This window comes from Chaetodon trifascialis, chromosome 8, assembly GCF_039877785.1.
Source record: "Chaetodon trifascialis isolate fChaTrf1 chromosome 8, fChaTrf1.hap1, whole genome shotgun sequence".
NCBI lineage: Eukaryota > Metazoa > Chordata > Actinopteri > Chaetodontiformes > Chaetodontidae > Chaetodon > Chaetodon trifascialis.
This window is the reverse complement of record NC_092063.1, coordinates 17,211,994-17,273,131: the sequence shown is the minus strand read 5'-3', so window position 1 is coordinate 17,273,131 and position 61,138 is coordinate 17,211,994. Positions and strand designations below refer to the sequence as shown.

Genomic DNA, 61,138 nt, shown 5'->3' with positions numbered 1-61,138 from the left:
ACTTTAAGGGCCAAACTCTCTCTCACTGCTGTGTTGATATTTTCACATCTAACTCTAATTTAGGGTTTACTTCGACCAAACAAGATTTCATGATTGGAACAGCAGAAAGACAAACCAACGGTTTTGGTGATTTTTATGTTGTTTCTGTTGAATGAAGTGTGTTTTACAATGGTCTGCGAGGTAAAAATTCTGTTTCTGTCAATGGAGTCTGGTGGCTTTGAGGACAGCGATATAATGGCTGGTTAAACAAAACAGATCTTACTCTTCAACAAAAAGCTCTGTGCTTGTAGGGATCCTTTCCTTAATGTTGTCAGACACTAAGAATAACAATCTGAGCCGATCAGTGGCAAAACCGGACACTTAGTGGATGTACATTGATGTACGCAGTCGTTTTCACAGCTTCTGGCAAATTTCAAAAGTTGTTGGCTCCATCAGTCACTTAGACACAAAAACACAAGAAAATAGGGTCCATATTGAAAAAATACTGAAATTTCTCTTTAACGGCTAAAAAGATGGACTTCTGGATGGATTTCTTGCTACAACAGATGGTGGTGTGGGTGAACGCCTGACTGTATCCACTATCGGCTCTTATCCTTCTTACTCTGTTAAACAGACTCATGCAGAGAGACGCCTGGGGAGCAAACAATGGCCCTCTTCTTTGCCACAGGATGTAATATGTTTAGAATATATAATATGTTTATTCGAAAAGTGGTCATAATCTTGATCATAATTTATCAGCACTTACAGTACCACTGCTGTGCAACAGAGAGGCTACTACTAATTATCTCTAGCACAGTTTCATTAATTAAATCAAAGTAACTTAAGCAATTCACTGTAATGGTTGATTACAGTAAAATGCCACACAATAATAAACTAATATGTTGTACAGTTGCAGCTCCAAATGATATTTATACACAAAATGGGCACATACAAATTTTTGGTGGAGCTCAGAATGGTCATTTATGCCAGAGGCTGTCAGAGGTGTTGATCCTCGATGGCCATTCAGAGGCTGCAGTTTGTAGTGTTATTAAACAAATGTCCGGTTAAGTGTTTTTTAGTTGGCGTTGGTGAGGGTCTACTTGTGACCAGTGGTTCTCTTTCCTAAAGCAGTTTTCTTCTCACCACCGATTTCAGCAGTGAAAACTACTGAAACAAAAAAGGCAGCTTCACACGAGTGAGTCATTCCAAAGTTGAACCCCAACATGCCAGCTTTTACTGTAGACGTCTGAGAATAGCAGTTTTTACTATGAGTTTTTCGAGTCAACATAAGGCAACTTAAAGAAGCGTAAAGAGGCCACAAAGTCTGTTCCTCTCCCTCTCTGCAGCAGTGCATCACCCATGCAGTAATTTGGGGGTTTAGTGGTTTACTCAAGGGATCTTTAGCTGCGTTTGTGGTCTGTAACAACACCCACCTTGCAGTTGATTGTGTGCAAATTTAATAGCCTCCACTCCTCAACCAGTGCCAGGAATCAACCCAAGAGAGTGTCTTACAGTAGTTTGTTGATAGTCAGTATCTCTACCTCTAGGAGTTTGGAGTTTGACAAGATTAAATTGCGCTGACATCATCATCTCCCGATGCCTTTACGGCCCTGGTAAAAGGTCCCTAAATCCTAAACTCGCAGTGCAGACAGAATTAGACGTTCTGCCTATAGCCTTGCACTGCCGAGTGGAAAACATTGAGAAGGGAGCAGGTGGCAGCAGACATTACTGCCCACGTCCGTCCTCGTGCCAATCTTAACAGACATTTTCAGTGTCGCTCATTTAGTTCTAAATTCTGCCGATGGCAACACATAAAGTGATAGCAGAATCAAAACGGCTTTAATGCTTTCGTTTCAGTCAGGACGTGGGGGAGGGGAGGCTTTAAGTGTGGTAAAGGATGGCAAGAGGAGATTGCTAAATGGAACAACTTGCCGTGTGTGAGGAAGTCTGTCTTTCTCTCATATTCAGGGATACTTTATTTGACAAGATGAAGGAGACATCCAGATTCAAATCATGCTTTTCGACAACTGACACTGTTTGTATCCATGGAGACTGACCAGCCTCATGTACCTCATGTTTATACTCATCTAGACATCAACAATGTTTAGTTTGTGCGGCTGTCCCATTTATCTAAGCAGCTATAAATATTTTAACTGTAAAACTGTTGTGGAGGGATGATACAAAAGTACTTTCAGCTGAATATTCATTAACTATAAATATTTTATCTCTCATTTCACCAGCTTTCCATTGATTCAGCCTGTCTGTGTGTGTCTGTGTGCGTGCATGTATGCGCACAAGTGAGTACCGTATGTTGTTCTCAGGATTCAATTTTGCTGCCTGATATTAGGTTGTCTGACATCTGCAATCAATAAAGCTACTGAACCTACAAGGTCAGCCTACCTCACATGAGACTGGCAATTTTTCTCTTACAAGAAGCTGCATGAATCTACACAGTCGCACACAGTCTTTGGTTTGCTGCAGGATCACGTTTTCTTCTCTTGAATATTTTTGGAGTGGTAATATGGACATGAAAGAAAGATACCATTGTTAATATTTACTTAATCAGAGGAAGTGAACCCAGCGAATGAACAAATTAATATGTATGATTCCATATCAATGTACATGCAGATTAATTAGAATATGCAGATATCTTTCAAATACCTTGCATATAAGGCCAGTGCTTATTCAAATGAAACATTGGGACACATAAACCCATCTATGCCTGAACAAATATAATCTGTTATTAGCAGAAAAAAAGTGTTTGGAAAATTCTACAGCTTCACCAAACTTGCTTAACCCAATAAGTGCCGTCTGTCCCTGTGGTGTGTTACCTTAAATTAAATGTTTACCTCCTTCACGAGAAAATGAGGCAGTTGGGATTAGTGTTTACTTTCATTTTGAGAGCATTAGAGGCGTACATGTAAGTGAACCATGCTGTAGAATGGAACAAACAATGGGGATATCACCCAAGTGGCTTCTTTCCCATACTCTTCCTCTCCAGAGACAGTTCCCTCCATTCTGATGTGTTCAATGAAAAGATCCATCCTGGGTGAATGGGATTTAGATAAATATAGATCCAAGGTGCAGACCACTGTATGGATTTTCAATAGTCTCTTGCTAATGAATGTTTTCACTCACTACCTGTCAATGACACAACAATCCCATGCCTTTAGCATACATTAAAAGCTACAGACATATTAGCATGTGTATGAAAACAGAAATGATCTTGGCTGATTTTCTAAAGATGTGCTTTAGTTGCAATTAGACACCAACATCAACATGCAGTACACAGAACAGTCTCATCAGCACACTCGAGAAAATGAAAAAACACAATCAACCTCAAACAGCTGGTAACGAGCAACGACTCGGCAGTTCTCAAGTGTTAACTTGCATGCTTTTTTGGTGACAAATGATGCAGAAATAGTGTGAAAAGGCGATGTTTTCTCATTATGGCCACCATGACAGTGTTAGATCTGCTTGGCTCTCCAATTTTCATGGATGATCATTAGCTGGTTAAGGGTGAGCACATCTGTTTTCAAATGCCTTTGCCTAGTTTAGCATTCAGGATGTCAAAGACATGAATTATTCAAAGATCTTGATTAGCATAAAGGACCCCTTAATGGTCAAAATGCTGACTTATGAGTGTACATGAAACAGAAAATCTATATTACAAGTGTATGAAGACAAAACCTTGTTGGTGCACTGTGAAGAAACTTGTGAAACTAAATGTGGTTGTGTCTTTTTGTTATTATGATGTACGGCCTTCATTTAGTACTGCACTTGTTTCATCACACTTAATTGCTGCTGTAAACTAAAGAAAACTCATCTAAACTACACCAAAGTGATGTGATCTCCCACGCTCATTGAGACGATCATTATATATACACATCTCAAGTTTTATGTGACACTTTGGTAACAAATAATTCATTCTGTTCCTTCACAGCTTTCATTGTACAAGGATTTGGTCAGTGTGATAAAGAAATAACATAGCAGGCATTGATGTTGCACCAATCTGGACAAACCTATGATGACATTTGGGATATTTAGTTATTCCTATCAGCTGACGATGCACCATTTTGAAAGCTGTGATTCTGAAACGATTCAGAAGAAAAGGGCATCATCTACCAGTTTAGACAAACACATGGGCTTGTTTGAGCCACACACAATCCTGTAACCTTGTATCAACCTGTTCTATTTGCTGGCAGCTAAAAATATACTCATTTTTTCAGCGCTGTATAAGGCGAAGCAAGTGAACGTAAAAACACACGTTCATACCCATGCTTGATCTCTCCCTGTGTCTCGCACTCCCTATATATCCAAAGCAGAGCACAGACTGGCACAACAAACCATAAATGCAACCCTTAGTCACATATTCCCAATGTGCACGTGTATTAAAGTCATTTAACATTTCAATTTCAATTCTTCCCTCGGGCACCAATAGTCTAGCGAGCCTCCTGTAATACTGTTAAGTGATGATGATGTAACTTCTCATACTCCACTGCAACACTGATATTACACACACGCACGCACGCACGCACGCACGCACGCACGCACGCACGCACGCACACAGACACACACACACTCCTGGGTCTTCAGTCAATAAATGGAGGCAGCTGGCTTTGATTGCACTTATCAGTCAACATTTATTCCCAGTCCATCTCCATTTAGCGCCCATCGCAATGCTGTTATCTTGTTGGCCAGCAAATATGAGATCATTTTCATTGCCGGTACAGATGAAATTTTGCATGAGGCGACTGACGTTCCTGCTGTAGTCTACACAATACGACCAGTAGTTAAAAATGCGTGCAGCGTTACGAGACACATTCTCTGAAGCATTGCTGTTCAGGGAGAGCATTGCAGAGCACGGCGTCACCTCCTTTCTTTCCACAACTCTTTCTTCCAGTCTGGCACTCTTTTATGAACACGACACTTAAAGGTAAGGTCGCACACCTGTATTCTGCACATCAGGCAGATATTGAAAATTGTTCTGAAGGGAATAGATGCAGAAAAAGATCCCTGACATCTTCAGGTCAATGTGCCCACCTGCTGGGCCTCAACATAAAGAAGCTCATAATTGGATAATTTCATACAGTGAGCAGTAGTTCATCCTTGTACTATGAATAATCCTTGAAGCGCTGCTAATATTCACAGTCTGAATGATAGCCTTGCAATGGCAAAAGGAGTATCAGTCAAAAGTACACAACAGTGCAGATGCCTCTGAAATGTTGCTTTTATGGCTGAAGAAACTTTGGTGTGAATCTCATTGTCTATGATTCAAATTTCATCTGAACCAAATCTTTTATCAAGTACAGTGAGTTGGAATTTCAGCCAGATATCTGTCATCTAGAGGACCCCACATCAGTCCAATCTAGCACACACACTTTTGACATTTCTGTTACACTAATATTGATGTTTGACCTGAGGATAATCAATCGGGCATTTAGAAATAGGCAACAGCCGACATCAAAATAACTTTCAAACACTTAGAAATGCTTTTTGAAAGTACTTCCCGCAAAATGTTGCTTATCCTTAAATTTGAAAAAAGAAAGTCTGTCTTTTTTTTCTGTGTTTTGTCCACTTTCTGCTTTCTCTTCGCTTGCATTCGGCCTCGTTCACCTTCCGTAAACAGTTATCTGAAGGTCAATTTGGGGAAGACAGGCAAACTTTTGCTAAAGATATCAAATAAAGAGCGAAAATGTTTTCTGTAACAAATTGTGAATTAACGGTCACTGAAGTTGACCTTTCACCTAAACTTTGGTAATATGGTATGTACTGTGTGTGCATTAGACCACTAAACCACCAGGGACCCCCAGTCCTTTAGAAATTTTGACAGCCACTTGCAACATCCAAGACCGTGGTGAAGACTTTCTATGAACTGAGGACTATTTTCCTTTACTGTAAGGTCAGTGGATTTGGTGATATGATACATTTTATTTTAGGTCAAATCTCTACCTGTATCGCTGAAATAACTACACAGACAGCAGTATGGAGACTACAGGGAAATGTACTTAGAAGCTTCCTCTAGTGTTTAACACCAATAAATAAAATATGTCCACGGCCGACCCAGCAGTAGAGACGCCAGAAGAATATTTCGTACCCCAACCAACTGAAAAACCCTCACAGATCTTTCACGTTCAACCAAGAACAAAACACTGGCAGTTCTGGTGCAGGTTTGATGCTCAAATGCACCAGAGAAAAGATGCCACTGTCCACCTACTGCATGACATTGACTGTGATATAGATACTGCACATATATCATCCTCTGTAACACAAAATTGGACATAAATATAACCTTTTTTATTGTAATAATATGGCTTATTCAGTCAGACATTCCCCAAGCTTCTCTAAAACAAAATGACACCAACAGGTGTTGATTGAATAAGCCCAAGAAACACTAAGATGAAAGCCTGGTTACATTATTTTAAACTTTCTGAGCATGGCGGAGTAAGGCTGGGGAAATATATCTCTTTGGATTGTGTTGCTGCATCCTTGCTGTGCAAGTCTGATCTGAGATTTCACTAGGGGGCATTGTTATACCGCAGGAGGAAAGGCCGACCACCAATAAAACATACATCCATTACTATGGCAACTACATTTTCTACAGCGCACTTCCTCCTCTGTGGAATACATTTTGTAGGTTTTCTCTGTCAAAAACATGTAACAGAGGTCAGTGTGCGCCAGCACTGGAACTGTACGTATTGATTAAAGGAAATTGCAATGATGAGGAAGCCTCAACACTTGAATAAAAAGTTTTATACTGCGACACAAACCTGGAGAGGAATTTTCAGATATCACATATCAGCAGTGAGTCAGAGGAACACAACCTAAGGTCAAGTTTACAGGTCAGCGAAGCAAAATGGCCTCATAATGGGTGAAAATGTGTGAACTCCAAGCTGTGCTCCGGTGTCTGTCTCTTTCTATGGAGGGTAATGCCAAGGTTCAGGATACAGTGTTCACTAGTTCGAGTGGTAATTGGACTGTAAGATTCTTCTCAATAGCCTTACATTAAGTTTGGACCTTGTGGGAACTGAGCGTGGCATGGACAACTTGACAGCGAAGCATTTTTTATGGTCTATACATGTTAGGGAAAGTTTTAGTTATCTTGCAATTCATGAAAACCCCAAAAGTCACAGCAAAATTTTCTACAAGTAAAACATAAAAAATAGTCATATCCAAGTGGACTGACTAATATCTCACATTTGAGCCACATTAATGTCACAGACTACATAGTATGTTGTTTACGTAGCAGTTGTGCTGTACACAAGGCACCAGCAAATTTAAAGGCCTTCCAACAAGGACATATTTAAAGGCCTGTGTTGGAGTCCATGATAAATGTATTGTGTCTGAATCCAGATCAGGACATAACATGTATAATTGTCACTCAGTGAGTTTGCTTTGAGGCTTGTACTCACTGTAAATATTATTCAACATCACTCAGGTTGTCACACTCTGCGAATAATATTGGAAATCTGAGAATGCGTTCCTCAAATTCTTATTCTAGTGCCAAAACCTTCTGAGATAGGCCTGCAGTAAATGCTGATTTTCATTAGGGATTAATCGGACAGTTATTTTCTTGATCAATCAATCAATCAATCAATCAATCAATCAATCAATCAATCAATCAATCAATCAATCAATCAATCAATCAATCAATCAATCAATGTACAGTGATTTTTGGGGCATTTTTTTCTGTAAAAATGTGTTAAATGATTGATCGATTGTAATAATTGTTTCAGGACTACTCTTATCTCCAAATGTCCCAAGACAGTGTGCCTGCCGGGCTCCTCTGTGGATGGATCCTGGCTAAGGTACAGATAATTAAAGCTGCTGATGTGCTCAAAGGGTCTGGATTTGTATGATCAAATGGAACACACTGTAAATGTGTTCATGTGCAAGAACGCGCTCTCTTCACATCCCTACGCCTCACATTCCCTCAGAGACAAACACTTCAGGTAACAGAGCGTCTCAGCTCTGGGACAGTGGAAACACACCATGCATTTTTCATTTTCATGCTTGGCTCTGTTAATTGTTTGCTCAGAGAGCTGATAAGTCTCTGGAGAGTGAAGTGAACTCAGATGGGAGTGTCGCCCTGTGCAAACAGTTTCATTTCGTTTTCACCTTCTCTTTCTAAGTGGGAATGAGGGATTTATTGTAAAGTAGTACATGTCCATTGTAAGTATGAGCTATTCTTCAGCTGTATCACCTCTAAATTTGAGCAGGGAAATGCGGCAGAGACAAGGCAGGTCCGCTCTGCAGCCATTTATCCTCTTTAGAAGTGTATGAATTAACAGAGATTGCCCTTTGAATCACCTATAATAAACAGAACTTCACGCGGAGGCTCACCTGTGTTTTTGCACTGAGCGCGAGTCTCCCTGAATCAGTGGGAATCTGCTGGCGTCGCTCTCGCGCCTCCGACTTCCCCCTAATTGACACCCGACGCGCTCGCGCACGCACACGCGCAATGAAATATTTTCCCCACGTTTTGTATACGCGCTTATTTTACTCCAAGCTTATGGCTGCCTGCCGCTTATAGCAGCCTCTATGACAGCAGCCATTCCGTCCTCAGAGTCACTGCGTGTCCTTTGACCTCTGCAGCTTCGAAAATAGGGAGACGACCTTGTGGGGGCTTGACTCCCAGTTGCAGTTGTTGACGGCGCAGTTTTTGGCCGACAGCCAAATAGTTTCTCACGTTGGGCGTCTGAGGTGAAGGAGTAGTTGTAGGAGTTGGGGTGTTCGTCACTGCCTCAGCACGCACTCACACCGCGGAGTAAAAGTTGACATCACTGTAAAGTTTTGGACTCTTCTCCTGGTAGAAGTCACCACTTCAGTTGCTCGTCTCATGGGTGAGTTTACAGCAGAATGTACCGGTAGGCGCAGTTCTCAGGTGAAGACCTGAACCTGCGAGCTGTCCGATCTGTAACGATCTAATGAGTCTGCAGACGTGCGTGTTATTGGAGCCAACGTGTAAAATTATACAGTGAAGGATATCAGACAGTCAGAAAGAAAAAGGCTGGAGCAAGTGTTATTTTTTTTTTTTTTTTTTTGTCTCGGCTAGTCGCTGCCTCAGATTCAGTATTTTCTCTGTTTCTTCCTCCCTCTGGAGATCAGGCAATTTTATGTGTGTAGTTTTTCTTTTCATTCTCACTTTAGTACATGAACAGGTGCAAAACATCTCCCCATGAATATTTAATGTCATATCACAGCTCTGTTTTCTAATAATCCGTCATCTCTTTCATGTGTTTTACATTGACTTTTTCGTTCTGTAACCTGCATGATGTTGCTGTTCTTGGTACCAGTTATCTGAAATCATTCAATTGACTTACACTTTTAACATGTCAGTCAGTGGCTCAAAGATGACTGGAATTTGTGACCCATGATTTATAAAGAGGTCTGAACGTGAGGCATCTCTCAGCAACATTTCAGGTTTTGTACCACTTTTCACCAGCATGTATTCCCATTTCTCATGCTGAGCAGCTTTTATCAATGCATCTCCTCCAGCAGATTTAATTAGAGTGTTAATTAGAGTTTTCATTGAGTAGATTTTCAGATGGCGATTTTGCTGCACGGTCACGTTAAACTCACTTTCTCACTTGCTTTCTACCTCTTTCAGAAGTTGGAATACTTGCATGAATGGAAATAGTTTATAGTGCGCTCACTTCTCCCGGTGTCTGCTCCTCCGTCTGCTCTCTCAGACAGTGAAGAGGAGTGGTGGCGGGTGAGTTGCCCAGAGCGTTGGCCACGCTGGGTCCTGTGAAGCTGCCCTATTCAGTAGCGAAATGGGTCGAGTCTCCCTCTTTGTGTGACCCAACTTCCTGAATCCTGGGATCCTCGCTCCCTGTGGTGATGGTTGGGCCCAACTTTCAATAAATTCATTTTGAGTACAACAAGTTGCCACATGAGAAACAGGTCAGCTTTTAATTTAAACTTTGAATCACGTCCAGTTATGTGTTCGTTCAGGCGTGGCGTTTCCCTCCCTCGCAGATCATTTCTTTGATGATTCACTTGAGTTCAAGCTAGAGTTCGACCGATAGGCCAGTGAGATGATGATATTTTGGAGCAGGAAAAATCCCACAGCTGATTAATTGGCCAATGCTGAACGTTTATATCAAAGTAATAAATACATGAATAGCGATTTAAATCTGGAACTGAACATCAAACTAAATGTAAAAAATCTAGATGGGAGAAAACAGTAAAAAATGCTCATTGCAGTTTTCCCCAGACGGAAAGTAATGGTGGATGTTTGGCATTTTTGCTTAAAAAAATATCAAAAAAAGAGAGATTCCATGATGAAAATAACTAATTTTCTGTCCATTGCTACAGCTTTGCTTGGATTCAGCAGTCCACTTAAAACACACAAACATTTCTGTCTTCGTCTTCTTCACTGAAAAGATTTCATTTTTTTTTTCCCCCTCAGCAAGAGTGCATCATGCAGGCTGTTTAGGCTAAAAGGTTCTCTGCAAAAATGGATTGAACCTTCCACATCTGTGGCTCAGCAGCATTTTCTGGTTTATTAGAGGCAGAGAAAGGATGATGAATTCTAAATGTCAGACGGTGAGTGGTTCATCTGAGTGCACTTCTATGAGGCGAGCGCTTCGATGTGAACTGACAGTGGATTCAGGCTTGAAATGTCATCATGCTTTGACACCGTGAAATGGAAATCAAAACTTTACAAGGCAAATAGCTCCTCAGTGGCAACAATGAGAGAACATAAATGGAAAAGTGTCCCTGTAAATCGTTGCCTGTTTTTTCCGGGGGTTGTACACACCATCACTCTGGGACAGGTATATCCAGCATGTGTTGCCACACGCCAGCTTTGCTGTCTCCATCTATCTGCTCTGCCTTCTGGACAAAAGAAGACATAGTAGTCTCTCAAACACCTCTGTAGTTGTATAATAGGAGCCTGTTGGAGAAGTTGTAGTCTTAGCACTGCAGTTCTTGGTTAAACCCTGGCTTAACAGGAGTGTTGAACTAACAAAAATACAACATTTTGTGGAATCAAATATTATAGTCTTACTGTCTTGTTATGAGATGCTTCATGTAGCACATTAATGCAACGTCCTGTCACTGTATATTGCATCGAATGGGTTTGAAATGCTACCAAATGTGCCGTGACAGAAAAGAGTATGTTTAGCTGCTGTCAGCATCTGAGCAGCTCATTGTTATCCATTAGGAGCAGCTAGTGCAGAGTAAGAGCCTTACCAGGCAGGGGGCGAGTTTCTCAGCCACTTAATCAGTGACGCGCTGGGAAGAGTAAAACCCCATGCAAGTCACTTATAGTCAACAACATTACGCTATCAACATGCTGCCGCCGCATGAGCAACTATAACATAACCCAATAATCTAATTTAGTGGTGGAATAAACTGTCCAGACTGCAAATAAGTTGGTTGTCTGTCCCTTCCAGAGGGATTTCAGATGGTTAAATGAGTGCATCTGTTGTTATCAAATTCTGAGAGCCACTGGGAATCGATCTGTGTGTTGGAGCTTTATCGATGAGGCAGACGCAGTTAGAGATTCCCTTAATTAGAAAGAATAGGAAGGGAGGGAGCACACGTACCAAATTCTAAGATTTTCTGCCATAAAGACTAACACCAACTCATAACATCAGACTGCCAGTTAGCTGCTCAGTATGAAGCAATTAAAGGTTTCTCAACTCTGTAAAATATAAAGGTTGTTAAACAGGCATAAGATACTCCATTATTCCATGTGAAAAGCTCTGCAACTGCAGTAGGAGCAACAACTAAATGTAAATGAACATATTCTGGATGAGACACTGAGATTTCATCGTCAGATCCATCTTATATTACTATAATCAATTCACGAAACTGTCTGCAGGAAATAAAACACAAAGAGCACTTTGAAGTAGATGGCAAAGGCTGCAGAATATCTCTCAGTCCTGAAGCAAAGAGTGAATCCCAAAAAAAAAAAAAAGAAATGTGATCATGTCTGCTTTTCCAGAGAAGCACAATAATCACATGCTTTACATATCAATGGAGTCGGAGAAAGCATTCATGTGGATTAACTGTTTAAGTACTGTTTAAGAAGATAATCTGAGAATGCTGCATACATGAATAAATTTAGCTGTCTGTGTACTTGAGGAGATAACAGCTGTCAGAAACATAGTGCCATAATTGATCTTTGCATGTTTAAATCATGTTTTGCACAAGCTGAAATTGGCCCAACAGCATTGTTCTGTATGAGAGCCAGTCTTCAGTACCACAGTGTGATCCATCATCTCAACCAGCCCCCGATACAAAGCTAATGGATAAAAAGAAAAAGAAGTTAAAGGGGAAATTTTATGTGTGATAAAGACAGGTGTCGTTCCCGTGGCCTTTCCTGCTGTGAGCTTTAGTTTGTGTAGCAACTCCCTGTTCCTGTGCCAGAAAGGACACGCAGGAATCCCTTCCCCACTTCTCGCTCAATAATTTAATGATGCTTGGTTGGCTTTGATCAGAAGATGGCCATGAAAGAGAAACTAAACGGCTTGAGCACTGATGTGTGTATTTGGTGAGGGAAGTTATCGCTCTCCTCCGAGGACAGCCAGTTGGGAATGCTTGCGAAATATTTACATGAGTCACCGACACAGAAGCTCTCTGCCGTCAACACCGTGGTTTAAAATAGAGGGGTCACTGTCAGAAAATGATTGTGTCGTCAGCCTGTCTGTTATGTCTTGACAGATTTGTTAGCGTCATACTTTGACCCATCCTGGGATTAAGCTTGTATGCTGTGGAAATGCCTTTTAAAGTTCCCAGTAAATCTTTCCAGCGTGGATACCAGCAGTGCTGTTACCATGGTGTCTGGCTTTCTGCCTCTCAGCTCTGGCAGTTCCTAACAACCAGGAGCAAAGGTCATGACCGCCCCAGTCGACAACTGTTTGGTGGAATAACCACCTCACACAGGGGGCACAAATGACTTTGCGCCCCTGTCTGACTTGGAGCAACTGAAATGTCTCCAGTCAGCGCAGGAGGAGCGGGATGATCTGGCTTGGAGGACGGTCACGTATGCTGGCCTCAGCCTCCCTCCACCCCCCGTGCTGCACATTCAGGAGCTTTTGCGCAAGTTCAATTGATAATAGGCTGCATTCCTCCGTGCAAGTGAGGAACATGGTTTCTGGCACTTGAAATGCTCTTCATGGCATTCATGTGGACTCCTACTTTTGAACAGTGCCCTCACTGTTTAGACCCCTCTTTCGACACAAATGCTCATTTTCAGAGAGAAATACCGAAATAAGTTGTGACATATACAGCACATTGCCTTGTTGACAGTGACAGCATGTCCCAGTTGCCAGACTGTGAAGTAAACATCCTCTCCATGTGTGGTCACCTTCTGCAGATTTCTCAGCGGATCAATGCAAACTCTGTTTTGTTTCGGTCCTGGAACCTGCAGAGAGGCTTAACCCTGAGATAGGCTTGTTCAAAATCAGGGCATGTCACACGAGAAACACCGGATCTGACTGTATAGTAGGCAAATGTGTGTGCAGTCATAATGATAAGAGGTCTTCTGCGTTTGACAGGAGTGAAGAATTTGGCTATGACTCATGGCTTCCATGTTCATACATGTTGGCTGGGATGATCTCCATGAGCCACAACAGCTCCACAACACTAACAGTCAGCTCAAAATTTGTCTCCTGTAGTAAAGTCTGTTCATTAAGTCTAATTGGTGTCATCCTTAAAATGTACTGAAAGCTTCCGAAGTACTCATCCAAGGTTTGTTATGTTATTGTAATTTATAACAAGATCAGAGTGTTATACACACACTATTTGATTACTAAAAATTTTTTTGACTGTTGCTGATTCATTTTCAGTCAGTCAACTAGTCGATTAATTAACTAAGGTTTGCAGCTGTACTTGAATCATGAAAGTAAAGAGCAGGAAGAGTAGTGGTGCATTTGATTTAATAACCACATGAGTTGAAAATATTACCTTAGAGGCTTCTTCCATAATTACTAGAAGCACCAGCCTGTTGTTGTGGTCAGCATGTTGCGCTCGTGTTGTAGAAACCTGTTTGAATTCGTGCAGTGTCAGAGTAATACATGTTGTTTTATCTTATTATCATATTTTGCCCAGGCCTCTGAAATTCTTGGCTCTATTTTTGTAGCTTATCGTGGGAGGATTAACTTTGACCCTTGCACTCCAAGCGCAATGATTTTGCTCATTTACTGTTTGTATTCCTAACAACGGGCTCTGAACTGAGTGTCTGTCTTTTCCTGTGGCTGGAATTTGATTCATATGCTAATGAGCTGAATTCCCATGGATTTGTCTCTCCTGTGGCATAGATATCACCCCCAAAATCCCCCCCCACACACATTTTTCTTTCACTCGCGCTCCCTAACTCCTGTGCTTTCTTGAGGTCACAACCTTGCTCGCAGTAATCTTAGACATGACTCTTCATGTGGCAGTATGGAGTTCTACCTTTGTTGATATGCAACTGCACTGCCATCAGGCCATGTAGAGGTTCAGGCAAATCAGCATGCAGCTCCCTGCTCATCTGAAACGCTTCTTCCATTGAGTAGATAAAGATGAGGCAGCTTGAAATTTCCCTCCGATAAACATTTTCTTTGTGGTTGGATTGAATGACTGAAAAGATTCTTCACATCAAAGTGTAAAATAGATTGTTTTTGTTACATCAAAAAGTGAAGGATGGGTAGCAGAAAATACTTATTGCTGATTGCCTCATAGGAGCCTATTTAAATTGTATATGTGGACATTTTGAACACAATTGTGGTAAAACAGCTGAACCACTGTCATTAATCTGTGTTTAACGTATGTTAAACTGCAGGTAACCATATAGCAACAATACTTGTGCTTCCCTGAAAGTGAGAGTTCTTACTGGTGAAACAAACCACTTAACCATGAATTATAAGTAAAATGAACTACAAGCTAACTTCTTCTGTGGTAAGTGACCATGGTATAATAGTGATAATGCACTCTTAGAAGTCCATATACAGTATAAGAAATAATGGACTCTGTGTCAAAGCAGTCTTCTCCTCCACTGTCACTGTTCACAGGTTTTGTGAGGATCTCATCATATATTACTGCCTACATACACTCAGTGGCCACTTTATTTGGTACATGTGTACAATCTAATCTAGTGTTTTTCCATCAAGCCTTCTTATTTGATGCCTGTAATGCCTGATGTCATAGTGGTGTTCATTCAATCCTATGTTTTACAATTGGATTCAGAAATTGAATTCAGAAAATGCCTTGCCTTGTTTCTTCTGAATGTGTACACATCAACACATTGTGAAACGAGTTGGTTAATGACAGTGGCAGTGGTATTAACATCGTTTTTAAAACATGCTTTTGCTGGTGGCATTGATCATAGAGGAGAAGGTTAAGCCCTTCTAGTCACTTTAAGTACTGTTGTGCCCTTTGGGGGAGGGCTGACCAGGTTAGGGGGTTAGGTGGAACCATTAAAAAAAAAAAAAAAGAAGAAAAGTGCACACATCTCACTGTTTATGAGCCAGTTTTGTAAAAATGTAAAAAAACATACTGCAATACACAATTTTGTAGAACAGCATTTCTTCAGACTGCATGTTGCAAAGCTAATTGCTTGAATTTCTGTAGCCTACATAGAACCAACACAGCATCCTTGCTTTCTTAAGCGCACACTTATACATATATAAAAACTGACCTGTTGTTATGATGACTCCTGTGCTGTCCCAGTCATGTGATGAATCGGGAAACTAAGTCCCATCCTGCAAGACTCCCACAAAAATCCAGTGACCGACATGTTTTTTAAAAAAACGGTGGTCTTCACTGTGCACCTGAGCGAGCAAAGCCTATGGTTACAGAACTAGTTTTGAGTGACTGAGTAAAACTCTTCTTCCACGCTGTTACGCTGAAAAACACTGAACCAGATGTAATGAACAGTAATAACACACTGGTTTATATTTATTTATATGTATCAGTCATGCTGTTATTCACCTGCGTAGTAGATTTGTGAGGGAGCAACTGTGCACAGTGCATGGAGGATACTGCACAGCCAAAAGCTTTTCCACAGGCTCTCGAGCTGCAGCCACAGCTGTTGTGTTTTCTGCTGCTGGTTGACTTGAAGCAGGGGGAGTTCAGTCAACATTCAGCATGTGGTCATTAGAAATGTTGCTCCTCTCTCTACTTCTCCATGGTAGCGTACGTTTTGTGTTACTTTGATGTTATATTTTTCATTTAGGTGATTCTGCATTTTTGTAACATCCTTTGATGTCCTCCTCACTCCTTGCACTGCCTTTGTGAGAAAATTAGGTATTTGATAATTGTTAGTCAGCAGAGTTCCCGGGAGCGATGTTGCAATCTCTGACTTACAGTAAACAGGCTTCAGTTGATACTTGGCGCTGGATGTGAGACCAGCCACCCTGACTTAAATCACAGCCTGCCAACTTGTTCAGTATCTGTGTTGAAAAATTTATTAACCTGACTGATGCTGTCACTTGTTATATGGCCCACCTGTTCACACGCTGAAAGATGTCAAGCAGTGTATCATCTACATACAGATTGATCCGGCCCACCCAGTCCTTCAGAACATTTATCTTTTTCTTTTTTTTTTTTGGTCTGGCACTTTCATCCACACACCAGCTCTCAAACTTCCGACCCAACACAGTGGAACCCCTAAAACACTCTTTAATGGACCCTTTCAATGCAGGCGCACAGACCAGAACAAACACTTTCATTCATGGGGTTCCAAAAATGCAAATGAGGCAAGGTCCTAACACTTTCACAGAGGTACTCCTGTCATGGGTCTGTGTTAGACAGCAGTGAGGCTGTCATTCACGCAGGGTGATGCAAGGTACAACTCCTATGTTTTCTGTCTTGAGTAATGTAGAAGCTCATGAACCTCTTCGAGCACTATTGGCTCTGAGCCACAGCATTGTTGTAAAAGATTAAAGGCAAATCGGGTAAAAACAAGCAAAAATAGCAAATAGTGTCGCGGCACATTTTGTCCACCGTGTCATTCTTACAGCAGGGTGACCCTGATTGTGTTTTTTTAGTTCACTTTTCTCACTGATTCGAAACAATATGACTCAAATTAAGCTTCAGTTGTCTGTTTTCTTCATTGCACAGTATAGTTTTAAAGGCTTAAATTTTATTCATTTTAATTTAAAATAAAAAGTTGTACTTATCTGATTGACTTTGTGTTGTGAGCCCTTGTCAGAGCTTGCTTCACATGTAATGATGTTTGCTTTGAGGGTGCACTTTGAAGTGACTCATGAGCCTTAGTTTCTTGACATGTTGCAGCAGATGCTTCAAAACTCACTGACTGCCAGCTCATCATGAGTAGGCGGATAAGTAACTTGTTTCTGAAGTGTGATGATTTTCTAAAGCAGTAGATGCCAGATGTATTTCCAATGCTGATTTTTTTGGATTTATCTGTCAACGCTGTTCAACATCATTATCCCTCTTCATTCCATCTAAAATTGCTCAGAAATTGTGTAGAGTTATGCATTTAACTGTATTATTATTCCCCCATATGTCAGCGATTAAAGGGTATTATATTTTGGAATCTGCACAGATTATGCATGATACCTCTTAATGTCAAACACACTTATGGGATTGGAGTCCTGGCTCAGATTCTCTTCATCCTGGCAAACAGATGTTATGGTAGAAATGTTGCTTCTGACCCTTTTGTGTCTTGCTTGAGGTGAGACTAGGCTGCAGGTGCAGGCTGTTTGAAGAAAGACCCAAAGTGACAGGAAAATGGCTCTTTTCTTTTCTCCTTTTCGTCCACCTAAAGCTTGAGTAATGTCATCCACAAACCATGTTTTTGGTGTTTAAAAGGAAGGGTGGAGGAGGACACGTAGGAGAGTGAGAGTGTTCACAATGGTGTGTTCATGCTGCAAGACCAGGCAGGTCCCACCCTGAGGTGAGGCTTCATAACTTTCTGTGTCTGAGCCCTTTGGAGATGAAGGTTAATCCCCAAGATCTAAACATTCTCTGTAAAGTGGTGTTTACCACAACTTGTCACTAAACACAGTTTCCTTTTTTTTCCTTCTTCCTTTCTTTTCTTCAGGTTTGTCTCCATGGGTGGCTGTTAATGTTGGTTCTTTCTTTTCCTTCCACCAATGAATAGTGAGATGAGAGGAGTTAAGTGTGTCAACAGGTGTATTCACTGCCTCACTTCAGAAAATGTACTGCCATCACTTGGACAAAAGAATTTGAATTGGGTAGCTATGTGCTTTTGATGGTTTTTATATATTGTTAAAGCTAAATCAATAACTGGAGATCGATTTGATTAAAACATGCATAAGAATTTCTTTACTTACTCTCACACAAGCTGCGCTGCCAAAGAAAAGTAGATCCATCTTCATCCACTTCAACCACTGAACAAAACATTAAACGCCCAAGGAATGAAAGTTCCCCAACGTTTCACTTCCAGTGTTTCATGTCATTGGAGCTAATCCTGTACATAAGTAGACACACAAGCATACACACATACACACAGTCATGTTTCCATCACTTTTGGGGACATTACATAGACTTACATTCATTTCCTTTAGTTTTACCTGAACTGTAACCATAACCACTACTTGACTAACCCTTACCTTAATACAAGTCTTCACCCTTAAAATTAATGATTTAGATTATGGGGACCTGCATTTTGTCCCCAATAGGAAGGTGAGTCCCCACAATGTGACTGCGTAAACAGATTTATGTCCCCACAATGTAAGGAATAAATGGCCACATGCACCCACACACACACGGTGCCAGCACTGTATTTTTAGGTCATTTGACCTGAAGAAGTAGACATACAGAAATCATTGTTAAATTAAAGACATGATATATATACAGATACGTAAACAAAATACTCTCCGTGTCACCAGAAGTCAAAACACAGGAGTGGAACCCACCATGACGACGATTTTTAACCAATTAAAGCTAAAAAGGGAAATATTGAGGTCATGTTAAAGGTAGTTTTTCATGGTAGCTTTCATTAATAACTAATGTTTGTAAACACAGCACTACAATATAATACCACAAAATGTTTTACGTCAAGATTTTGCAAACTTAGCTTTGGTCAAAACATTGAGAGAGTGATACAAATGGCGATTATGAAGCACAGTTTCTTCCATTTGTTGGATTTCTGAAGAAAGACTTAAGCAACCTAACTAAATACCACTTTAGGCCTTCACGATTATCCCATAAACTAATTACCAGCTTAGTTCAGACCATAGAGCACAGCACTGCTCCCTTGTCTGCCTGACTGCAACAGTGTTGAACAATGTGTCAGGGTGAAGGAAGGTGTGAAAAGGTCTTCTCGTGGCCTTTGAAAGGGAGGAAGTTGAGTGTGACTGCTTGTCTTCACACTGTCTCTCCCTGCACTGCTAGCTGTGGCAAACTGATTAAGCTCCTGAATGCCACTCTTTGTCACTCTTCACGTCTGCTGGGGACATGTTTCCATAGTGAGTCATGTTGTTTTCCAGCCCGTGTCACTCAACAGACTTCATTTTTTTTTATTACCATATCGTAAAGTTTTCTGTGAGGGAGAAAATTTCTGCAGAAAGCTGAAGGGGAGTAGAGAATCTGTTTGCTGTGGAAGTGCCCAACCTTATGGGCTGTGCCTTGGTATCAGGAATTTAAGGGTGTAATAATGTGCCAACTGCTTGCGTGCCAGGCTAGCGTCTGTTTATAGAGACACCTCTTCACAGGACTTTAGATGAGGCACCGTGTGCCTTGAACCAGAAACTTGACTGCACTTAAGTGAGTGATGCACCTCCACATACATCCACAAAGAGCATGTGCTCTGCAGAAGTAACATTTAGATTAAAGGATGGAGGAATGAAACCACTGTTGTGGGGTATATGGCCTTCTGATGAACTGTATGTGGTGTTTGAACTCTTTAAATGGAGGCCACTGTCAGGATTGATTGCAGGCAAAGAGTACAGACTAGTGTGTGTATCAAATAAATTATCTGCTCGTGGAGTATGAAATAAAAAGTTATGCAATATTCAAATGCTAATATTTTTAACCTCCACATGTATACGCTCTGCAGTGTTTTTGTTGGAACACTCAAAGGTTTAAGGCCATGCCACGCTTTTGCTTTAAACCTGTTATGCATGTGTACAATGTACAAGTGTAGCACTCCTGCCTTTCTACATAATACTGGAAGCACAGGTTTGATGTGGATGTGTTTGATGTGTGTCAGAGAGCTGTTTGTGTGAATTCCAGACTTTCATGATTACTAGCTTGTTGGAAGTGCTCCAGGGACTGAGAGAGAGACAGGGCACACGTTACTGCACCAAGGAAACATGATGAAAAGATGCCTTGACCTTAGAGGTGAGGGGATTTGTCTTTTTATGACTTTAACTATCTTAAAGTCTTGATGTGTTCAGAGGGAAACACGGCTATAGGTTGTTATTCTTTAAACTAAATTCACTGCAAACAGGATACATTTTCTCTCCTCATTGGTGTACAGAAATTTGAATATAATAAGACTTACTTTTTTCTTTTTACTATCTAGTTTGTCTACACTTTACCATTACTGATAAGAACTGATTACTGTCCTGAACGAGTAGGCTACTGTATCTGACTCTGAACAGTGTTTTTGATAAAGATACTCAGAACACTGCAAGACTATTGTGTCAGTTCAGCCATTTGCATTGTCTTCATCTCTGTGTGTAAATTTACAAACTACAAGAAAGTGTCATCTAGGGATACGCAGGCCAGTCAAAGAGCATTGTTAACAAAATCTAGATAATAAAGTGTAGAGAAAAAGAAAGTATTTACTATACAAACAGTAATCCATCAGCATTTACAGATGTCCCTCCCAGGTGTTACTCATACTGTATGCCAACAGCAACATTTCACATAATACAAACACATTCCTCAATGCTGATTTTCTTCTGTTTGTGTTTTTTAGATTTTATTCTTCTGTTGCTAACTCTGTCCATCAACCTTACCAATAGTCAAAACTAATTTGAAATTACTATCTGGGTATTGTAATGGTTTTCACTACAGTGTGAACACAGTTCTTTACTATCATGTGACGTTTCTGTTTGACATCCTGAATTTTAAGAATGAGATGTTAAGTAGCCCAACCCATTGAGTTTAAAGTGGTTTGTGTACTTTGCTAAAAACAAAGAAGACAAGGGACTGTTTTTGTGTGCAAAAACACTAGTATTTCTTCTTGAATAGTGTGTCTGAAGGCTGCCTTCCTCCCTGTCAGTCCCAGCAGATGTTCATGGCCGTCTGAAACCTCCTCAGTCATTGCTGTCATTGTCTGAGCTGACAGCAAAGCTCGCCATGATGCATGTCTTTTGTTTGTCTGGTTGTATGTCTGCTTATGTTTACACATGGTTTTGCATGGATTAACACTCACTGGAATTTTTTTATTGTGATTTCAAACAACTTTTGAGAATGTGATTGAATCATGAATGGGTCTCGACCTCAGCTTAGCTGTTGTAATAGATTTACAGCACATACTTAGGTGTGGCCTTTTCACCCTTTCTTTAATTACACTCATCACACACATGCACTTATATTCTTCCAGTTATTTTGACCTAGTCATCTCATGTGGTAGTATGTCAAGCTTTTCGTAGGTTCCTTTGGAAGGTATTTTCTAATTACTATGTATTGGGGAGCTTTGCATATAGACAGAAGTTGTAATTATCAGAAAGCACCAGAGGCAAGGAGTGTTTTGGAGGAAATGCATCATGACAAAGGCACGGGGTAGGGCAACCTTTTCAGTTAGTCACCACAGGGAACTGAGGTGGTGGTGCAGGCGTGAGGTTGGAATTCACAAATGAGCTTGCGTCTCGTTTGTTTTAACGTTCACATTAGTTTAACAAGCACAATGAAGTTGCTCATGAGCAGAGACCCTGAAAACACTTAGAAGAGTCCTGTGAATTTTGTCTTTTTATCTCATTCTGTGAGCTGTGAGTCAAAACAAGATCAGTGACACCCTCAATGTGAAATAAGTTGCTATATGTATTTAATGTCTCTATTTTGCTAACATGCTTTATCAGCAAAATTAAATAGTAAATATTGATTCCTGTCCAGTGTAGTATGACTATGACACAAAACTGAGTTTTCTTATTTGACACACAGACAAAGAAGAAATTGTTATCATAAGTGTGATATGGCAGGTCAGACATGCAAAAATGACCCTTTATTTTCTTTATCAGTTAATGAGGAGATTATTTTTGATTAATTGATTAGTTGGTTGGTCAATAAAGTGACAGTTTCTCAGAGTTTGAGGTGAAATCTTCAAATGTCTTGTGTTGTCTGCAGTCCAGAACCTCAGAATATTCAGCTTCCAGTGATATAACACAGAGAAGAGTAGAAAATCCCCAAACTGGAGAAGCTGGAAGCATCAACTTTTTTCTTCAAAAACACGTTGTTGTTGTTGTTGTTGTTGTTGTTGTTGTTGTTGTTGTTGTTGTCAAAGTAGTTGCTGATTAATTTCTATCAATTGCCTCAAAGTTGTATGAATCTGGCTTCTTTAAGCATCTATTTTGTAGTATTTTCAGTCTCCTTTTCTCTTGAAACTAACTTTGCTTACAGTTCCCACAACATACAGCCGCCAGGTGACATATGATATATATATTTACTTAGACCTGTCAATGTATGTTTGGTGGTACTAGAGCTATTGTCTTTTGATTTACTTTAATCTTTTGTGTACATAGTCCCACGTCTACATAGCATGTCAAGCTTTGAGTGAACATACATGTCCATTAGGCTTTTCCTCTCAGGTTTTTTTCCCCCATGTTTACAGAAGCCATGCTTTCTTCATCACGGAAAAGGTCCCTGTGAAGGGATGACAGCTGTCTTAAATGGACTGTGTAACTTGTCCAGCAGCAGTGGCTTTAGGTTGAATTGTGGGCAAGTCTTAAGTCCATCACTGCTTTAAAAGTTGGACAGTATAAAAAGTCTTGCTTCCTAATTAAGAAAAATAAACAGAAAAGGAGGATAGATGCTTGAAAGAGGCTTCTAATACCTTTATTAGGTGGAGTATATGAAGTTAAGCTACTTTTCCCTCCAGAACTGCTCACTTAAGCTTTCTTCAAAACATAAGTCTGCCATTCTTCACTTCAGAAGAGATCATTTCAGGCTAAGATGAGCAGGGAGCTTGTACTATCCAGTTTCAGGCTTGAATATACCAGGACCTTGAATGTCAGCTCTTTTTCCTGCTGGTTGAATGACCCTGCAGGGCAGTGTGAGCGTTGCTTACCCAATTGTTGCAGCCATTATGTCTTTATTAGGCCTAGAAAATGATGTTGTTGATACATTATCTGCCTGTAAACAAATTAATAGTGTCTGTTGTGCTAACTGTATAGCAAATCCCTGCTTTAGTCCTTGAAAAATAAATTGGGCCTATTGAGAGAATTGCACCTCTGCATAAAAGGGCTATTCAAGCTGTTTGAATGGATTCAGGAGAAATACAGATTAAACTGAATCAGTTTTCTACACATCTCAGATAAGAAACTATGCTTGCACAATAAAAACCTTAAAAAGAAAGAAAATAGGAAGAAAGAGCCAAATCATGTGACCTGCTATCAACAGCATCATGTCTATTTCAGGCATGTTCTACATTGCCTTCATCTATCAATACCCCGGAGCAGTGCATGGAAAGGAACACACACTTCCACAAAAGCTCTGGTCCTCTGAGAGAAGATGACTCCCTTCTCCTTTCAATGGAGCTGAGACACATTGCATTAAAGTCAGTGAGATGAAGCCGGGTGTAAATGGGCGTGCAGTTTATGGAAGGCAGGATGGAGGGATCCAGGAAAAAGGGAGACAGAGAGTGAGAGGGAGAGACATGCCTGTACTTCCTCTCCGCCCCTTCTTTAATGCTCACTGAGTAGCCCCGCAGTGCAGGCTTTGTCCCAGTCATTGTCACAGGCTTAGAGAGCCTCTTTGCCAAGTGAGAGGCTTTGGCGACATATGTCACTTCAGTGAGTCTGCTGTCGCTCCTTTAGCCGCTTGAGTGGAGGGGCGGGCAGGGAGGCGTATCTGTGCACCAGGACAGGAGCAACGTGAGGTGGAGGAGCAAGGACATGTCAGAGATGTTGGTTCAGAAAGAGTTGTTGCAGTGATCCCTTGATGGTCCTGCCCTGCACTTTTTCTGTGGACTCGTAGTGCAGCCGCCTTGGGCCTCTTCTCGAGGTGGACTTAAGATGTGGAATGACTCAAAAACCAGTGAGTATAGTGAATGAGAAGTGCTCTGTTTTAGTCCCTGAGAAATGTTTTCTTTATGTATTTGATTATTTTTTATATGTACCAATAACTTCTATTCATTCATCTGTACTTTGCAGCTACACTGAGGTCATTTGTATGGGTGCTGGTTTGTCTGAGGGAGGTTGAACTAAGTTTGAGTTTAAAAGAAGGGAGGGAGTCATTGTATACGGTGTGTGTGGCAGGGATTAGTCATGTAGTATTCACACTCTTCCAGCCCTGGTCAACTATTGGTTTAGGAAACAAAATCCCTGCGGATTTGTGGCTATGATCTGCCATGTGTTCAGGTAATAGATCCTCTACTCCCAAAACAAATGCTTTGTTATGTGTTTACATAGGGACTCCACCCCATTTTATGCTCTAAGGATTTTTCCCTTTTAAAGTGACTCTGTCAGCTTTGTTTGAGTTACTTAAGTGGCAGGTTTGCAGATCTCCATGTACATATAAATCTTAGTAATTTGCCTAACAGAAAGGCACCAGGCAGTGGATTTGCTGCACATGAAAGTTTCTTGTTCGGTTGTTACTGTGTTGTACCAATCTGGATAAAAGGTCCCACTTCTCATGTTGCTGCTGGATTCTGGGCCTCCTACCCAACGATCACACAGCATGCTCTGCTGGGCTGATGTGGTTTTCTGTTTGTAATTTCAATCACAACTCTGTCTCTAAAGTTTTTACCTACGCCCACACAATAGTACCGTAGGTGGTCTCTAATGCAAAGCTCTATCTGTGTGTGCAGGCATGCGCATGTGGGCGTGTGTGAAATACAGTATACAATAGCATTAGACTAAGAATGAGAGAGGCTTACAGCTTTATTACAATGTGGAAATGTATGTTTACTCCACTGGAACAAACATCTAACCAGATTTGTTTACCATTCAATCTGGCAGAAGATAATCACAAAAAGTCCTTATTGCGAATAATACTGTGCCGCAATCTCTCAATTTCTTTAATTGATTCTAAATTCAAGCAGCTTAATTCTGCAGCTAGTCTGCAGCAATTACCACATTAACCTTTCTCACTAAGAAGGGACAACTCATGCAGCTTTGCGTCCTCAGAAGAACCCTGAGTAGCACTCAGTCATTGTTAAACAGCGTACTGTATGACTGCTGGAGCTCCCCGTCTTCATTCTCCTGATAGCAGGATTAGCTAGAGGGTGAACCCATTTGGCGTTGCCAGTGCTGCCGCCACAGTCTCAGCACTGTGAGAACTAAGCCGTGAAATACTGAAGGGCTTAAACCAATTTATAGTCTGCCATCTTGGATCTAGCAATCGTAGCAGACAGCAGCTTTGCGCCAGTCGGGTTTACTGTAAGCATGCCATGCGATGCCACCAGCCAAGCTTTACAGTTCAAAGGGTAATCTCCAGACAAGCGCTCTGCTGTGTTGTGCTGCGACATCACAACAATGAGGGACAACTGACTTTGAATGGCCAGTGTCCTCAATGGCAAATTTAGCATTAATTGAGTACAGTTTCTTCAAATGGGCCCTCATACAGATCATTAAATTTCTTCTTTTATATAAATAAAAAATCCAAGATATTTAACCTGCAAACTCCTGGAATTGAATTACTTTAATTTGAAGTGTGATTTTAAAGATTTAAAGTATTGAAATTATTTAGTTCATTGCTGATACTCTCTACTCCTCCTTTGTGACTGCTCTGCCTTTGAGTGCTTAGCCTTCAGATTCATTTAATAAATGCCCTTTTGGTAATCTACATTTACTTGCAGAACATCATGAAGAGCATTATTCTTACCCTGAGGCACAGCATGTTTGAAATGAAATGATCAAAACAGAGCATTCTTTAATGTCTTTTGATTGAGATTATCACAGAAAAACACTGCTGTTTGTGGGTTTGATGTGTTTCTGTGTTGTCAGATCTTATTTCTGTTTTTTCCTTCTGATTTTCTTTAAATTAAAGTGCCTGTTTTCAACGTTGCCACCCAAAGCATAATTATCTGCAGCGCAGTTAGAGCTAAACAAATCTCCCTCTGGGACGTTCATTCAGCCTTGAACTTCTGTGATCGTAATCTGACCACTGTCAGTCAAACTTATGATTTTTTTTTCCAAGATGAATGAGTCGACCATGTTTTTTGACTCTTCCAGGTCCTCTGTGCCTTACGAATTCTAAGTGACGCTAGTTGATCTGCATCAACACGTTCTCCTGATCTCTGCGGTCTCCATTAAGCAGTAGAGGGTGATGAGGTCAGTTTGGATCCTGCAGCTTGTTCTGCTTTTGGCCTTGAGCTCCCTGGCCACGGACCTCAGTATCCCTCTGGAAGGTAAGAGTGTCATGACACTGATTAAAGCCATGCTTACTTAATCAGTGTTTAATCTCCAGTAAATGTGGAGAGTTGATTTACAAGCTTTGATTGACATCTTATTTGTAAAATGAAGTGGTTGCTCAGTGTGTCAACTTTAATTTCCTCTCTTTCTACTCGGAGAAGCATAACTTGTCAAAAAGGAGTGTTTATACTTTGAGTTGTCTATCCTGCTTGAGTATAAATGTTTGCAGCTTTTTCAAATTATGACAAACAAATAGCAATAGAGAGTAAACTGTTTAAGTGTTGCAGCATGAGTTTATTTCAGTCACGCTAAGAATACTTTGCAATTAAGTCCTGGTGTGCTATTTTAGTTCAGTGTCTGCGTAAGACACCTTGTTTTTCCAGAGCATGTGCTGCTGTTGGCAAACAACTTTTCCTGACATCTGAGCTTCAAACAGAGAAGTAGGAAAGAAAAGGACAAATACTTTTTTTGCAGTGTAATCTTGTAACACAGTAATCACAAATGTTTCACAAATTTTTATCAAAAATGATGTGTTTATGTGTCTTCATATTATAGTGGAGCAGCCTCCAACCATCATAAGTCACACATCTGGTCGCCTTATTGTCCTTCCTTTTGACAACACGGTTAAGATCACCTGTGAAGCCAAAGGCAACCCAACACCAGAGTAAGTGACAATGATCGCTCTCATTAAAATACAAAAAAATGCCATCACTGATTAAGATGATTTGTGACAGAGGATCATGGCTCTCCTCATTTGCACAAAACACTCTGTGTGTCAGTGATTACTTGGTGGAAACCGACTGAATATTTTGCTCCAACAGATACAGATGGACAAAAGATGGCAAAGACTTCATCCCTCCACACACCACGACAAACAGCACAGCCCACACAGATGGCACTATTGTGCTTTACAACAAGCTCCTCGTCGAGTTTCAGGGTAAATACCGATGCTATGCTTCTAACAAGCTCGGAACTGCCATGACGGAGGAGATTGAGCTGATTGTTCCCAGTAAGTAATCTTTACAAAAGAAGCTCATCTATTATGTGAAAATGACACTAAAGTCACCATATAAGTACATTTTCTAAGATTTCATGAGAAGGTTTTGAGTCTGTTTTTTTTTTTTTTTTTTTGATTAGGTGTCCCCAAGTTTCCGAAGGAGGACCTTCCTCCCACCGTTGTGAAGGAAGGAGAGCCAATCATCTTGCACTGTAACCCTCCAGAAGGCGTGGCCCCACGTCAGCTCTACTGGATGTCTATTGGTAAGCCAAGAAGCATCTGTTCATGCTTGGAATTTATAGCATGATCTGAAACCACCGTGTTGGTGCTGTTCCTGCAACATCGCAATTATGTTGCTCCAGGACCATCATTGTGTTGTGATGTCTCAGCTATGCAACTGGGGAAAAAGACCAAAGACATGGGAGAAGTTAGCCTTTCTAACATGTGGTTAACTAAACCATCCCAGCCCATTAAACTTGAATTCTACCTTTTGAAGAATGTACTAAGTAAACTTTGTGCTATTTTTGTCACCTTCAAGTATACTTAAGTGTACTCAAGTAGTCCTTGAATACCACTTGAGCAATGCTGTAGTATACTCAAAGTGTAAGTACTTGCGTTATTGGCTCAACGTTTTACAAATCTAAAGTGCTGAAGTACACCAGTGAAACTCAGGATTCATGAGCATGAGCAACACACTTGCAGTACATTGTATTATATCACCAATGTAATATCCCCAGAAGCCTCTCTTGTGGTGGAGACACAAGAGCTTTTAAGCACTTTAGTCCCAGATCAGGTGCATCATTCAGCAATCAGATGTAGCACACCTGGGCAGAGCTCAAGAGGACAATAGAGGAAAAGGGACAAACAGCACAGGGAACACACAGCCATAACACTAGTACACTTTTTTCCACACCTAACCAAGTAGTTTTGTTGCCTACATGTGACCAAACTGCAACAGACAACTGAAAATAATAAATAAACAGTATGTTCCACACAGTCTGCTGAGTGAAGGTCCGATGCTCGACCCACTCATCCACCAGGACCTGCACCCATTGCAGACTTTGTTGCCTTTTGGAACTTGCTTGTTTTGGAGCAGCATTAATTATGATGTTGTAGGACCAAAAGGTTGCAGTTTAATACTGCTTTAAATTATCTCAGTCATACAACATGTGGCCTGGTAATATCTACAGGTAGAAATGGCATCATTTTTGAACGCTTCTCCTCAAAGACATTCCTGGTTTTGTACTCTGGTGAACACTTGGAAAGTGATGGAAATTTAAAATTAAAAGGAGAGTATGAGATAGATGTTCTGATCCTTGTGTATTTCACTCCTCTATATGGAAAATTTTAAAACTCGATCTCAAGATTGGTTGTTTCAGATGCTGTTAGACCGACAAGCGCTTTGTTTGAAGCATACTGATTATGAGTGAGAAACCATTATGGGATCATGTCCATGTCATGTGGTATTGCCAAGCCACGTTCTTAGGTTCTAGGTTTTAGTGTAGATAGTGTGGAGGCCTGCATGTGTCACGCCTTCATGAAGTTCCTCACAGATGAAAAGAAGTAGCTGGTGACACCATGTGCTTTAGCGGAGGCATGTCCTTCGGCTGTCCTCAGCCACCGCTGGCCCTCAGTGAAGTTAGCAGTGACAATAAGAAGAAAGGTACACACTTGAGACCCACAGGTTTACCTCACATCAGGGCCCTTTTCCCCACCACTGCCAGGGAAAGTGATTTACTCTGTAAAAAGTCACTTCACGTCTGTCTGAAGTGCTTTGTCAGTGGGGGTTGAGTTTTCTCTACAGCCCCTTGAGAGCTCCTCAGCCACCTCCAAAAAACCTGACTGATGTCAGAGAGAAAATATAGGAGTTTTTTAGGTGCTCAAAAGGACAAGGCCTAGAGGACAGATTGAATGAAAACACTTGCCAGCACGATTCTTCTTTTAAAGTTTCTTTAAATTCTTAGTTTTTTACTCTACTTAATTTCACACATTTATATTGAACGTGATAAAAGACACATAAAACATATATAGTAGCTGAGAAATACAAACAGATCAAAGAGAGCAGTGATGATGTGTGTCCACTTCCCGCAGAATGCTGCGCTCTCTTCCTGCAGTCCAGTGTTGGAAAGATATTGTCGGCTTTGTATTGGTGACCTATCTTTCCCTCAAGTGCTTTGTAACATAAATCAGAACCAAATATGTCCTTTTTTGTGAGTTTGCTTTGAACATTGACAAAGCACCCAATGACTTTGGGCTATGTCTTAAATGAAGCTGTTAAGTTCTGTGAATGGGCTGACCGAGGAGTGACACAGAGCATCACTGACCCGTGACTTAAATATGGCTCTACTGTATATAAACTGTATGATGTCACAGCGTAGTTATGAGTTCACCGGCTCTTGGAAACTCTTTAGGGCACTTCCATTAACGTCCAGTGTATATGAGGCCACACTGTGTTACTATCTCTTATCTTATGACCTAAGTCTCATCATTAGGTTGTTGTTGAAATCCATTTCAGCTTTTACTCTTGTCCCTCTGATGCACTGATGGATGCATTTGAGAGGTTCTGTACAATTTATGCTTTCTTGGCAGCCACAATTATTTTTAATTGTTTTTAATCAATTAATCAAAAACAACTGACATTATGCACAGCTGTTGTCTGCATTGATTGACATTTCATTCATGCCAATATGCTTTCTTCCAGGTCTCCAGCACATTACGCAGGATGAGAGGGTTTCCATGGGCACCGATGGCAACCTGTACTTCTCTAACGCCTTACAGAATGACAGCCGCCAGGACTACTGTTGCTTTGCTTCCTTCCACAGAATACGCACCATTGTCCAGAAGTCCGCCATGGCTGTGGTGGTCAAGAGCTGTAGGTTTACAAAATAGTTTCTTTGTGGCTTTAGCTTACGCGACTGTAGCTCGTGTGTTTATCATGCCATCAAGGACAGATTCCTGAGAAGTTAAAATACAAAGAAATTACGCAAATCAGCACAGCTCATATTTGCTTTTCCCCCTGTAAAAAGACGGCATTTGCGTGTATTTTCAGTATTTTTCTGGTTGTATGTAAGATGTTCTTCTGGTGCATACCAAGAAGCAGGGCTTGCCTTGTCATGTTTCTGCTCTAAAAAACTCTGCCATGATGCTGGATTGAGCAATAGCTGAGGGTTAAGACAAACATCAGTGCCACTACCAGTGTTATCCTCACAGTATTTTGTTTTTCGTTCCAGTGAAATCTGACAATGAATCTGCTGACAGCACCGATGCCAGTGAGTGATATAAACACATCAAAGACTTGACAGCATAAATCTAAACACATTTCATATAATGTGAACAGGCAGCACAGTTGGCTTGCATGTCGCCAACAGCTGCAGATAACAGATTGACTGTAAGATTGCATGTAGATGATCTGATTGTTTGAAATCATATGTACTGTTCGACTGAGGAACACTGTTGTGTTCAACAAGCCCCCCCAGCGAGGATACCCAGCCTGCTGCTGCCCTCTGGTGTTCAGACAGAGAAAGTGCTCTTGAAGGGAGAGAGACTGCAGCTCGAGTGTATACCACAGGGATAGTATGTATACATGCTGTATCATCACAACTGTAACCACGTTGTCACTGTGCGTGATCTCTTATCATATTCATCTGCCATTATGGCTCATAAATGTCATTGTTTCATGTCACAGTCCCACCCCGAAGGTAAGATGGATGAAAATGGGAGAGGAACTGCCTCCACGGACAGAACTGAACAACTTTGGAAAGCTGTTGACCATATCTGCTGTGGATGAGAGGGATGGGGGCAAATACATGTGTACAGCCAAAAACTCTGCTGGAGAGGCTGTCCACTACTTTGATGTAATAGTGGAAGGTAGGTCAATGCCAGGAGTTAATTACGCATGTATTTGAGTTTCAAAGAGAAAGCTGTTGACACAGGGATTGCAGTTGTTTTGACTCAGACCAACACAGCTCTTCTTAACATCTCCCAGAGCCGCCAAAGTGGCTGACAGAGCCTCCTCAGAGCCAGCTGACTGTGATTGGGTCTGATGTTCACATCAAGTGCTCGGTCAGTGGAAAACCACCGCCAGACATAACATGGAGGAGGAACGGAGAATTGTTCAGAGGTGAGTGGGAATAATTTGAGCTGTGGTTTTATGTATCTTTTGCCACAGGGCAGAAGGACGGTGCAGCGAGCAGCTACTCCAAACTCCAACCACATGACCCTGAGTTCAAATCCACAAGCAGCCGTTCCGCTAGGTGTTCTTCAAAGCTTATGAGACAGGCTTGATTCTTTGACAGCCAATGATTTGCATATTTTCATAATTTCAAATACAGACTACATTGAACTGAACTATATTAAAATGAATAGCACTGTCTTTATTGCTTAAAGTATATGTAAGAAACTGTATTTTACAATGTTTTACTGCAGAAATGTGTGGTCTAAGAATGGTTTGTTATAATCATTATGAAATACACAATGGTGCAGGGGCGGTGCAGTCGAGAGGCTGACAGAGGGCTGGTGTTATTGTCTGATATTTGCTAAGGGAAGATATACCTGAGTCAGCGTCCAACAGCCCAAAGCCCAAAGATATTCAGTTAACGTTGTTATAAACACAGAATTTAAGAAACTGGAATCAGAGAATTTTTAATTTATGCTCGAAAAATGCCTTATATGATTAATTGATTATCAAAAATTTCCCTGTTTTCTGTTGACTGACGGGTTAATCACCTAATCATTTCAACTCTCCTTTTTTATCAGATTTGTTCTGTATTGATATTGAAAGTTGAAAGTTTTGCTGACAGATGATGTCGTCCTTGTGAAATGATGTTGATGTTATGTTTTTATGTCTGTCTGTTGCTGACAGATGACCCACAGAGCAGCAGGCGAGTGCTCGAGGACACTGTGGTGCTTCATAACGCCAGACCAGAAGACACTGCAGTCTACCAGTGTGACGCCTCCAACCGTCACGGCAGTGTTCTGGCCAACATTAACATCATGATCATGAGTGAGTACTGCTGCAAGACTGAGGCTCGGCACTGGCAGCCAGGACAGAGTTATTAGCTAATAAACGCAGTTGCCACTTTATGCACTGGGATCTGGGAAATGCTGTGTAGATTGCGTGGGCTCAAAAGCATGTCACGGTTCTCTCAGATTTTGAAGTGGTTCATTCTCTCTGCAAACTTTGTTTTATCTGATCCCTAACTTTCTCAGGGCTCGTCGTCATCCTGGAAACATTTGCCTAAAGATAGATTATAATCATGACAGACAACGCCGGGGCAGCAGCACTTTAAGTAATGGATTTAGATCGGCTACAGCAAATTTGGTCCTCTGCTCTGGTCGTCAGGTCTTCTGTAAATACAATAAATAAAAAGAATCACAAACATGTAACTCACAAGATGTTCTGCAACTGCTGCTGCTGTATCCCATCTGTCTGACTAAGCTGTAGCTCTCATTTAGCATTTCTGAAAAAATAGGGGTTTAAAATCCACATTCCAACATAAACATGGAGGTTAATTAGTGATTAATGTGTTAGCATGCAAATAAACTACAGCTCCCATTAAAACTGCTCAAAATGGCAATGCAAAAAATATGGTTTCTTCCATATCCATGAAATCCACCATCTCTGCTCTTGTTATTTTAGCTGTAGTCTCTGTTGTGTCAAACAGCTAAATTGTTCAGTCCTGCTGTGATTACAGCAATGCAGAGCTGCAACGATCAACAACTTTCAATATCAACCATCAATTAGCTTATAAAGTCATTGCTTTCTTGATTAATTGATCCATTGTTTGGACTTCAAAGTGTTCGACAATAACAAAAAAAGATTAGATTGCTGGTTTTGTTTTGTCTAACAATGTACTTTATGTCAATTAATCAATTCACTAATTGATTAATTGACATAATTCCAGCTCTACAGCCATGTTTGACCTACATGCAGGTTAGAAATGGTTAACAACAGTAATATTAACTAAACAATGATGTTAAATTTAAAAAATACAGTCCTTATCAAGACATATGGAATGAATCACACTCCATACTGTTGAGCAAGTTTATGTTCCTAGATGTTTGGATGTATTGTAAATGTCAGTGGGATTTTAGATGAGGTTTTCTTGCTCTGGCACTTTAGCTCTCTGTAAGAAATGTTACGATAGCTGTTGAAGAGAGACAAGAGATGTTCCTGTCTGTGTCTATATTTTCAGTCTTCACTTATTCATGTCTTGTGAAAAAATTCTCAGACAGCATCTTGACATTTTTAGCAGCTGTAATCTCTTGTCCTTCACCTTCTTCTTAGATATGGCTCCTCAGATACTGACGAAGGACAACCAACAGTACGCTGTAGTACTTGGAGGAGACGTTGTCATGAACTGCAGTGTATTCAGCTCTCCACCACCAACCATCTCTTGGTAAGTGATCACCAGGGCCAACAGGTATTAGTCTTGGTGACACATGTTGTGGCGACAAAAGAACTTTATTCCTTCATTCAGTGCGATGTTTTCTTCAGGTAACCATGGTTTTATTCATGCCTTCACATCTCTGCATTAGTCAGTTATGTGTGGTTTGCAGATGTCTGTGCTGTGGTCTAAAGAATGAAGCAGAGCACATACACTATCACTGCAGTGAGTCATGCTATTAATCCCACACTGCTGCAGGTGTCTGCATGACATGATGTTGACACTTATATCTGTTTAATGAGATAATCCTCTTCCGTTCCTTGAAATTGTGGCTAATTAAATCCTATTAACTACCACTGCAGCTCTGCTGCAGTTCTACAAAAGGGAAATAGGATCTGAGACAGTCCATGACAAAATACTCTTAACTTCACAAAGACCCTCACAATGTGAGCATAGTTCCTCTGTTTGTATTGGATGATAATCCAACAACACTAACCATGTCTTGTTTGGTTTGGATCAAGCCTGCTGCCCTACTCAAACCTGCCTAATTCAGCCAAAAAGAGTAGCTATACATCATTGTTTCTTTTTAGAAAAAAAAAAAAAAAAATCCCTGAAATATAAAGGAAAAATAACGTACAGTATATTGAAGATGACTAACTGTAAGACTAAATAGACATGGTTAACTTGGCTCAAACCCAAACCAAATACTTTTAAACTAAATACTGAATTTTGCACCAAAATGACACTTACTTTGATATGCACTTCTGCTGTCGGACAAGTTGCACAAATGCTCTAAAAGAGGTGTGAAAACTTTCTCTCCCAGGACCAAAGATGAGACTCCGGAAACCATCGAGGGGGAACGTTTTGTGACTCTCCAGAATGGAACTTTCCGAATCACCAGTGCACAAAAAGACGACAGCGGGAAATATGTGTGTTCTGCCTTCAACACGGAGGGCAAGTCAGCCATCAGTGCTGTGCTGGATGTCAAAGGTATCTCAGCAGCACGAATAGTGTTGACTCTCTTAAGCAGGATTAGTACCAGCCTCTGCACACGACTATTCATTAACGGGCCAGCTCACCCAAATGACAGTTTTCAGGTGTTTCTATCTGCTTGGCTAGACTAGAGCTGTTTTGTGTTTCTATTCAGGTGAACTGACCCTTTAGGATTGAAGTCAGTGTGGTTGTGTTACAGCAATACATGGTCTGGCACTTTTAGAACTGAGTTGTTGCAGGTCATTCGTTCCATATAAGGGTTAAAATGAACCAAAAAAAACAAAAAAACAGTGTTGTGTCGTTTTACATGGAGTTTAAGATCTGGATGGTAGAATCCTGTTCATTTCTTTGCCCTGCTGGGATTGATCACGTTGTCAGGTCCCGTGAAACATGCTTGTGCTGAAAGGCTAATAAAATGTTAGCATCTAGACTTTAAATCCATCTTTCCTTGATGTTGTAAAAAGATGCAGCCTAAATAATAATGTGGTGGAACATATTTGGAAATCTATTTTTCATGGATATTTCATAAATGCAAATTACCATGGAAATTTATTGAGCAATATCAGGACATTTCCATTTTGATTATGCGTTTCACAAATCAAAGAGACAGTTACTGCAAGAAAGACTCATTTATAAAGTAAATAATTTGGCTGAACTTCAAATACTCACATCTCAGTTGAAGCATGCAGGAAATATGAATAATTCTTCCTTCTGCCTAACAAGACAAATATCATTATGTTTTAATCTCATCTGTTTAATGTATGCGCCTTTGTCCCTGGCTTTTTTTTAATCATTAGACCCCACGAAAATTGTAGCTCCACCTCAGGACACGCAAGTCATCAGTGGGACCAGAGCCCAGTTGACATGTAAGGCAGAGTATGATAAAAGCCTGCGGGGCTCCTTTGAGGTGGTATGGAGGAAGGACGGGGAGGAGATCCCACCTCCCGTTGAGGAAAATTCCAGGTAGGTGGCTTTGGTTTGATAGTGTTTCCATCAGATTTCAGGTGTATTTATGTTTAAGATGGCTCTGTTCGGTGTCTTTATCTTTATGCTAATGCTCGGGGAGAAACAAAATGAATGAAAAATCCCTAGAGCTTTGTTCCTTATCCTAATCAGGAGCAGTTCAAAGACTTTGGGATTTTGTTGGTCTTTTGTCTGCCCAGAAGGTTGTATTTTTGTTTGTTGTGCCTGGATATTAAGTAATTTGTTATCTAACACCATGCCACAGTTTTAGTAGCAGCTGTTGGAGAGTTAGGCCATAGCACAAACTGCTGCCATAGCACAGAATCTGGCACCTATAAACCATGATTGTCTATCACTTTGTGCGTTTCAGTGCAGATCCAGACTGAGCTGTACATGAAAAAAAAAGTCTTTTTTCTATTATTTCCTATTATTCAAATCGATAACAGTGTGCTATACATGCTCACTGAGTACTTGCTGCTTGATTGACTGATTGCATTTGTATTCTGGCTATATACTAACAAGTGCTTATATGTTCAGGTACTTTGTGGACGATGGCATGCTGCAGATCATGAATGTGAACCTGAGTGATGAGGGACGATACAAATGCACTGTTAGAACCAGCCTAGATGAGGACCATGCTACTGCAGTGCTCACCGTACTCGGTAAGAGGGTTTTGCCAATGATAAGTATAGAATAAGTAATAAGTATAGAATATAGTTAATTATTGATTATGTGTTCTTTGAAAGGACTTGGAACATAGACTGTGATATAAATAATATAAAACCGGGTGTTGCATTGCGGTTTGATGTTGCTATCATGTTTAAACCCTCCAGATGTTTTGGTCATTAAACTGACGACGCCAGGCATCTAATGTTGTTTAATGCAATTTGTTTTGCAGACGTTCCCGATGCGCCAAAAAATGTAAAAATATCTGAACTCAAGAGTCCAAGGAATGTCAGCCTGTCTTGGGTGCCCGGGAGTGATCACAACAGCTCTGTAACAGGTAGATGTTAATGTAGAAGAAGCAGAAAATCTGAAGTCTGAAGGGGGGGGGCGAGGGTTGGTAGTGCTGCTAAATAATGCAACATTGAAACTGCATTTACTCAGAGATCAACAACAGTTGCTTGTGTACTGTCCAGTGCCGTGACTGTCGGTCGTTAAACTTTAGTTTACAGGCTACATAATGATGTAGTTACTATGTAATTATGGTGCAATTACAAAGTAATTAGTGTGAGTTTATTAGGCGTGTGGGCCCAAGCCAACTCTGGACACACCCCGGCTGAACATATATAATAGGACATAGTAGAATGGAATTGATTCTAACGTTATGGTCCAACCACAGGTGGAAGTTTTGCTTTACTTACTGTAGAGACAATAAATAACATAACAGTATAGATAGTAACACATAAACAAATTATACGACTCAGGAAACTGGCACTTTAGGAATTAGGTTGAACTTAATCACCCAACACCTGCATTAGAATTATTCTTTGATGCACGATAATGCAGTTACTGCACATGACTAAACGTTGTCATGTCACCTCTTTAACAGAGACAGCAGCTGCGATCACTGTTGAGTGCAAACTAAAGTTCTTTCACGAGTGATGGCTGCAAATCGCTGTGAAGTGCTGACGATCCTGGCGGGGAAGCTTGCGTCTCATTTATGCTTCAAAAAGCACCTCGTTTATTTTTGGAACGTACTGATGATAAGAATTTATATCAGTTGAAAAGCGTATCCTCATGTTATGTTTATTAGCTGTGATCAGAAACTAGAGCAGACAAGCCTGAAGAAGATCCTTTGTTCGACGGAAAATGTGTTATCATTTTATTTGTTTAATTAAACATCTCAGGACAAGAGGCATCAGTAGTAAGGTCAGCCCTTTTCTAAACAATATCCGTGGATCACACGGATTGACTCAGCACCAGGTGTGTGTATAGAAATATTCAGTTAATGTCATTAATTTGCCATGGAAATTGCTAAAAGCCATGGCTGTGTCTGAAATTACTCCCTCATTTACTATTTATTGAGGCCTGCAGGATAAACAGTGGGGTATCTCAGGGAGTAGTTACCTGAGAATTCGGACACATAGGAATCATCTTCAATTCCAGCACGCTCTCAGGTGTAGTGTTGCATAACTAATGGAATTTCAGGAACAGGGAGGAAGCTATGCATTAGGGGATTGCAAAAAGCAGTTATAGTTTGCAATAACTGTTTTCTTTTTCATCATCACCCTGCGAGCTGATAGTGTCAAAGTGTTGAAACAATTCCTCATTTACACATCTAGTAGTTACAGAGTGACATGTGCATTCATTTGAAGTCCCGTTTCTGGCCATTTGATGAATTTAAGACCAATACTCACTGTCTTTAGCTCTGTTTTTGGCCTCGACCAACTCCTGAGGGATCTGGCTCTTTAGCTGCTAAATGTTCCACTATGTTTGCCAGCTACTCACTTTGTCTGTGTGCTGTTTGATGCTGAGCAGGTAGTGTACAGTGGGTTTTCAGAGCTTTTTCACTGAAAACAGCTGCCTGCTGCAGCCAAAATGACCCCTCTGATGTCTGATGTCTCTGTGTTAAGCCGGAGTCAGGAGGTAATTAGCCAAGCTTAGCTTAAAGACTGGAAGGAGAGTGAAACTTTTAGTCCAAAGTTAAAAAATCAGCCTACCAACACCGTTTTAGCATTATACTAAGCCAAGCAAATCGCCTCCAGCTTTGTACTGAATGCACAGTGACGAGAGTGGTATCAATCCTCACAGCTCACTCTCAGAAAGGAAGTATATAAACATTTTTACCAGAATGTTTAATGTGTGTCCTTAATTTATTCCTTTATGGTATTGCACATCTGCAATGGTCTAGATGGTCTGATCAGATCAGTCGTATAGTGGCCTGTACGGTACAAAAAAAGGAGTCAAATGTAAGCTTTTTCAGCAGCTGTGATTATGCCTATAACTGAATGTGTATGTCTGCTGTCTCCTCCATGAGCACAGAATTCATAGTGGAGTTTGAGGAGAGCCAATGGGAGCCTGGCAGGTGGAAGGAGCTACAGAAAGTCCCCGGTAACCAGGCAACAGCCGAGCTGGCGCTACACGGCCACCTTAACTACCAGTTCAGAGTGTACGCTCTTAATGCTGTTGGACCCGGACCCCCCAGTGAGCCCACTGAGAGATACAAAACACCCCCTGCTGGTGAGGCCCGCTCCCTTTAATTAACATTTTCTGCTGTGGTTATCTGCCCGTTGTGACAGCATGCAGAGTTGTAACATTTCATTTGAAATGTGCAGAGAGGTTCTGTGTGGAGAGGCCAGCTTTGGCCACAGGACTATGTCGCAGGAGGGGGTGTGGATATTTTTGGGTGTCAAAAGCCCTTAAAGTCCTAAAGTATTAGCTCCAGCACATGTTTCTGCTTAACCTTGGCTGTCATTTTAATTTATGCGTATGCATGAAGTGAGGATAATTGCGCGACACTGTCCAAACACTCTGTTCTAGCTGAACAATATAGAAATTTGCATTTTAGCAGTGAAAGACATCGTTGAAATTAGTAAGATGAACTCCTTTGTGCTACTTTTCATTTTTAATATATATCATACAACTTCTCTTCAAAGCTCCTGATAAGAACCCAGAAAACATCAAAATTCAAGGCCATCTTCCTCATCAGATGGACATTAACTGGGAGGTAAGAGAAAGAGAATCTATCTGTAAGACTGTGCACAAGAAACCATTAAAGAAGGGACGAATTCCTCAGGATTTCTAAGTCTTCAGTATGTTGTTCTGTTGTAGCCTCTGCTGCCCATTGAACACAATGGCCCAGGTCTCGAGTACAAGGTGAGCTACAGGAAACTGGGGGTGGAAGACGTCTGGAAGGAGCATCTGGTCAAAAGACACTACTTTCTCGTGAGGAACACGTCCACCTTTATTCCCTACGAGATCAAAATTCAGAGCAGGAACAGCCACGGCTGGGGACCAGAGCCTAAGGTTGTTACTGGTTACTCTGGAGAAGATGGTGAGTTATAGGCTAAATATATCCTCTGTTGTATGCATTCATGTCATTAACACATTTAATTCAGCGTTTCCTGTTTATGTGCAACTCACTTCAGTTCTTCTTTTTTATTTAAGCATGCCCTGAGGCTGAACTAGCACATGTAGCTGTTGTCTTTGCTCGTCACTTATTGTGAACTTTTTGTGTTACGGCGTCCCTCCCTGTCGTCAGCCGTCTTTTGGCATTGTCTGCGGGAGAATGTGTCAGGTTAAGTTCTTTCCTTTTTTCCATTTGCCCATGGTTTTAACCCCGTGCAGGTGTGCAGTAGTGACTTTTCCTCCCCTCTGAAAAAAAAAAGGAAAACTCCTTTGCTAAATCCAGCAGGTGGCAGATAACCTTTGTAGAGCAGAGCGATGTCAAATTTCCACTTGTGTCTCAGAAGCTGTGGGAGATTTGACAGATCATGACGCACTTTAGACCTACTGATGCACAATGGCTGCTTCTCCCTTTTAGTGTTTGATGTGCTTCCATCCTTTCCTGCTACCAGCACAGTAACATGTAGAGCAGAAAATATTTAGAGCATTTTTATTCCATGATTGGTGTGGTATTTGTCCCTGCTGAAGGATGAAGAAAACAAAAAACAAAAAACACTGCTTTGAACAGTGAAGCTGCCTCATTAGGTGTCCAGCTGAGTATGTGTTTGTGCACATTTATGCTGATCCACCAGCTTCACTGTTTTTATTTACCACCTTCACCAGCAACACATCATTTCTGCACAGCCTAAACCAAAAAAAGGGCTATTTTCTTTCTTTAACAGCTCAGACTGTCAAATTAGGCTGTTTTTCTTTTAGTTTTCTTTCTTTATACATGTTTTATGATAGTGTTAAAGAGTCTCTGCAAAGCTGACCTGTTGTTGTCAGTATGTCCTGACCTCCCTCTATGTGTTCTTCAGTCCCGACTGCAGCACCACGGGATGTAGCAGTGGAGGTGTTGAACACCACTGTTCTGAGAGTTAGCTGGACCCCAGCTCCACCTGCCACAGTGAGAGGTCATCTAGGAGGCTACGATGTAAGTTTTCATGGTCCTGATGCACGATTTCTTTCTGCCTATGTTGTGTAACTGAAAACTTTCAAAGCAACAGAGAGACTCTAAACAACAATGTTTTTGTAGCATGGTATTATACAATGTAAGCAATTGCATTTACATGAGATAAGTACAATTATCACCATTAGTTATTAGATAATACAGGTGCAAACAATGCAGTTGGTACACCTTTCTAAAAAGCTGAATATTCACTATCACTTATCACTAAAGAATCTGTAATTATAGGTGCAAAACTGCAATTGTAGACAGTCCTGAAATTATTATTTACTAAATACTCATATAGTTATTAATGTCATCTAACATAAAGTGCTCCCAGTAATTTTTTCCTGCAATGATGGAATGACAGCAGGCTAGAAAGTGTCACTGGTTGATAATACTCGCTTCAGTTTGGAAGGTTAACTCCACTTGGATTACCTGTTGCAATTACATTATTCTAACATATTTTCTCATCAGTCTCATTATATATGAGACATTTCCTGTTTCATTCCTTTTCAGTGTCGTCAGTGTGTCTTAATCAAATGCACTCACCTCTGCTGTTTTGTCTTTTGTAAGTGCAAAAGCCCAAACTAACATTTTAATGGGCAGAATAGTGTCTGCCTCAGCCCTTCCATAGAAAGATTTATATTAGTGCTGTCAAAAATATTGCATTATTGACGTGTTAACGTAAATCAATTTTAACAGCGTTATTTTTTTTTATTGCGCGATTAACGCTCTTTGTGACCTAGTGAACTTGTAGTTTTTTATAAGCTGTGGCCACTTCTAGTAATGTTATAAAAACTACAGGATCCGATTGTAAACCAGAAATAAAACAATAGGCACACCCCACAACCGTGTTTGGTCTTGCCTGCTTGCTAGCTGTAAAAGAGTAGGTTACCGGTCTGTGTGGATGTCGAGCGCGAAATGCTGAATTTGATGCGAACAAGATTCTGAATGGAAAGTTTAGTTTCAAAAAGCTGCCAGATGGGTCGACTGACAAGACCAAAGTTATCTGTGTGTATTGTTGGTGTGAACTGAGTTATCACTGCAGCACATCTGAAATACCACTTGATGGCCAAACACACGGTGAATGCGAATTCTCCGCTGCCTACTTGTCAAAACCAGCTGACAATGGATGGCTTTCGGCAGAGGCATATGGATACCGCAACTAAGAACAAGCTTACTGCAGCCATAGCCAAGTAATGTTCATTCTTTCTGGAGAGAAATAAGAGGCTGGGTTGATAAGCCTCTGGTGAATAAACAGAAGAGCATCATAGTCTGACTGCTTGTATGTTCAAAGGAAACTTAAGAAAGGAAAGTTTAAGCCATGGTTTAACTGCACTATAGCCTGAGTCCTAGTTTACAATGATGTGCACTTACAATAAAATACACAATACACAATAAAAAACATTTGCACAAAGCAAGCCTATCCACTTTTCCATGTTGATAAGAGTATTCAAATGATAATAATGAGACATTTAAAATAGATAAAAATGTGTGATTAATTTGCGATTAATCGCGAATTAACTATGACATTCATGAGATTAATCACGATTAAATAATTCAATCGATTGACAGCACTAATTTTTATACATGAATGCAGGGGAAGTGTCATGAACAATATGTAATAAGCACATAGTGTAGAGAAAGATTATTCTGAAACTCTACTGGTTTCAGATTTTGAGTTTGTCCAGCCTGAATCATTCTCACTGTCTGTATTTCAAACTCCTCTAATTGCCCTTTTCTGAACGGTGCACCTTCTCTGGTGGAATGGTTTTGTCATTAGCCAGCTAAGAAACAGCAGCACACCCCCTGTTGAGGATGAACTCAACTATGAGATTCAACACCTCAGTTTAAAGAGAAATAGGCTTGTGAATTAAGCCAGAAATAAATTCACAGACTTCATTTTTGCAGCCTTCTTTATTTTCACCTTAACTTAATTTCATTTGATCAAATAATTTGTGTATCTATAATTCAATGAAGACATAAATGTGGTAATATTGTACAATGTTTGTAAAAATTATGCTTTTTGGCACATTTTCCCTTACTGCGCTCTGTCACCTGTATAGCTGTTTCCGTTGAAAATATGTAGGCGGCACAGTGTTTGACGGTGTGACAATCACAATGCGACTGTGTGAAGAAGCTATTTTAACACACACATCACTTGAGGTTCAGATTGCAGGTTTTATGTGATGCCTGACTTCAGATAACTGCCTCATTAAAGGTAAAAGCAGACTTTAATTGCTGCTGCTCTCCATCTTTCTCCTCCTCTCCTTCCTCTCTGGGATCTGTTCAGACTTGTTTCTCACCATTGTCCATTACTTCCCTCTCACAGGTCCACTGGACAAGAAAACAGAGTCTGCTGAATCCCAATAAGATTTTAGATGAGCGCCAGTCCATGTCCTTTCCTGGGAAGAGGACTCATGCCATCGTGCCGGGTCTTGAACCTTTCTCTGAGTACAGACTCACTGTCAATGTTTTCAACAAGAAAGGCAACGGGCCCAGCAGTGACCCGGTCTCCTTCAGCACTCCAGAGGGAGGTGAGGTGGCACAAACGCCATAGGGATTCTTCTCACACAAATAAAAGATTGCATATTGCATACATACATTGCATACATTGCAAATCCATTAATGGCATGAGGGACATTTAAAGTGAGTCAGACAACAAGACAAGGGATTTTAACAAAAGCACACATTTCATTTACATTGAAGCCCCCCTCCACTCAGAAATGTGTTTTGCTTATTGTTACATCACTTGGATGTTTGTGCTTCACTGTGCAGAATGATAAGTGAGCAGAGTCTGACACCAGAAGGCTGTTTTGACTGTTTTCAAATTCATTTGTGAGGCAGGAAAAGTTTCTCCGTGCTCATCTTCACTCTGAGTTGTACGTACGAGCATGAACTGTGACATCACAATGCATTTGGAAGTCAAGCATGGTCCAATGTGATGTGGACACTTGAAACCTCCAGTGCACATATACTGATAATGGACTGTTGAGCGAATTGGGAGATATTTTGTGTCTAGTAGTTAAACTTCAGAAATGAAAAGCATTTGCATCTTCATAGATTATGGATTTTTCCCCTCAGTGAAAGGGAAGGAGTATATATAATTTAAAAAATGTTACTGGGTAATGGAACCTTTTGTGGAAAAAACACCAGATACAAATTAGAATTCTATTTTTATTCATCTCAAAAAATGTTTTCAGGGGATCTTTGAATTTAGCAGATACAGCGAAATGTTTAGCCTTAAGACCAGGAGAGGAAAGAAGAAGTCATCAAAGGTGGCCTGATGAAGTTTTTCACGAGAATACTTGTTAAAGGCACATCAGCCTTGTGAAATGACAAAGCTGCTTAAAACAGACAAACTGTCATGTGCTACATCAGTGTGGGTTTTCATCTGCTTCATAAGGAAAGGGTAAACAAAGCTCTTAAAAAAGTTTCGAGCATGAAAGTATAAATATCAAGTATGAAGAGACACAAGAGAAAGAAATTGTAACTCATTTTGACGCGACTGACTCTCTTGATTCAAGCATCCTAAAAATATACTTTAACACTCAAACAGACTAGCAGCCTGATGTGTCGTTTATCGAGCTCCAAATAAATCACAAGCTGCCAGAGAACCATGTCTGTACAGTAGATGCATTAACATGTGTGTGTCATTCTTAGTGCCTAAGCAAGTGCCCATCCTGACCGCCTCCAACGCCCAGGAAGACTCCATTTTGCTGGTGTGGGGCCCACCGTTGGAGTCAAACGGCATCCTCACTGGTTATCTCCTGCAGTACTACCTCAGTATGTACACACCCCATGTTCCTGACTTACACAGCGTAGACCTTGAGTGTTTTCATCAGTAGATTACTTCATGCTGTAGCTTTGCATGTCGTGTCAGGCGTTTGGTTGAGGTGTAAGCAGGAGTGTGGCTGCGGTGGAAAGAGGTGTGAAGGGGCTGGATGTGAGATACTACAGCTTACCTTTGAGCCTACAGCCTGATGCTCATCTGATGAGCCTGAAAACATACTACATAAACTATCATCTGCTCCCCTCTCCCTTTCCTCTCCTCTCCTGTGTTATCATAGCAGACACTAGGCTGCACTGTTTAACGCTGAATACTCCACAGTGGTCTGCAGCAGCCTCGCTGTTATGTATCTGGACATGCTGCATATCTTTTTTGTTTTCAGGGGAATCTGCGCTAAAGGATTATGAGCTGATATTGCATTGAGTTATTTCTACACTATTGCTCATGTATGTAAAAGGTCATGATTGGTATGAAGCTCTTGTAATGACAGACATACCAGCTGTGTCTTGAGGCGGAGATATTGTCATAAAGGTACACAGAGACGGAAAGAGTACTGGAATGTGATGTTATAGTAAAAGAATTGCTGCTTTAAAGAAACTTTACTTTTGTAAAAATATACTGAGATACAGGTAAGTTAGATTTTTTTGAATTATTGTGGGGTACTATTAAAGTAAAAACACCTTTAGGCTACAACTGCATTAAATGTCAAGAACACGCGTGAAACAACATCACGTGATATGTCCAACCCAACAATAAATTCCAAAAATCCATCCGTAAAGACAGATTTGACAGCCTGTGTGTACACCTGATCATCAGTTTTAAAACTCAGACAAAGTCATAAGCCAACAACAATAAATAAAAAGAGCTTTGGACACTGGTCTGTGCGACAAGCAGTTTAGGCTACAAAAGTGAAATAAGTGCCACTTGAACAGCAGAATAAAACATCACCAAAGTGGACAAAGCAGAGATTTTAAACACTATAAGCTCCACAAACACACATGTTAAAGCAAAGAGACCTGCACACCGCGCAGCACGCAGACACCAGGCTACATCGCTAGGCAACACAGTGGTTGTTGATGTCCCTCTCTGTGGTTGTTGTCTTCATCTGTCTCTGAACAGCAGTCTGTGAGCCCCATGCGTCATGAATCCCACAACAATTCACTCTTGGTTCAACTTCTCCACTCAGCCTCTGTGTCTCTCTGCGCTCTAAAGTTTCCAAACATTTTGAGCTGAAAGAGGCTCTGCAGTTACAACGTGACAGAAATACAGCAGAGAGGCCTCATGCACTGAGGAGGAAGTTCCTCAGCAACGTAGTATCTGTCAGACTGCGTCCTGAAAATTCACATTTAACAATCGTCGTTCATGAGAGCAAGTGCCAATTTGTCTCCGATCTGGGACTGTTGGCGAGTGGAAGCTGTCAAAAAAAGTGATTGTTTTGTATCCTCGTGCATGTTTGAGTTGGTACTGAAATCATGGAGCCGTCCAGTGGGTATATGGCGTTTACCTGTCGGTGGTGCAGAGCACTATGGAGCCCCCCTGGGGTCAACTGAGAGAAAAAAGCCAAGTTTAAATCTGTATTCTCAGTTTACAAATGCATGTCCACGGTTTATAAATGAGCTCTCAGATTCATGATTTGTACACCGTGTGCACGTATTCTGTGGGCGTGGATTGCAAAATATGGATTATGAATCAGAGAGCGCGGTTTATAAATTTATTTAATTTCTGACCCCAGGGGGGCTCCGCAGACTACACCACTGGGGATTTTGTTACTCTTCCTCTGATTTCAAAGCCTACACTCTCACTGGCTGACATTTCTGAAGTCTTTTGTGTAAAATGTGAGGGCAGAGACAGCCCTTTGCCGCCTCCACCAGCACCCACGGAGTCTGGCCAGCTCTTCAATACACTCTGTCCCCTTTTCCTTTCTGCTTTTTCCCGTATCAGATGTCAGACTTTACACAGATATTCCAACACAATGCAGGCTGTGGGTGTTGGAGGAATTTACTGATTCATCATGTAACTCAAAGATATTTCAAATTTAGGCTGCTGTTAAGTCATTGAATATAATGCATGTGGTAGAATACTCACGGCCCGTTGAGTCATGAAACTGCTGTGTATTGTCAGTAGATAATCTGAAGCAGCACAACAGGTGTGGCGTCATATTTAGATCTCACCTGCATTTCAACATTGGTCCAGTAATGACATCAATGTGAGGGTTTGAGGTGTCTTTTCATCCTGCACAAATGCTATACTTTGATCTATGATGCGAGTTTTGTGATACATCATGATGCTTGTGATTGTTACTCGTCTGATTTCCTCTACTGCTTCTGCCTCATGTTTAATTGTTTTCCCTTTGTCTTTTTGTGTTCCTTCTGCTTTTCCCACCTGTTCTTTTTTCTTCTTTTTACACTACTGTTTTGTCAGCTTTTCCCTCATCATGTCTCCCCCATTTGCTCCTCCTCCTGTTTTTCCTTTTTCCTGCTCTCCTTCTCCTTTCATCAATTGCCACTTGTTTACAGCCTCCGCTCCTCTTGAGCTCTCTGTCTCCTTCTTTCATCTCCTCACGCCTTTGCTCATAATGTATTCCTCCTCAGCTCACCTGTCACGACATGTATCTGCTACATTCACTTTCTGCATGAGCTAGCATGACATTTCTTCATCTCCCTCCTCCCTCAACCGCTGACCCTCATTATAGCTCTGTCCCATTAACATACAACATGAGCCGGCAGTGATGACTTTTTCTGTGTCTCTCCCCTGTAGGCTCACTCATGCCTTATGAACTGACCTGACATCTTTCTCCTTCCTCTATAGTTAATAAGACCACACTGGAGGTGGTTAATTCCCAGGAGATAAACATCAGTGTGGCTGACACCACCCAGTGGCAGCTTCAGGGCTTGGAGGAGGGCAGCCTGTACCGCTTTCACCTCAGTGCCTGCACTCGAGCCGGTTGTGGACCTCCGTTGGCCCAGGAGACCAGGACCGTTGCTCAAGCAAGTGAGTAGATGAAATCATTTGCATTGGTTAAAGTGTGAAAGCCTCACTGGTGTTTTTGAAAGATGTGGTCACACTACAGACATGGTAGCTGCAGCGTAGTAATTCATACAAAGTGGAGATGTTTATATGAATGATTAATGGTAGTGTACCATAGTTACAGGCTTTATTTGTATATTGTATAATATCGCTGGAGGGCAGTCTGTGAAGTGTGAGAAAGTAACCCCTGATGATGTCATTAGGGTTATCTGGGCTTGGAAACAACTTTTTACATAAAAGGCTGTGTTACACACTTGAGCCATGGATTTTGAAAGAAGTGGGTGTTTATAAGGCATCAGTGGTCGACTGAAAAGGCTCTTTTCATTGCATCCCGGGAATTGTGGGCTCCAGTGTTTTGGAGCTCTCCCCACACTGAATGAAAGTCAGGACATTTTATCATCTGATGTGAAGATTTTGATCTTTGAATCCGTTACGTATTCCTGCCTCTCTGGATTTTCACTTGTCAAAACAATTTGGTCTTGAGCCATTTAAGGCTTTAAATAAAAGCCAAATGACTTTCCTTTAGACATCGTCAAAAATACACAGGGAGCCAATGTAGCTTGTCTCAAACTACAGCACTGTGCTTCTTCTTTTTTGTTTGGTTTTGAAGTCTAGCAGCAGAACAGTGAATGATTTTTATCCATCTTTAAAGCCAAATTATGAAAGGCTTGGTATTATTTGTGAATTGGCATCCCTACAGTTTCTTAATGCAATTCACCTATACACCAATGTGTTGATATGGACAGCAGTACTGTGCATATGATTACTTTGCTAAGACAGCCAAAAATAAAAGAATAGTCATAGTTTTCTGCCTTTTGAAGGGGTGAATACAGCAATTGTCATCCTTAGCTAAGTATTTCACAAATTTCACTTTTTTGAGTCTGGAAAGTGAATGTCAGAGGTTAAGGAAGGTTCGAGTTTGGTGAGAGTTTAGTCGCTTTCACCTTCACTGCAGTCAGCTCAGGATTCAGCAGTCAGAGCAGGACAGGCTGAGTCAATGTACAGCAGTGTTAACTGTTCTGTATGACTTCAAGTTACACTAAATATTCACACGAGATGATGCGAGAAATCAGTGTAAAATCAGTGGGACACTGGAAAATGACCAAAACTTAGAATCAAACTGTGTGACTATAAACCAATAATAATAATAGTTTTATTCACTTATCAAATTCAGGTTAATGTGATTCCAGTTTTTCTTGTCCTTGTGTGTTACAAAGTACAAATCCTCAAAATTGTTACATAATAGAAATACATTACAGTAATGATGATGTAGGTACAAGCTGCTGTATGAAGCACATTGTATTCTGCCCTTTGTAAAGAAAAGCAGTGAGCAAACAGAGATTAAGGAATGTTTTAACAGCTGATCTATTGTAGAGCACAATGCTGTGGAACTTCTGCTGTAGGAACAGACTCTTCTTTCAGTGCAAACAGCCTTATCATAAGAAGTAATGGGCTCTTTATCAACGAAACATGAACCTCAAGGTCAGCTTTTCTGCATTTCCTTACCGTGGCTCTACAGGATCTCTTTAGCGCACAAATAGAGCGCTGCATCAGGGTGGTGTTCTGCCACACATCCCTTTAATGACCTTGAGTGTTCATCAGGTTGTTGTTCAGGGTATCATCCATTTCAGCCACAGAGCTGGTCTCACTGAGTGAATTAATGAGCTGACAAGTTCAGAGAACAAAACCTCTGCTGTGGATCCTATTCTGAACTGCGATCTGTCTCATGTTTGTGTTTTAAACTGTGTAGAGCGAATTCACAGCAGCAATTAGAAACAGCCTTTATCACCAGATATTACCTGATCACATGTTACTGTTAATTCTGATTATTATCACCATTTAAAATGATTCTGTCAAAACTGGTGGTAAACCAGGGAATTTGGAAAAAAAAAAAAAAAAGTCCTCAACCCAAATCTGTGGGTTCCACCATTCAGCTAAACTAAAGCCTAATGTTCTCTATCATAACATTAACAGATTCAGTCATTTTCTTAATCTACATTTTTATCATTTGTTGTGTTTTTGCGGATCAATAGACAAACCCTGGTCAAAATCACTGCAGTCTACTGTTTGTGTTGCTTACAGCCTATGAATTCAACCACTAGGGGTGTGCCACAACCAAAAATGTTCAAATTCTACATGCATAAAGTAAGGCCATGCAGATTCTGTCTGTTTTAGTTGAACTCTTCGCTAACACTTTACACTGGTTGTCTATTGAACCACATAATTTAAATTCAGCCAGTTTGGCAAGTAGATTGACAACATTACCTGCTGCTGCTCAGATTTAGCTGCATTTGGCAGGTGTTCATTACACCATAGATACTGAAAATGTTTTTCAGAATTTCATGACAGATCAAAGTTCTTGAAAATTCCTTCCTCCATTAGTTGGCAGGCAAAAAGATGTGAACGCATGAGAAAATATGTGTCCTCTATCTCTGAATGTATTAATAAAAGTTATTCAATCCTCTCCTGGCTTTTATGTTTCCTTTGAGAGCCTTTGCATCTTGTAGGTGGATGTCCAGCCTGAGAGCCATTAGGAGCATTGTTTGTATATGTGGTTGAGTAGAGGCTCAGTGGGGAGATACAATGGTTCTTTTTTGGAGCGCTGTCCTCAGGGCATGTTAGTCACAATGCAGCAGTGTAAATCTGTGGATGCCAATAGCGCAGAGCAGGGGCAGCATGAATTTAGAAATGTTGATGGGGAGTGATGGAGTGTCAGAGGAAAAGTGAATGCATGTGAGTGAGTGAGCCCAGGCCACGAAGTGTGCCTTTTAGATTTCACCTTTGTGACTGCTTTTATTGTTTATCCCCTTTTATTTAGGATAAACAGTCTTCTAGCTTAAAAAATGTCTGTACAAATTACAGACTAGCATTCTAGAACATCAACAAAAAAAGCCAGTATCAGCAGATGCGTGTGTGTGTGTGTGTGTGTGTGTGTGTGTGTGTGTGTGTGTGTGTGTGTGTGTGTGTGTGTGTGTGTGTGTCCACATGTCTTGTTTGAAAGGCTCGTAGTGCAAAAGTTGAAGGAAACAACACAGAGGATGGGATGAAAAGTCTGTGAGAGAGAAGAGCAGGAAACACTGAGAGGGGAACAGCTAACAGCCATAGCAGAAGAGCGGCAGGCAGAGAAATATTTTTCTCCACTAGCTCTCATGAGATAACAAAGAAGAAATAAAGCAGACTGCAAGCATAACACAGTCACCCAGAAATAACCATCTCCTCCAGAGATTAAATTATTTGGTCCCTGGCACAGCATTGAAGACCCTTGTTGTTATCGCCAACATATTTGCTAATGGCTTCAACTTAATGTTTTCCAAAAGCTTAGAGCCGCTTTCACCTTCACTGCCGTCAGCTCAGGATTCAGCAGTCAGAGCAGGACAGGCTGAGTCAATGTGCAGCAGTGTTAACTGTTCTGTATGACTTCAAGTTACACACAATATTCACACGAGATGATGTGAGACCTTACACAGACGACAACACGTTAAATGATGTGTGTGCCACATGTAGCGAAACGGCTGTACCAATGTGACACTGGAAAACGACCAAGACTTAGAAATCAAACTGTGTGACTATAAACCAATAATAATAATAATAATAATAATTTTAATATTTACTTATCAAATTCAGATTAATCTGATTCCAGTTTTTCTTGTCCTTGTGTGTTAAAGTACAAATCCTCAAATTGTTACACAATAGAAATACATTACAGTAATGATGATGTAGGTACAAGCTGCTGTATGAAGCACATTGTATTCTGCCCTTTGTAAAGAAAAGCAGTGAGCAAACAGCACTGCGATGAGAATCTGTAGCTGTGTTTCAGTTCCAAACCAATATGAATGCTATAAATCACACATGTCTTGTTTTATTGTTTGCCAGCTAGTATGTATGAATTTAAAGTGGCTGTTATCAATATTTTGATAATGACAGTGTATCAAAGGAAGATGTGAAGGGATTGTGGCAGTGAGAAAGGAGCTGCCCGTAGTGATGAAGCTCCAGAGAATTGGTACCTCAATCTGCAGCTCCCCCTCGGCTTTACGGTGTTTGAGTTTCAGCTCATTCTGCTGTTTTAGTTCACTCTCACTGCTCCCATAGTGTCATTTTCAACCAAAGCGGGCAGCTGTTTTCAGTGAAATAGCTCCAAAACCCCCCGTACACTAGCTGCCCAGCGCCAAACAGCAGACAGACAGTTAGCGACCATCTGGTTAACACAATGGAGCATTTAGCAGCTAAAGAACCAAATATTTCCTTTAGAAATACTTGGTTTACTTTCATCGAGTGGTTAGAAGCATGACTCAAATGAATAATGTGTACTTTTGATAATCTTGATTGCTGTTTCCAAAACACGTATTGAGTGGCATATTATGTTGTACATCAACACAACACCCAAGCAAATATGTTCATACTCCGTACTATTGAGTACGCTGCGTTTGTCCTTAAATACATTTCATACTCTATTCCACTTTATTGGGAGGACAAAGGGCATCATTTTTTTCTCCAGAGCACCCTCTGGTGGTGCAGCTCCTGCCAGTCAAATCCAAAGCCCCTCTAACAAACAGATGTCTCATGCAGGCGTAAACCTGCATGTGGTTGCGTTTGTGAGGATACACTGCCCATGTATTTGCCTCTGTTGATGTGTGTGGATGTACATGCCTGCGTGTGTGCGTGTGTGTGTTTGTGCCTGGTCTATAAAGTGTAAAGCTGGCTTTCCATATATCTGTAATCTTCTGCTGTATTTCATTTTCTTTTTTATCCCTCTGAAGATTTGTCTTCGACTCCAGCTGTGGCCCCTGTTCAGAGCAGTATGTATCACTGCCTGCAGTCGCTGCAGATCACTGACACAAAGTAGCGGTACAGATAGACGTGGTTGTTGATGTGTTGATGTCGTGAGTAGCTGGTCATAGCCTCATTCCTTTGTAGTTGCACAAGTATAGTGTGCGTCATTCCTGAACACCAGAACGTTTCCTTTTGCTAGCGCATTATCATAAAATGACAATTACCGTTTTAGTTTCAATTCAGATGTATAACGTAGACCCTGCTGCAGTTATAGTGGTTTACTATCAGTTATCACTTACTGCCATTAATCCAGTTTCCAGTTGCTCTGACAGTCCTGCCATCGTGTAGTCTGTAGAGCTCACTTGTTGCACAGTATAGAATATCAGACCTGACAGCATTGTTGCAGGAATCTAACATCTGAGGCTTCTCTTTCCTTTCAGGCCACAACTGCTCTCTCTCCTTTCCCAGCTCTATCCCAGGCAATTCCACTCATCCTCCTTTAGGTATATAGCTCACTCTCACACATGCACAGCCAATAATACTCCTGTGATCTCATCTTGATCTACCTCAACTTTCAACTAACAATGGCATTGGGGACGTGGAGTCGTTTCAATCTATTCCAATATTCGCTCATAGTGGGGGGGCGTGAGGAAATGCCAGCTTTACTTAAGAGAGAGTGAAGACTAGATGTCACTCACGCCCACGATCTCTGTATCTACCCTTTATGAGCCAAAATCCAGCTCCACTCAATTAAGTCTGGGGCCCAGTGTTGCCTTTTGAACTGTCTTCTTGAAGGGTTTCTGCTTGCTGCACTGTTCTCGAGCTGCGGGGGGAGAACCTGTTTGCTTCAGCTAATCCTCTTTTCCTGCCTTCTTTCTCCTTTTTTTTTTCTCCGTGCCTGTCTGTGTTTTCTGTTCCTCCTTATTTTCCTCCTCCTATTCCTTCTCTCTTTATCAGTTCCAGCCCTGTTGAACATAAGCTCTTACGTGAGTGACACCTTTGCCAAAATCAGCTGGACTGCCAGAGAAGAGCAGCAGGACTCGCAGCTTTATGTGGCTTACATGAATAACCGTAAGCTCCTTTTCCTGTCCCCGCCTTGCTGAATATTTACATGAATTTTAGGTGGCATCTTGTTTAGGTGTAACTTGGAAGTTTTTATATATAAACATCTAAAAATATATTATAAGCCTAATGTCTGCCTGGCTACTTCCATCATGTCCTTGATTTCCTCAGAATGTAATAAGAGGTATTTAAAGTTATATATAGTGCAATAAATATGTTTAGTAACTTAAGAACCATTTATGACTTGGCAACAGCTCATCCTATCTTCTTCTTCAATAGCATGAATGCTAATACAGACTTGCTGCTTTTGCACTTCCTGTGCTTGGCTGTGTAGGTGATGGTAACTGGCGGATTTCAGAGGCTGTAAACACTTCTCAAAGTTTCCACGTGATTGATGGACTCAAACCTGGGGCGGTGTACACTGTGCGCCTCATGGCCAAGAGGCTGCTCGATAATGCTAGCATTTTTGAAGACATTATCCAGACTCAAGTCAAAGGTGAGAGGAGAGAAAGGTGTTGCAGTCGATAGAGTTTAGTGATTTGACTCCTAACCTGCCATAACAAACAAACACATCATTGACAAAGTGATATTGACTGTTTCGAATATGTGAGTTTATTTATTTTTCTTCCATCTTTGTGCATTTCTTTAGTTTTTTTTCCTATTTAATATTCTTTCAGAAGAGATAGAGTGATATCGCTGAAGGGAATGTGAGTCAAACACGACGTGAGAACATCCTCTCAAACTAGAATCCATCCTGTTTTTCTGTTTTCAGTCAAATATGAAGTTGTATGAGGAGCGCTTGAGGGGACTGTCATACTCAAACATGCCGGTGTGTAGCGTCGATCTTTGAGCTCTCTGTCTCTTTGCTGTTTTTGTTCTCAGGTGTGGGAGGTCAGCGGAGCGACTTTTCCACCCAGGGCTGGTTCATTGGGACCATGTGTGCTGTGGTGCTCCTCACCCTTGTTGTGCTCATGGCCTGCTTTGTGCGGAGAAACAAAGGTGGCAAGTATGCAGGTACGCCGCCGCCGCCGCCGCCCCAGCGACAAGACATGTTCTCCATGGAAAAAGGTCAGTTAGCCTTTGACCAGGGTTGGGTCTCTTTGCTGTTTTGCTTCAGGAAGTGAATCAAAATTCAACTCATTAAATGTGCAGCGTGTGTAGAAGACGCCAGTCTGACTGCATTTTCAACAGTTTTTCTGGATGATACTTTGCTTTGACTTTTGATATGATTTCGGTTCACCTCCTAAAAGAATGAAAATGTGCAATGGGCCTCAACTCTGACCCCCACCCTGATTGGAAATGCACTATGCATGCATGTTGGACACCTACTGTATGTATGCTAACCCTGTCAAGCCCCACATCATTAACCGCACGTGAACTGTCTGTGAGACGCTTTCAGTGTAGATTTAGTGTGTGTAAAATAATGTGCGACTCTGTTAGTTCTGCTTGGTACCTCTGATTACATTTCTTGTCAAGCCAGACAAGTGGGAACCAGCTGGCTTCCTTCCACACCTCCCATCCCTCACATGTGCAGAACTTCCTGGCTCTTCTCCTGCACCTTTGTGCTGTCTTGTATCAGAGCCAAATTCAGTCTCACTATGGCACCTACCTGCAGTGTCTCCTCACTCGGTTTCTTCCTCTCAACCTGCTTTCCCGTCGCCTTCACACCACCTCACTTCTTTGCCTGCAGTAGCTTTTGACACGAAGCACTGAATATTTCATCAGCTCCTTTGGATTCCCCTTTTGCCCATCCAGCTCTTTTCATGAATCGCCTCTTTTGTCTCTCTTGAAAGCATCTGGTATTTTTTCAAGCATATTTATACAAAGAGCTGATATGTAGCACTTTGTGCAGACATACAGAAGAGAGGCTCTCAGTGTACACACCTGATATAATGTTTACAGAGTCACATTTAGTTGATCTCAGAAGCTTTTGGTTGTTTTTTAATTTCAACTCTTATATACACTCAAGCGATGTAAAAGTTCAGACCCATTTATTCCTGTACATCTATTGAGCATTGATGTTGAGTTTGCTTTTGCTCCAGTTTCCCGGAATCGTCTGACAGAAAATCATTGAGGCTGATTAAAATGAGCAAAAGACAAATGTTACTGTTTGAGTTATTTCCCTTTGGAAACTTTAAAGGTAGGGCCCTTTATAGATATTCAAATCTGAGGCATTACAAATGATTTTATGTCCCAACAGTGGAAGAAATATGCAATTACATCTATGGATGAAAGTGCTGCTCTTGAACAGTGGTGCTGAAATAGTGCTCTCTCCTGTCGTCCTCTGCAGTGAAAGAGAAGGAAGACCTCCACCCTGACGTGGAGTCACAAGGAATGAATGATGACACCTTCTGTGAATACAGGTGAGCTGTAGTCCTGCTCCGCAGTGCCAAAGCGTGCTGAGGAAATGACATTTTTTATCTCCTGGAAATGCATTGTGTTCTAGCAATATTAATCTAACAACCATATGTTAAATATTCTCTGGCTGAGAAACTCATTTGTCATGTGTCACAGTAATGTTTTTCTCTCCCATCCCAAAAGCAAACCGCGCATTCATGAGCTGTACCAGGATCAGCCTAGAAGCCATTGTTCTCATCATTTTATGGGTTAGGTAATCAAACTGTGTAGTTAAGAGTAGTGCGTAACAAACCTTTGCTCCCCTGTGTGTGTGAGTCAGCTTGGTTCTGTCTGCATCAGCATATATGTCTATATATAGTATAGAACAATGAATGAATGAGTGGCACTGAAAGGGGAAAAGAATGTGACAGGAAGTTAAACTAGGGTGGCCAAAGACGTCTACATGAAGGGTCACACCAGCCTTTGCTCCATCACCATTTCCTTGTACTCTGCACCAAAAAAGGATGAGATGTGAAGAGTCTAAAATTGGCCTGAATATAAGAGTGACCCCTTTGTTCCAGCACCTATTTTTGGAAAAATACTAGTGATGTAGAATATCTGATGATTTGAATAGGTTACTCTCTAATCTTATAATATGATTTGACCCAGTTTGTTAGTTTCCTGGAGGGCTGGAGCTCACACCAACACAGGAATTTTACTCTTCAGCATGGGCTTTAGTCGAAGTGAATAGTAGGATGGAGCAAAAGATTGGTGGTAGTGTGACCCCACTTTGCAACCAAGACATTTCAACAGCTGTAACGCTATTAATTATTGAAGCTCTTAGATCAGCTGCCTTCTGAACCTATTAAGGTTAAGTGTCTTGGCTACCTCTACTGAGAAAAATGTATGCATTTGAGGAGATGTTATTGAAATAGGAAATGTTGTCGCAGTGCCTCTGCTTATCTTGTGTTCACGCAGACTTCGATTCAAACCCTGATTTACATTTTGAGTTATTAGTATAGTATTAGCATTCAGTGGAATATCATGAATACAGTCCACATTTTTAATTGTGACAGAGGAAGCTTCACCCGCAGAGGCTGCAGACAGATTGATTCTGGACGTTTGGTAATTGCTGATGAAAATGTCTTATATTCAATGAAACAGGCGTAAACTAAGCATGGCAAATGGGTAGAAAACTGAGCCTTTAAGCCCAAAGCAGACAGCTGTTGTACTTTATAATAGCTGTTGAATTTCCATTGTTTGCATTGTTTAGCTGCTACGGTGACAGTTTAGGGAAATCGACTGAATCCTATTTTGCTTGACAGCACTGCAGCAACTGTGTGACAACACTGTGTTTGTGCACACGCAACAGAAATCACCTAAAATAGCCTCCTCCGTCCGCTTTGATTCTGCTCGTCATCATATTATTCAGAACATGATTACTCACAATTGTGTGGTTGCTGCCAGTTGCACTCCTGAGTCTCTTGCCAAGACTATAATTCTGTTAAACAGAAAAAAGCATTGTCTACAGTGCTGTTTATAGATTATGGATGTATGACTGATTATAGACTATTTTAAAGATGTCATGAGAAAGTATTAACTGCCACATGGCTGCAGATGACTGCATTTGTTTGAATAGATAGGGCTGTCCATCAGCAGTGCTGTGCAGATGCTGAGGTGGCTTCCAACACACTTTAAGTGTTGCTTTCTCTTTAACACCGATGGAAAGTACCAAGTAGTGCCGGGCGATAACTCAATATTATCAACGTTGTGAAATCATATTATGATGTGATGATTTTCTGTTATTGTTTTCTAAAATCCTGCTGTCCAAATGAATGGTACGAAGCAAGCTGCAAATAAAAACAAAATTACAGTGAAGCATGGTTCGTTGTACTGAACATCAGTTTTATGATGTTATGTGTAATTTCCCGTGTCGTGATATATGTATCTGTTATCGGACATTATTAGTTTTGTAGTATTGATTTTAGCGCTGATGCTGACGTTTATTTGGGAGCTGATCAGGCAAGAGAAGCTGTGGTAATGTATGACTTGGTGCAGATGTTTGGCTGCGACTCTCTGTTTAGAATGCCTCTCATGGTTGGTTTCATGAGGCTGTTCTGACTGCTGCCCCCCCAGAGTGCCCTTAGTCTTACTATGATGTTGTTTTTCCTGGCTTTAGAGCTGGATTCAGGGCTCTCTTGTGCCCTTTGAATCTCTGAAGGCAATAGACCACCCACTGGTATGCCACGTGTCTGGGGAGCTGACAAGTGGTAATTAAGCTTCAGACGATTTCCCTCTGCCGCCTTGCCCCTCTGTCCACTGCAAGAACAGCAGGTGTCGTAGCTGGAGTAGCTGGCCAGCAGTGTGATGCAATTTTTTCCTCAGCTACTTTATCTTTTTTTTTTACCCCCACTCCTTTTTCCCCTCTCATCTTCTCATATTTTTCATATGCAACTTGGGATATGGCAGCAGATGTGGTGAAGCTGTCCTCCCGAGAGCTTTAAACTAAAATAAATACAACTTCAGGTGCAAAAAGGTGTGTGTGTGTGTGTGTGTGTGTGTGTGTGTGTGTGTGTGTGTGTGTGTGTTTGGGGGATGCTGCCCCCAAACCAAGTCAGCATGGGTCAATGGCAAGACAAATTCAATTACCTCCTTCCTGGTGACGTGCCTCGATCGCTCGTCTGTTTGTGAGGCTTAAGGAAAGCCGTTTCACGGTAACAGCTGAGACTGAGCTGCATCCCTGTCTTGAATGAGAGCTGGGGCTCAAAGCACTCAGCCCCATTTTATCACTGCATTCAAAGTCACTGTGGGCGGGCTGCAGCGGCTGTGGCATTCCACTGCTCTTAGATAAGAGCCACTTATCTTCGGCGCTCTAGAGTCGTCAGAGAAAGAGGGTTTGATAAGAGCTGAAATGCGGACCTTATGTGGCTCGCATGGTAAACGGCCTCATGAAAGGGGATAGATAAGATTGGTTATTAAAAATCCCCGTGAGGGAGACCCGATTTGTAATCTTAACTTGAACCATGTCTCTGCCCTAAAATGCTGCACAAAATGTTGGGTTTGTATTTGACACAGGTGTCAACCACAGTACGCCTCAAATGGCGCTATCATATAGCAGCCACCTGAACGTCTCTGAACGCAGACGCTCTGTGTTATGAATACTAAACCAAAGGACTGAGAGAGGTGTTACCAAACATAGGTGGTTTAGAGAATGAGAAAAGAGGACAGGGAGGAAAAATATCCTCAGTGTTTTGAGGTGACCCCGCGTCTTGTAGTGAGACACCTGCAAGTTGGCCGGTTGCCCAGCCTTAAATTGGCATCTAATCTCCTCTGGCCGCGTGTGGGCCCCTCGGGAATACCACGAATGACAGGCTGTTTGTCTGGGATTGCATATGCCCCACCTCTTCTCCCCCTGTTCCCTCTCCCTTTCTCAATCACACACACACACACACACATGCACACACACACACATATGCACACACACACCTCCCACTCGACTTCTTTCTCACTGCACTCTGGCAATTTCCATCGCTGGTTCTAAAGAGATTTGAAATTGCCTTTGGTCCTGAAGCCTTGGCAATTAGCAATTAGTGAAGTGATTGTAGCAAGCCCTCCCCGCCTCCCTTGTGCTCCCTTTCCTGCTGTGCAGCCGCTGCATCCGCCCCTGCCTACCGCCTGTAGTGATGTATTGAAACCATAAGACCTGCGGGTAAGCATGTATCTGTGTGTGTGTGTGTGTGTTAGAGCAGGCAAGCATTTAATAGTCTGCCTGTACTGTACAGGCTCTGTAGGCTGGTATTTGGTGTGCATATGCGTAACCCTTGGTTTTGTGTGACATTGTGTGTGTGCCTGTGTGTCTAAGGCGGCCTTTTAGGGCCAAGTGTGTTGCTGCCGAACATCTGCCTGATGTAGTATACAACGTGTTTGTTTATGCGCTGCACCGCTGACCCTGGCCATCCTTCTCTGTTGTTGTTGATGGCAGTGACAGCGAAGAGAGGCCACTGAAGGGCGGGAGATGTTCCCTGAATGGCGATGACGCGATGGGTGACGGCGTCAGCAGAGACAGCCTGGTCGACTATGCTGATGGTGGAGGAGAATTCAATGAGGATGGTTCATTTATTGGAGAATATTCCGAACGCAACCACAGAGGCTCTGTTAGCGAGCCCAGCGGACCCAGCCGAGTCACTGCATAAAGCCAGGCTCCAGCTGAAGCGGTCTACTTCACATTCTTTCAAGATGCTTTTTAGATTCAGCTTCCCTGGCATTAAATATAGCTTGGATAGCCAAATATGGGGGATTTAAAATGACTCAAATGTGCAGAAGTTTTTTACAGCAAGGAGAAGTTTTGCCCAGGGACCAGGAAAGAAAAAAATACACCCACCAGACACATCAGTGTGAATACCATGTGAGTCTTTGTACATACTGTAAGAGAATGACCTGTTTCATTTGAGTGTGTCATGATTTTATTAATGATAATAAAGTGTTTTTTGTACCTATCAGCAATAGTCCTCTGTGGTGTACATTGCTTTTGTTCCTTCCCGATGATTTTGCTTTCACAATGTAAAAAACATTGAAAATGTCACCAGAGATGTATTGTTTTTAAGCAGTGGATGAAATAACACAAAGAGTAGACACACGTAATGCATCTTCAACAGGGAGATATTCATTTATCACATAATACAGCTTCCAAGAGATGGAACCACTATCCACGCACAAATACTTCACTGTATATTTTATACATATATTTTGGATTTTTATGAGAAAGCAAATGTATGAAACCTTTTATTTCACATCAGATATATTTTTTGCACTGACAACAACGTAAACAACATGAACCCAAGAATGACTTCACATCAAATTAACTAACCGTTCTCCCAGTTTGTTGGAGAACTTACAGCAGGGATCTACTCTTTAAGTTGTTTAGCGAGAAGGCTAAAGTAATTTATCTCTAGTGCGTAATCATTAATAATTTTTTTCAAGGAACTCATTTGTGAATGAAGCTTTCACCTGAAGGCCTCCCCTGTACTGAAGAGGAAGTTTTCAAGACATTTTTAATCATGTGTCTTTTATTCTGCTGGAGATCATGGTGTGATTCACTCTACATTCCTTTCAAATTATCAGCCAGTGGGCTATTTGTTATCTTGAAATTGTTAATGGTGGATAGTTCCCAGTTTTTTTTTTTAACTTGGTGAAATGATCACTTTCTATTTGCTGCTGCTTTTCTGTAATTTAAAAAGCTTCCACATACTGTAAACGGACTTTCATGTTAAGATGTCCTTCCACTGATCATGGAATTACATTATGAGAAAAATTCTGTCCTTGGTGCTTAGCTAT

General features: G+C 41.1%; 1 protein-coding gene across 6 annotated transcripts; it reads left to right on the top strand.

Annotated features, from left to right (window-relative positions):
- The first annotated feature begins 8,731 nt into the window (after nucleotides 1–8,731).
- Nucleotides 8,732–60,302, top strand: chl1a (cell adhesion molecule L1-like a). Of its 6 annotated transcripts, XM_070968617.1 has the most exons (30): nucleotides 23,999–24,105; nucleotides 26,244–26,419; nucleotides 26,979–27,087; nucleotides 27,245–27,432; nucleotides 27,561–27,683; nucleotides 30,122–30,292; nucleotides 30,651–30,689; nucleotides 30,888–30,993; nucleotides 31,106–31,287; nucleotides 31,406–31,540; nucleotides 32,282–32,422; nucleotides 33,707–33,818; nucleotides 34,630–34,796; nucleotides 35,597–35,762; nucleotides 36,300–36,424; nucleotides 36,661–36,765; nucleotides 38,748–38,945; nucleotides 39,362–39,432; nucleotides 39,537–39,759; nucleotides 40,688–40,803; nucleotides 43,151–43,355; nucleotides 44,482–44,604; nucleotides 47,417–47,599; nucleotides 52,393–52,431; nucleotides 52,846–52,908; nucleotides 53,363–53,476; nucleotides 53,802–53,963; nucleotides 54,350–54,535; nucleotides 55,758–55,830; nucleotides 59,787–60,286. In XM_070968617.1, exons 2-30 carry the CDS (start codon nucleotides 26,338–26,340, stop codon nucleotides 59,995–59,997), a joined length of 3,918 nt encoding a protein of 1,305 aa, XP_070824718.1. In that variant the 5' UTR covers nucleotides 23,999–24,105; nucleotides 26,244–26,337; the 3' UTR covers nucleotides 59,998–60,286. The 6 variants fall into 6 exon arrangements, with proteins under 6 accessions (XP_070824719.1, XP_070824721.1, XP_070824720.1 ...); XM_070968618.1 differs by lacking the exons at nucleotides 23,999–24,105; nucleotides 52,846–52,908 and adding an exon at nucleotides 8,732–8,822; XM_070968620.1 differs by lacking the exons at nucleotides 23,999–24,105; nucleotides 52,393–52,431; nucleotides 52,846–52,908 and adding an exon at nucleotides 8,732–8,822 and having other exon boundaries at nucleotides 54,350–54,481; nucleotides 59,787–60,302.
- Nucleotides 60,303–61,138: the final 836 nt, after the last annotated feature.

Excerpts from the sequence above, each read along its gene's own strand:
- chl1a (XM_070968617.1), top strand. The coding sequence starts at position 26,338 with ATGAGGTCAGTTTGGATCCTGCAGCTTGTTCTGCTTTTGGCCTTGAGC. Across the intron at positions 40,804-43,150 it reads GTCATCTAGGAGGCTACGAT|GTCCACTGGACAAGAAAACA; the intron begins GTAAGTTTTCAT and ends TCCCTCTCACAG. Across the intron at positions 54,536-55,757 it reads CATGTTCTCCATGGAAAAAG|TGAAAGAGAAGGAAGACCTC; the intron begins GTCAGTTAGCCT and ends CGTCCTCTGCAG.